Source organism: Glycine soja, chromosome 5, assembly GCF_004193775.1.
Source record: "Glycine soja cultivar W05 chromosome 5, ASM419377v2, whole genome shotgun sequence".
NCBI classification, from domain to species: domain Eukaryota; kingdom Viridiplantae; phylum Streptophyta; class Magnoliopsida; order Fabales; family Fabaceae; genus Glycine; species Glycine soja.
Window position 1 is genome coordinate 898260 of NC_041006.1, and position 72089 is coordinate 970348.

The 72089-nt window shown below is 30.0% G+C and overlaps 6 protein-coding genes across 10 annotated transcripts in view; 2 read left to right on the forward strand and 4 right to left on the reverse strand.

Moving 5' to 3' along the window:
• The first annotated feature begins 16808 nt into the window (after positions 1 to 16808).
• On the forward strand, positions 16809 to 23764 carry LOC114411712 (potassium channel AKT1-like). The gene is made up of 11 exons (XM_028375372.1): positions 16809 to 17111; positions 18155 to 18520; positions 18609 to 18666; positions 18758 to 19075; positions 19159 to 19404; positions 19510 to 19608; positions 19751 to 19783; positions 19870 to 20055; positions 20587 to 20781; positions 20883 to 20958; positions 22653 to 23764. The coding sequence occupies exons 1-11, from the start codon at positions 16948 to 16950 to the stop codon at positions 23591 to 23593; spliced, it is 2682 nt and encodes an 893-aa protein (XP_028231173.1). The 5' UTR covers positions 16809 to 16947; the 3' UTR covers positions 23594 to 23764.
• Positions 23765 to 24620: 856 nt separating this feature from the next.
• On the reverse strand, positions 24621 to 29239 carry LOC114411713. 2 transcript variants are annotated; one of them, XM_028375374.1, is made up of 7 exons: positions 29011 to 29239; positions 28682 to 28883; positions 27648 to 27733; positions 27414 to 27560; positions 26024 to 26147; positions 25096 to 25382; positions 24621 to 24967 (listed from the first exon to the last, which is right to left on the reverse strand). In XM_028375374.1, the coding sequence occupies exons 2-7, from the start codon at positions 28872 to 28874 to the stop codon at positions 24875 to 24877; spliced, it is 930 nt and encodes a 309-aa protein (XP_028231175.1). In that variant the 5' UTR covers positions 28875 to 28883; positions 29011 to 29239; the 3' UTR covers positions 24621 to 24874. The 2 variants fall into 2 exon arrangements, with proteins under 2 accessions (XP_028231175.1, XP_028231176.1); XM_028375375.1 differs by having other exon boundaries at positions 28682 to 28918; positions 29011 to 29210.
• A 1878-nt stretch (positions 29240 to 31117) lies between these two features.
• Positions 31118 to 32303, reverse strand: LOC114411714 (EG45-like domain containing protein). Its single transcript, XM_028375376.1, has 3 exons — positions 32150 to 32303; positions 31726 to 32026; positions 31118 to 31573 (listed from the first exon to the last, which is right to left on the reverse strand). The coding sequence occupies exons 1-3, from the start codon at positions 32295 to 32297 to the stop codon at positions 31567 to 31569; spliced, it is 456 nt and encodes a 151-aa protein (XP_028231177.1). The 5' UTR covers positions 32298 to 32303; the 3' UTR covers positions 31118 to 31566.
• Positions 32304 to 36353: 4050 nt separating this feature from the next.
• Positions 36354 to 42725, forward strand: LOC114411715 (serine-threonine kinase receptor-associated protein-like). Its single transcript, XM_028375377.1, has 7 exons — positions 36354 to 36906; positions 37250 to 37385; positions 37963 to 38044; positions 41353 to 41528; positions 41720 to 41857; positions 41940 to 42079; positions 42155 to 42725. The coding sequence occupies exons 1-7, from the start codon at positions 36789 to 36791 to the stop codon at positions 42421 to 42423; spliced, it is 1059 nt and encodes a 352-aa protein (XP_028231178.1). The 5' UTR covers positions 36354 to 36788; the 3' UTR covers positions 42424 to 42725.
• Positions 42726 to 49972: 7247 nt separating this feature from the next.
• LOC114411716 (3-ketoacyl-CoA synthase 11-like) lies at positions 49973 to 53162 on the reverse strand. Its single transcript, XM_028375378.1, has 2 exons — positions 52959 to 53162; positions 49973 to 52277 (listed from the first exon to the last, which is right to left on the reverse strand). The coding sequence occupies exon 2, from the start codon at positions 52269 to 52271 to the stop codon at positions 50739 to 50741; it is 1533 nt and encodes a 510-aa protein (XP_028231179.1). The 5' UTR covers positions 52272 to 52277; positions 52959 to 53162; the 3' UTR covers positions 49973 to 50738.
• Positions 53163 to 71705: 18543 nt separating this feature from the next.
• The window catches only part of LOC114411717 (protein argonaute PNH1-like), a 17195-nt gene continuing 16811 nt past the window's right edge, over positions 71706 to 72089 (reverse strand). For all 4 annotated transcript variants that reach the window (XM_028375380.1, XM_028375379.1, XM_028375383.1 and 1 more), the window contains one exon: positions 71706 to 72089. This exon is cut by the window's right edge and continues 50 nt beyond it. In XM_028375380.1, the coding sequence (XP_028231181.1) occupies positions 71973 to 72089 (117 nt within the window). In that variant the 3' untranslated portion in view covers positions 71706 to 71972.

Genomic DNA, 72089 nt, shown 5'->3' on the forward strand with positions numbered 1-72089 from the left:
AATTTTTTTGCGATACTTTAGTAAGTGAACTAACATATTGCTATTAGTGTAATAATTTTTATTGAAATACAAAAAAAGGTTATTATAATTTTTAAGATATTATTAAAAAAGGATACTTCAATTTTAATTACACTATTGAAATACAAATCAAATTTTAAGATATTATTAAAATATTTTTATTTTACAAATTGATTTTAATTATTTGAAAAATTAAAAATCAATATATTATTAAAAGGTTATTTTAATTTTTAGTGAAATATTTAAAAAAATATTACATCAATAATACGTAGGAATATTTTATTTCACTGACTAATGTACAATTTTTTTTATAAAGAAACCATTATTTAATATAGAATGACTAAGTTATAATTAAGATATATAGTATTAGAATGTATAAATTATTTTTTTTTTTAGTTTCGCAACATTACATTTTAATTTAATAGTAGTAAATATATGTGATTTTTTTATCCTCACATTTAAGTATATATACATATCATATAGGTTAAGTTTCTTAGTTATTTTTATGCATGTTGTTAAAGCACGGGATAATGGATTCAAACCCCATTTTACTAGTGTGGGAAAAATATTTGTGTATATTTATTAGTTTAAGGGATAAAAAATATTTTTTTTCTAAAATTTTGAGTTTTATGTAAATGAAAAATAGGTGTTAAGAAAAGAATTATTCACTTAAATAAGTTTACTTAGGCAATTTAAATCAATTAAAGTATAATATTACTTCAAAAATACTAGGAGCTTAAGAAATAAATATTTTTTCATGCGAATAAAATAATCAATGGTTTATAAATAAGATTCACTTACATGCACCTAGACATATGACAACTTACCCAAAACAGATTTTATTTATAAATTAAAAATAAGGCTACTGAATAGTAGTATAACATTATTAACACGAATTAGTGAGTGGAACGGAACAGTAACACCACTTGATGCAGGCAGATTTTCGTAAAGGGCCTTTCGAAACGGGTTTTAGTTATTTGTTCGTAATGGTAGTCATAGCTGAAATTGCATTTCACATGCAAAAATGAGACAATGGATCCCATTACTTTCGTGACTGAATCTTTGCCAAGGATGTCCCATTATAAATATATCTTTTCTTTTATAAAAAGTGTTCATTCACTCCTTATAAAGGTAGAAGAATACGACCTATTATGCGACATACAATAACGATATATTTATACAAAACTTTTATCCTAAGCACACGCAATGAAGCCGTAAACAGTCAAGTAAAATCCAATCCACCAAATCATTTGATCTATGGACAGCATGAGCAGCATCAGCATGGTTGTGATAACTAAAATAATTTTAGGATTTAGATTTTTAAAATTATCTTTAATTTAAGAAATTTTTAATTTTAAAATTTTAAAATATAATAATTAAGCACTAATTAATTTGAAAAAAATAATAAAAATATTAATTAATAACAAGATGATATAATTTGATTGGTTAAAAAACTAACAATAGCAAAATTCCTAAAAGTATTGGGAGTACCGTAGAAACTCTAGGAGTATTTTGTAAATATTCGGGGATTTTATTTCAATTTATAAAAATATTAAATGACATTTATAATTTATTTATTTATTCATAATAAATTTTGGATTTATTAAAATAAATAATTTTCATCTTAATTTAATGAATTTCATTGATGAATTTATAACATAAATTTTTGAATGATAATAATTTATTGAATAAATACTTAACTAATTATGCCTTAAATACGGAGAGAAAAAATGCCTTAAATATTATTGAAAAGGGTTGTGTTATGTTCAATTACAAATTATAAATTTATTGATTTTTATAAATTTATCTTAAAAATTATAAAATGATGATTTATAATTAAATAATAGTATAAAATTATTTGATATATTTTCAACATTTTCATGGAGTTTTCCTTGTAACTTTTGTTTATACGTGCATCAATCTAAACTTAAATCAAAACAAGAATCAAACAACCACTTTGCTTTCTTCTTTCCTTATTTTCCAATATTGAAATCCAATGGCAATTTATATGCAAATCATCTCAATAGTTGCATAGAAATTTGATCTCTTCCTAAAACAAGTAGATGGAGAAAGTCGTCTATTTACAATAGGAAATTATATCTGTATAATTTAAAATATATATTTAATAAGAAGAAAAGAAAAAAGATGACACCTAAAAATATATTTGTACAAAAATTTGTTTATATAAATTTATCAATGTGATAAAAAAATAACAAATAAAATTATAAAATCTAATATTACATTTATAAAAAAATATATATCTCGCTACAATATATATGTTGATTCCTTTAAGTATAAATAGGATATATAGCAATTGTTTAAGTATAAATGGATTGTTTTGTATTTTTTTTAAATATATTAAAAATACAAATCATGTATAGCATTCGTTAAGATTTAAAATTCAGCATTTCTATGTTCTCCTTATCCTTTTAGATTTTGGCATTTACTCCAATTTCCCTTCATTTAGTTTTGGACACGTGATCTGAAGCAAGACTTTTCTTGCTCTAGAATATTATTAAAAGTGTGTGAGATTGTAACATTTCACATAATTAAAACGATACACGCAGAATTCTATATTACATATCAAGAAAATATCTTTCTTTGGAAGCATTTCAAAATATCTATTTCTTGGAAATAAATCCTTTCGTGTTGAATAATGCCGTGCAGATTCACGCACACACAAGTTGTACATGAACAGCAAATAAAAATGGGGCTTATGAATTTAGATTTGAATAGTATATATATATAATAAAACATAAGTTTAACAAAATGAATTGATCATTTAAATAGTTGAAATTAAATGATTTTGTAAATGACGACTCAAATAATTTATATTTGAACATTAGAATAGCTGAGACTCAGTGTAGATAGTATGTTTGGATCTACTGCTAAGTAGGTGAGGAACAAGTGGGTCAATGGAGCTTGAGAATTAAGCATGTGTTTTCGTAACACAAGGCGCATCTCATGCCTTTATGATTGATTAACCCTTCACATCATTTTCTTTCTTAAGAGTCGCCATTATTTTGCTTCCGCTTGTAGGTTTTACCTAATGGCCGCAGTACTTCTTGTGTCTGATTTATATAATAATTTTAATTTTTTTCTTCACTACTTTCACCAATTTTAACCAAATTTTGATAGAGTCAATCTTAATTTTAATTAAATTTTTTTATATTTTGATTGTTTTTAAAATCATGATAAAATTATTTATAATGTATAAAAACCATGATAATATTCAAATAAATAAGAACAATTTCAACATTTACCAAAATCAATTTTATAATAATTAATTATATAAAATTAATTTCATTTGAAATTAATTTTTTCTTACTGTCAATTCAGACTCACACTAATTATGTTCAAACATAATCGATTTTGAAAATAAAGTAAAAAATTTATCTGTGTGGTGAGTATAAAACGAGCAGAGGTGATACATTTTTTTTTCTTTTCTATTTACCTTCTCTTTCATTCATTTTTCTCTATCTCATGCGTAACAAACAGAACATTAAAAATTACTTATGATTTTTTCCTGTACCTAATGACTGCACTATGGTAGCTAATTTCTATAGGCTTTTGTTTTTCTCCTCCTAATTACAGTCCAAGATTGGCAAAAAAGTGCCTAGTCCAGTTCACATGCAGTTTTCATGTTAAAGTAATCATTAGTGCATCTCACATGGTCTTGTTAGTTACAGTTAACTCTCTGAATTTGTTAAATACAGTTTGTCCAAATAATTCCTTCAATAATGCTAGTTTTGCTGCCAATGCGCAGTTAGTTTTGAACTTTTGTTTCCTGGTTTAAATTCAAGATTCGCTGGACAAGTTATATATATATATATATATATATATATATATATATATATATATATATATATATATATATATATATATATATATATATATATATATATATTAATTAATCATTTTACATAAATTTTACTCTTATTTTTTGATATCTTTACTAATGTAAGTGAAAATGGAAATATTAATGAAAATATAATTTTATTTTTTAAAGTTAAATATTCGATAACTTGATCTATTAATATTATTATAAGAATTTAATTAAAATGTAGTCACAATATAAATATATTTTATAATATCATTCGAGCAGAGGTTATTATGTATAATAGAATTATTGATTTTGGTTTTTGTAATAATTACTTAATCAATAAAAAAATATTTACATTAACATTATATCAAATTAAGCTCTTTTTTATAGAAAAAATCAGAAAGAGATGACACTCCAGTCTCCATATATAGTCTACAACAGAAAAAATTTTCCAAACTGAAAAAGAAATTATAGAAATATTTGCATTTATTTCACCTTACACAGATGCAAGATGCTGTATTACTATAATGAATCAACAAACCCCTTAAATAAATTGTTTTAAAAACAGTCAAGTAATAAGTAAGCAAAACTTTATTTGATTCGTTACTTACTACTCACTTCTCTGTTAGGTCACCCCTCTAGGACTAGAATCCTGACTTGTACAGCAAAGGTGCATTTATCCCATGGGCAATAAAACGCAGGCATCATTCTCCCTTTGCATTGGGGTCCCAAATGTCATTTTCCTTCCACACGACTGAATATTCATCATTTTATACGTTATTATTATCTGGTTTCATATTCAGATTCCAACCCCACCTCAAGTGGTTCCAAGAAATTCTCAGCGACGGTCTTCGTTTTTTAGGAAATGGTTTCTCTCGATTTCTTTTATTTCATAAGCTTTTAAGATAATAATAAAAAAATTAAAATAATACACACTTCGTGAAAAATGACATTTATATTATCTCAAAAGTTTAATAATGAAAGAAACGGAGAGAGAAAAGAAAATAAAGAGAATCCAAATTCCGTTTTTTGGGGAGTAAAAATAGATATATAGTACCACTTTATTCCACAGAAAAGAAAGCAGAAAGAAAAAAGAACACGGCACAAACGAAAGAACGAGAAACAACCAGGATTTATAATCTATTGTCATGGGAAGATTCATGAATTCTTTGGTAGCTATTCAAATTGGGAGCTTTGTCTTGTCTTAGTAGTAAAAAATTAAAAATAAAAAACCTTCATGAGCACAACTACTTTCAACGAAATGAGTCATTTAGACCTACAAGGAAAGATAACTCTTTTTAAACGCTTTCAATGTCCATGGACCCATGAAATCAAGTTGTGGCCCATAACTTGCAACTTTCCCTCCCCCTTCCTTTTTGCTCTAACTCATTTCTTTCATCGTGTTTTTTAAGTCTCATTTCATTTCATTCCATTCATTATCGGACTTTTGATCTTAAAAAAATCATTAGCGAACTTAACTTCATTAATTTGTAAAATCACGATTTAAACGTTGAGTTTTATCCACCCCTGGTCATCATAAATCATTACAAGCATTTGTGCTGTCATCATTTTATGTAGTGCCGGCACAACATTTGCTTCGATTTAAAACGATTTTTAAATGAATAAAAAGTTAATAAAATGTGGTCAATTTTGAGATATATGAGATCTATTAATTATTAAATAGAGAGAGAGAGAACCAGCGAGGGGGAGGGGAGATTTTTCACATAAGGTCATTTTCGTTGTTACTGTTTCAGGTTAAATAATATTACTTAAACAAAATTTACTGTTAGAGATACTATGGCATTGCTTATAAAAATATTGTTTAACTAATTTCAGACCCAATTAAATAACTCATTTGGTGTTTACTATTGAAGAAAAAAATAATAAAAACTCTTAAGTTCTTGCAATAAAGAGAAAGTTTATTGTTTTTAGTCCATGCCTCACCACATGCAATACCACTTTAGATGATTTGCACCTTTAAGTTAGAATCACAAAACAAAAGAACATTAAGGATGAAAAAACTTATTATCTGAATTGTTTCGACTTTTTAGTTTTTAAAATAATTTTCAAATTTTAATAGATTTCGGATAAGGGATTGATTGCTGAGTAGCAGGAAATTAGCATGGAATTATTTTAGAAAATAGGTTTTAAAATAAAATAAAATAAAATAATTGAAAAGGAAACCCTTAATATCTCCTTTTCTTTTCTTTTTTTCTTTTTGTGTCACAACTCTAATAATAATGAAGAGGATTTAGAAAAGAGTAGAAAAAATAGTTTACAACCTACTTTTAAAATGTACAGATTAAATTGATATAAAGTTATACTTTACCTCTTATCTTCTCCATTACTATTTATAATAAGATTGCATCATGATATTTACTATAGTTTTAGTTTTAGCTCTCTTTGTCTTGAATTGCACCAAATGAGAAGAGTTTTCTTTTCCTCAGTCCTCCGATAAAAATCTCTCTCCTTGTCAAATGCATTATTTTACAGACTGTTTTTGATTAAATTTCAAAAAATTGCACTGTTTTAATAGAAGTACTATGGAAAATAACACGACAACAAACAGGGGCAAGCTAAGGCAAATGTTCAAATTCAGAGAAGTCATTATGTTGACATATGATCGTCAACGTCTTCATGAATAAACTTTCCGTGCACTACGTAGTGGTGGTTAAGGTAGAAAGAAGAAGGATTGGAGGGTTTAGTTTGAACTTTGACGTTTAAGCTTCATGGACCACTCTCACTTCCTCGACTGAGGGACCAATGATGATGTTGAAGTCCACCTTAGTTATACCCAACACCTTTAGTTCAAGATATCCTTTCCTTCTGTATGCATCCTTTTCCCTTTCACATGTGATGGTTGAAATATAGCATAATTGGTAGTGAACAATTTTAATCAAATATTGTTATTTTTGTTTTATCTCTCACTATCCTCTCCTTAATTTAAAGATGCATTTCACGTAATATTCTTGCAACTAGCTAAAAATATTTTTTTTTCTAAACTATCATTCTTTTGTTTTTATATATCACTTTCGATTATCTTCTTCTCTAAATTACATTTAATTTCAAAAATATTTTTTTTAAAAAATAATATTATATTTTAATAAGAGATATTTATAAATAAATTATCAATAAATAAAATAGCCATATATCATAATTTAAATTATTTATTATAAATTTAAAATATAATTTATATATTTAAATTTATTTATTTACTTTAAATTTAATTATAAATAGTAATTGTAAAAAATTATTATAACAATTTTTAATTATATAAAAAAAAAATTTATCATGTGCACAAATAAAAACACTAATTATTATCATGGGTAACACATAAAGGAGTGATACCAGACAAATATAGATCGTTCAAGATATCGATCAAGCTAAAGTTGATATTGTGTGGCAAACAAAGTGGAATCTGGATCTACGGAGATTTATCCGATTCCAATGTTTTTTTCTCTTTTAATTATGCATGTATACGGTGGATTTAGTTAAATCCGTGACTCAATCTTTTAACTGTGTTGATTTTTTAAGGAAAAAAAAAATATTAAAATTCAATGCAAACCAATTTGATTATAAAGATTTGAATTGGATTGAGTTAAATATTTAAATTTATTTATTAATTTTAAAATTAAATATTTTTTATAAACTTAAATTTTTATTAAATGAAATATCAAATATATTACTTATAATTATTACGTTAGGTGTTATGTGTAGTCAAATATTAGGAAAAAAAATAAGAGAAAGAATTGCATTATTATCTTCATCGTTATTACATAAACTAATATATCATGTTAAATATAATTTAAAAATAAAATAAAATAAACAATCAGTACACCCACAGAGCACATAAAAATCTAAAAGCTGCAACTATTTTATTATAATTTTGTAATTTTAATATTTTCAAATAATCAAAATGAGAAGTACTAACGGAAAGTTCAACTAAATCTAAAATAATTTAAAATAAATTAAAAAATAGAGTTAATATTCTACCACCAGCCTTGTTGTAGTAGATTTGAAGCAAAAAATTTGAAGCATAGTAATTGACTTTTTTTTTAAAATTTATAAATATATTATATATGTTATATATAAATAATAATAATAATAATAATTTAATACAATTTAACGAGTAAAATTAATGGATTCATATATTAATATCCATGATTCAATTTAAAATTCAGCTGATTTTTATGAGTTAAGTAGAGTTTGATCCAAACATGAAAGAAATATTCAATCTAAAATTTTTAAATTAATTTGAGTCAATTTAAATTCATAATTGATCCATACAGATTAACACTTCTTTTTAATTACACTTTCTTGTTTATATTTCGTATGTTTTATTTTATCTACTTTTAATTGTTTATATTTGGTTTTCGTAATTTTAAGAATATTTTAACTTATTCCAAATATTATTTTATCTAGTTTTAGTCTCAACAAATTTTTTTTTTGTTAATTTTAGATCCAGGCATTTTACTAGTGATATTTTGTAGTCATTATCTTAAATCTAGTAATTTTAGTGCAAATATGATTAAAATGAAGAATACTCAATAATTAAGAAACTTAAGGTTAAATAATATATTTTAAATAAAGATTATTAGATATTTTTAGGTGTGTAATTTAATTACGTAACATATTTATTATTTTATATAAATAAGATAACTACATACAATTTACTGTTACAATTATTTTTAATTTAAATATAATATGAACAATAATTTTTATTTCCTTTAATATAATTCTTATTTTTCAGCTCACTAATTTAATTTTAACATTATACTTTTCTATTTTATATATATATATATATATATATATATATATATATATATATATATATATATATATATATATACATATAATTTACTTAGATACTTATAATTAATTTCCTTTTAACATATTGCTTTTAATATTATTTTTACATTTTAATTCATTAGTTTTAATTGTATGTAATATAATTTAACTTTTTAACATATCACATGTAATGACTTTGTCTTTAAAGACTAATATTGCACTTTTATTATTAAAGTAGTAATAATTTTTAAAAATGAAAGTAAAATATTTTTAAAATTATTATTATTAATAATAAAAAATCACAGTATTTTCTTTGTATAAAATCACTAGTGATATATTAAAAAAGATTAATTAAAATAAAAAGGTCAAAATTAATAAATTGAAATATAAAATAATATCAAAAGTAATATGTTAAAAATAAATTATAAGTGTCTAAGTAAATTATATTTTTTTAAAAAGTACGGTGTTGAAAGTAAATTAGAGATTGGTAAAATAAGAACAATATTTAAAGCAATAAAAATAATTTTTTCGAATATAATAAAAATTTAAAAAATATACATCTAATTAACTTATTTATATAAAATATTAAGTGTATTACTTAATTGAATTTCACACTTAAAATAATCTAATTATATTAATTTAAATATTTTTATTACCTTAATTATCTTTGTTAATTAATAGCCATGTCAACATTAAACTAACTATAGAGTTAATGATAGTAAAACTTTAGGAAAGAAAGCACTTAAAAATGCCAACGAACCTAAAAGCATTACCAAATTTTGCAAGGACGTCATATTTGTAGGAGTTAAAATATATTTAAATCATATATTTATATCATAGTTATTATTAAAATAAATAAATTTTAATGAAAATTTTGCAATGACGTAGTAATATTTTTTATTAAATATTAAAAAATAATCTAAAACACTAATTAAAAATAAAAAGTGGTCTAATATTAACTATTAGAATTTTAAAAAAAAATTACTGATGTGCTTTTACGGATTCTTCAAGTTAAATATTGATGGAATAACTATAAAAAAAATTAAATTACTCTTTATGTGCTTTAATTTATTTTCAATGTTTAATTCTAACCTTTAAAATAATTTAATTAAATCTTTTTTGTCAATTAAGTATAAACGTTTTATGGGTGAACTGTATGAATGTATAATGTATTAATATTAGCAACATAAAATAAGTATGTGACATCATATTACACCATTAACGTTAATACTTAATTAATAAAAATAATCCAATTGAATTAAAAGACCTAATTAAACATTAAAAATAAATTAAAGTACCTAAAGAGTAATTAAAAAAATGATGGAGGTTTCTGTCCATTAAATAAAAAAAGGCTGGTCTAGAGGCTTAATCCGGGACATAAATGCGGAGACTTTTATGAATTATGGGCAGTGTCCATGTCCATGCTGATGACATTTTTAGTGCTGAATTAATTACCTTATACCATGGACTAATGCATGCTTAGACATTAAATATGCCACAACTTGGTTGTGAAATTGACTGTGAGAAGGTCAGCTTTTAAATTAAATAAATAATAATGTGCACGCTTCCTACCTACCCATCAACATACTCGATTTATTTCAACAATTATGTGTTTGCTTGATGGTAATTGGATCAGAAATAGGGGTGTGCAGGACCTTTAACAGAAACTAAACAACAACAAAATAAGGTATCTCAACTCCGAGGGTATTCATAAGCAACAATTGGGACAAAAACTTTGTTGGGTGCTCCAAAATCACTATGTCCTCCTTCTGGTCATGATCTCGATTAGCAAGCAAATCATCATATATATTGATTCGCTTCTCAAAAGGTATGACTAATCTTCACCTGGTCCAACTCACTCAACAACTTCCTAATGGCAACAATAATACTCCTACCAGTAGCACAACCTTGACTATCTCCTTTAAGCACAGCCACTACAGCTTGTAAGTCAACATTGATCTCAAGTAGTGCAATCCCTCTCTGTCGAGCTATGCTGACACCTTTAAACACTCCCCATAAGTCAGCCACAAATTCCTAGCAAAACCCACAATCCATCTCCCATGCTCATCTCTAATCAAACCACCACTACCAGCTCTTCCATTAATGCTTAGGGCCGAACCATCAGAATTCATATTGCACCATCCCGGCTCAGGAGGCTTCCATTTGATCATAATCTGCTTCTTGCTCACACATTGACTACTATCCATTTGAACTAAGATCTTTCTTTAACTTGTACACAGTAACATAATCTTATATTATCATTTAATACTTTCTCTGTTCACAATAACTATCGGATAAGAAAAAAAATTATTTTAAAATATTTATCATTATGGACTACAAAAATATAAAAAAATGAATTAATGATCCAAGGTTAATCTTATAAAATTATTATTCTTTTTTATTTATTTATTAGTTTTTCTAAGTGCATGTATATAATATATGACGATAATTATAATAAGATATATGAAATAATAAATTACATGTACGATGAAATTATTGACTTTTATATTAACTATTTTAAAAATTGTACATGTATATTTATGATGAGATAAAATTTTAAAATTATTTTATACTATTAATATATAACTTTTTATCTTTACAAATTCATTTTTTATATATAAAATATGAAACATTAGGCCGAATTAGAAGGACGCAAAATATAGTCCAAAGTTGTCTTTAAAATATAGGGAATCTAGTTTACAAACTGTCAAAAAGATGTATAATAGATTAAATTTGAGGCAGATTAAATTAAAGATGTATAATAGATATACACTTTCAAAGTAAAAGATTTTACATTATTAATCAATTAAAAATTAGTTTTAATATAATTTTTAGAATAATTATGATTAAAGTCGGTCAACTTTTCATACACATACACGAAATTTTATAATTAAATGATAATATAAAATTTTAACAAATTCATTAAAAATCACCAATTTTTATGACTTATTTTTCATCATTTAATGATTTTTTCTTTTTCTTTTAATAAATTTTTTATGAGTCTCACTTGTCTCCTTCTTTAAAAGTGAGACCTACTAAAATTATAAATTTTAACTAATTATAAAAAAAGAGTATGGGAGAATGTGGCTAACATTTCTTCCTTTCTCTGTTCAAACTACATTTAATTTTTACATTTTATCAATACTATTTTATTCGTTCAGTAAAATCACCGACTACTTTTTCTTATAATTTTGTGTCAAATTAATTATATTAAGATTTTAAAATAAAACATGTTAAAAATTAATTTTCAAATTTTCAAATAAAAAATAAAATACTACACTAATAGTATGTGGGTTATACAAGCACGTAGTAACTAAGTTTGCCTAGTATTCTATAAAAAAAAGTATGAAAAAAGAAAATACATTTAATGTGTTTAAAACAATCTTTTTAATTTAACAAGTATTTTAATATGTGCATTACATGAGATGAATATTTATTGTTACATAATTAAAAGTCATAATGATTAAATAAATATATATTTTTATATATAATTTATACTAATTAATTTTATTAAAGAATAAAGTACTTTTAATATGATTTGATAATATCCTCAACATAATTTTTAATAAAAATATTTATCAATTACTTGATTTTCGCTTACTTTCGTGAAAGAAAAAACAATACGCTGACTTTTTAGCAAGAACACTCTATTCAGATTGTTATGAAAAGTAACTGGCATTCATTACCGATGAGGCGTGGGAAGCAAAACCTCAGTGCCACACAACAAAAGAAAAAATTAAAATAATAAAAGTCAACTATCGAAGCTTAGTTAAAATAGTAGTAGATGAAGTTAGTAATTGTATATCTCATTTTTTCTTTTGGATAAAAAGGGATAGAAACCATCATCAAGTGCCTGAGACTCAAGAGAGTTGACTGAACTCGCAGGGGATGGAACCATGGATTGAGTTTGGGGCAAGTTGGAATTTATTGGGAATTGAAGATTTCGTGTTTCTTTCCTCATGTTATAAATAAAACTTATTCAGATTTCTAGTAACCAGTTAGTTAAAATGCAAGTTCTTTTCTAATATGCATAAAATAATTTTGCATATGCTTCTATTTTTTATTATCTGCAAACCGTACGCCTAGGATTTGGCTTGTGCTTAAGAGATGAGTTTGTTTATATTTTGTCAAATCAAAGTCTTTTTTTCTGTTGCTGGTATATTTCTGCCTGTAAAGGCAAAAGCTTTAGCTTGTTTGGAGGTTATCAATTAGGTCAATGAGCTTGGATATCACAAGGTTATCATAGAATTAGACTGCAAAGTTGTTGTTGATGGGATTAGGAGTAAATGTATAACTATATTTGATTTAGGGGTCATTATACCTATATGTAAATATAGGCTCAAGTTTCTTGCAAATTTTGAGATATGTCTTGTCAACCAAATTTTGCAGCTCATTGTTTAACTTGAGGGACAAAATTTGATTGTAGCCACCAACTCTTTAATTACATACAATAATGTATTTATGATATTATTAATGTTGAAATGAATTAAATTTTCTGTTTTTTTTTTAAAAAATACATATTTAATACTCGAACTTGATATACTAAGATAAAATAATTTCATGTTAATTAATTCTAGCGATTAATAATATTTTATATACATAATTAAACCAATCAATATTTTAATATGTAAATGGAAAGAAATAAAATTTTATATAGCATTATTTTTCTTTGAACTCCTCTACAGGATTCAGTCTTCAACTCTTATGTTAAAACGTTTGATGAAGGTATTTATTGTCTAAAGTTTGGCATTTCACTTTTCTTATCCATTAATTATATTTCACTATATTTTGGTTTGCATAAATTTACTTTTTGCACTCTTTAAATAGTTTAGGTTAAAATACACATTAGTCTTTTATGTTTTTTATTCTATTCAATTTGATTTTTTATCTTTTAAAAGATTTGATTTAGTTTTCTGTAAAGATAAATTTTAATTTAGTTTTTGATGTCTTTAAAACGAATCAAAATAGTTATATAAAATCAATGAAGTAATTATTTAACTCGTATTAAATTTTTTAAAAAATATAATATTAAATAATTACCCATATAGAAAATAAATTTATAGTAATTATTTAATATTAGTACTAAACTCAACATTAACTAATAAATTTATATAATTGAGTACACAAATTTTAATATTATAATGTAAAAATTTAGTTTAATTTGAATTAGATAAGCTTTGAATAAGACTTTCTTTTACCTTTTGATTTAATCAGTTTTTTTTTTGTTCATCAGTTTTTTTTTTTGTCTTTTAAATTATAGTATAGTAATCTGTATTAAATTGTATTAGTTTACAACATCAATTATAACTATAACTTTTCATAGAGTGATAAAGATAGAAAAAATTAGGTGTGCTTGCTTATAATTTGGGTATTTATATAACTATAACTAATAAATAACTAAATTATAAGAGAATATTATAACTACAACTAGTTATAACTTGATATAAGCAGTTATCATTTTTAAAATATTAATATATAATTGGTTGTGAATAAATTAATTATATAACAAGTTATTTTTAAAACCAATTATATAACCAATTATGAAGAATAAAAATAAGTTATTTGAAGTAATTATTTCTATAAAATTAATTATAGTTTTATAACTATAACTATTTTTAAAATAGAAATAATTTATTTGAAATAACCATAACTATAAAAGTGGTTATAGTTTTATAACTAATTATATAAAACTAATTATAATTATAGTTATAGTTATTTTTTTAAAAATAGTTTCCTTTAGCAGCTATAGAGACAATCTTATAAATAAAGCATCTTAAACCTATTCTTATGCATTTAAAATTAATAAGGTCACCTTCAATACCATTACTTATAAGAGTTATTTTAAATTAAACAACATTGTTTAACAAAAATTACTATCATAACATTTTTTTACAACAAATTATTACCATTATAACATATGATGACATAGTATTGCTTAACATATTTTAAGTAATAAAAATATATTTTTGAAGTCCATTTAAGCAACTCATTCAGTGCTTACTATTAGAGAAAATAAAAATAAAAACTATTAAATATGAATTAAAGTGTAGGGCCCATGGAAAAAGCTCTTAGACAACTCAATCAGTAATTATACACTGTTTATCAGTAGCAATTTTTTTAATGAAAGTTTATCAGTAGCAATTATACACTTTGAATGCAAAATTTTTGTTTAAAATAAAGTATTTATTACATAAAAGAATAAAAATGTAATAAATATGTTGTTTGGAATAAAAGTCCACCACTTTAAAACACTCACAATACATAGTAGCTTAAATGGATTAATTATCTTAATTTTTTGGCCTGCAATGTTACTCCCGTAGATTTAAATACTTTACTAAAAAATTCACTTTAATATTAAGTTTATTAAAGTGAATAATTAACTTAATTTGATAGGCTATACAATCCGTTAATTTCTCTTATTCAGAGTATAAAAAATTATTTTTATTAATAACAAAATTTTAAGCAATTTTTCTTATATAAATAGCAACGCTTGTATGAGCAATGATAGATCGTATGCTTCAACTTGATAAAAAAAAAAGATCATATGCTTCAATGATAATTTTTTGTTAAACAATATTGTTTAACTTGAAACAACTCTCATAAACAACACATTAGAGATGACTTTAAAATGTTAAAATCAATTCTGAATATCTACATTTTAAAAACTAGACTGTAGTGAATGATTGAACTGAAAAATCATCTAATGTACAATTCAAATAAACTACATAACTGATTTAATAAAATATTTTAATGAATAATAAAAATCGATAAAAAAAAATGGAAAAATTGGCTAACATTTAGTTCATAAGCCAATGAAAAATGCTTTCATGTGATGTCATTTTAATTTTTTAAATAATAAAAAATTAAATTGAAGTATTTGTCACTTTTTTATTTTAAACATAATCATGTTATTGTTAATTAATATTGTGTATGGTTGCACCACCTAAAACATGTTAAAATAGATTTTTGCTTGTATTTTAAATATTAAGAAACTATAAATTAGTGTTTTACTTTAGTTTTAAGTGTTATAAAATTATTATATATACTTTTAATATTATTTATTATTTTAATAATCCTGATTTAGCCTCAGTTAAATCATTAAATCTTGGATTAATTTAACTAGTTGAATGAACAATTTAATTTTAAAAGAAACTGATAAATACCAGTGTATATATTTTTTTTACTAAGGAAGCTTTTTAACTGTATCTTTTAAAGTTAACTTTAAATAATTAAAAAAAAATTATTTATTAAAAAATTTATTACATTAAATACATAAAAGTTCTATAAATGTTACTCCACTCACCCATTATCATTACTTAATAAAATCCTACAGTCATTACTTAATTACTTAAAGAATTGTTATCATCCACTCACCCACATTCTCTTTCACAACATTCATGGTATATTTGATTATGATTTTAAAAGATTATTTTGGTATAAATTTTTTTATGAATTTTAAAAAAATATATAGGAATGTTATAATTTATTATATTTTTTAAAAGACTTTTATGAATAAGATATTTTAATTTGAATTTTAATAAATGTATATCTAAGAGTTTCCTAGATTTAAAAGAAGAATTTTGTAGATTTTTAAAAAATATTTAAAATTAGAAGAGTCAATGAAAATAAATCTTACAAAGAAGTATGAAAAATTCTTAAAGATTTAAATGAGATTGTTGGGTGAAGGTGTTATTTATATTTTTTTTGTTAAAAAATTATATGAAATCCATCAAAATTTATTTTAAAAAATAATCTATTAAAAACTAATGATTTTTAATATCAGAATACTTTGTTTAAGTTTTTAAAAAAATTTAATTAAATATTACTAAATTTTATTGTCATAACAAATCATCTTAAAAATCTTAATTTAAACATAATCATGTTATTGTTAATGAATATAAAAAAATGTTAATCAAGTGTTCGATTAAAGAACTTAAAAGGTAAGAAATTTTTATTTTTTTCTAAACAATCAAAAGATTTTTATTAAAACACATGAAATTTTATTGTTTATAATTTATTTTTTTATTTTATTATAATTTCACAATAAATACTTGGTTATTTTAATTTCTTGTGATCTCGCTCCTTAACAAGACTAAAATGATAAAGAAAACAAAACGAAACCATGAAGCGGGGGCGCCTACGGATTTGCGTTGGACTGGTGTATATATAAAGGACACGAGACTCTTTGGTTCGTTGAGAAAAAAAAGAAGAAAAAAACACGTTCAGAACCGCTTCATCAATAACATGCCGACCGAAACTCTGTAGTAAGAGGACATTTTCTGCATCAGACACACACATAGATAGAAAATAAAACAAAAATGTTGGTGTCCATGTCCGTGTGCGGCCAAGATGAGATTGAGTTGTCAAGAGATGGCAGCCACTACAGTCTCTCAACTGGAATACTACCTTCCCTTGGAGCCAAAAGTAACCGCAGACTCAAGCTCAAACCCTTCATTATATCTCCCTATGACCGCCGTTATAGGTTCCTTACTTTCTTCTCTGTTGTCGAGCTTGTAGCAAATATGTCAATATTTCTCATTTTCTTAGTCTTATTTGCTGCTATTGCTTTGATTCTGACGGATACTTACTTGCTGCTGTTTCTTTGTTTCTCACGGAAGGAACCTTGTTTTTGTTGTTGTTGTTGTTGGTTGTTATGTTACACTTTTTTTTTTCATTAGATGCTATTATCTTAATTTTATTCTATTATCGTATCCTGCTTTTTTGAAAGTATTTTAGCCGTTCGTTCCTTGCTCAATGCCGACTAATGAGGATTGATAATCCTTTTTCAATCTCGTGTCCTCCTCACAGTTCAGGAATTTTGCTAAATGCTAATGTTTGGCTGTTTTTTGTTTTGACGAGTTTCCGTGTTTTTTTTTTTATTCCTTGCCGGTTTCTCCACTGTTCACAAACCAGATTGAACAGCTCTGGATCTCTTCTTTTCCTTGTGATCCCTGCTGATTTACTAAAATAGCACAACCACCCCCCCTTTCACTCTCTTTTACGTTTTATCATTTTTTAATGATAGTTTCATTGCTTAGTTTCTCTGAAAAATGTTCTTCCATTGAGATCTATCCATCTCATTAAAAATCATACACCAACTGCAATAACCTTATCTCATTGGAGGTCGTTTACATAATTCGCACGCTCTGACACACGGAGTTAATCCATTAAAAAACACATAGTTACATATTTGGTTTTGGTTAACTTTGTTGGAATTGAGTTTTCAAAGGAAGAGTCACGAGCTTCCATCTGGCAGTAGTCAAACTATGAAGTTTGACTTTGTTTCCTTGGATATGAAACATCCCGAGTTTGGTGGAGACTGTGCATGCAATGGAAGAATTTGGCTTGGACTCCACTGAAAAGAAGCGTCAAAGGGATAATTCATAAATAATTCCAAATAAATGTTTTGTTATTGACTCTGTAACTACAACTTAAATTTCGTGTAAAAAAAATATACTTTCTTTTCTCTGTTTTCTAACCCAGATGAGTACTATTAAGTAATTAAAATTTGTTGGATTTTTGCAGGATATGGGAAACTTTCCTTGTTATTCTGGTGGTTTACACTGCTTGGGTTTCTCCCTTTGAATTCGGATTCCTGAAGAAACCACAAGCACCCCTTTCCATAACCGATAACATTGTCAATGGATTTTTTTTCGTGGATATAGTTCTGACCTTCTTCGTGGCTTACATTGACAAAAGCACTTATTTGATCGTGGATGACCGAAAACAGATTGCTTGGAAATATGCAAGGACTTGGTTGGCCTTTGATGTTATCTCCATCATTCCCTCAGAGCTTGTACAAAAGATATCACCTTCTCCTCTTCAATCTTATGGGCTATTCAACATGCTTAGGCTTTGGCGTCTTCGAAGAGTTAGTGCCTTGTTTTCTCGGTAATATTGACCACTTTTCCAATCAAATGATGTTTTGGATATTTTATTTTGCTTCTCATTTATGTGGCTCGTAACTGTTTTTTTATAGGCTTGAGAAGGACAAAAACTATAACTATTTTTGGGTTCGATGCGCAAAGCTCATTGCTGTATGTTTCCAAAGTTATTAATCTTTTAATAAGGAAGATGAATTTAACAAGTTGAACAATAGACTGATTGTGTGAGTGATGTTTTCTATAGGTTACCCTCTTCGCTGTTCATTGTGCTGCATGTTTCTATTATCTTATTGCTGCACGTTATCATGATCCCAAAAAGACATGGATTGGTGCAACCATGGATAATTTCCTTGAACGCAGCTTGTGGTCAAGATACGTGACATCTATTTATTGGTCCATTACTACCTTAACAACTGTTGGTTATGGAGATTTGCATCCTGTGAATTCAAGGGAGATGATCTTTGACATTTTCTATATGCTCTTTAATCTGGGGTTAACTGCGTATCTGATTGGTAATATGACCAACTTGGTTGTCCATGGCACAAGTCGAACCAGAAAATTTGTAAGTATTAGGATGTAGTCCCAGTTAGTGATTTTAAGTGAAGGAACATGTAAAACTTATATATGGCTTTACTCAATTCTCAGAGGGATACCATACAAGCTGCCTCAAATTTTGCCCAAAGGAACCAATTGCCGCATCGGTTGCAAGACCAAATGCTTGCACACTTGTGTTTGAAGTATAGAACCGACTCAGAAGGGTTGCAGCAGCAAGAGACACTTGATTCTCTTCCTAAAGCCATCAGATCGAGCATTTCACATTATCTTTTCTATTCTCTGATTGACAAGGTCTACTTGTTTCATGGAGTTTCAAATGACTTGCTCTTTCAATTGGTAATTGCAATTTATTCTTTTTTGTCCCAGCTCGTAATTGTTAGTTAAATATCTATTTTAATCTTCAACTTGCACTGAGGGCCCTTTTTTGACTAACTATAAAAGGTGTCAGAGATGAAAGCAGAATATTTTCCACCCAAAGAAGATGTTATCTTGCAAAACGAAGCCCCCACTGACTTTTATATACTGGTCACTGGTGCCGTGGTAATTGTCCAACTTATTTATGTAAATTATGTACATGCTTTTCAAATTTTGACAATATTTGATCGTGACAGATCATGACGTTTTACTTCTTCTGAAACAATCTTACAAACTGTGGTTTCTAATGCCTTAATTGTTTTGACAGGAACTACTAGTTCTTAAAAATGGGGTTGAGCAGGCAAGTTCATTTATGAGTACATTATAAGAAAGAGTGATGGAATATACAATATGAAACTAAATCTGAATGTTGGTAACTGATTTCAGGTTGTTGGAGAGGCCAAAACTGGTGATCTTTGTGGTGAAATTGGCGTGCTTTGTTATAAGCCACAGCTTTTCACAGTTCGAACGAAGCGACTAAGTCAGTTGCTCAGGCTAAACCGTACTTCGTTCTTGAATATTGTTCAGGCCAACGTGGGAGATGGAACCATAATAATGAATAATCTCCTTCAGGTCAGCATAACATCATAACCACTCATTGAATGTTGGCAATGAAAAAATTTCACATTTTTCTGATCTAATTAGCCTTGCAAAATTATAGTACATATCCTAAGCCTTGTACATGTTTTACAAAAATATATTTTATGTTATTCTTTTAAAAGATCTTTGCCAAAACCGGCATCCTTGCTCCGTATGGTAATTGTCCTTAAGACACTCCCATAAGAAATTGGGTTCCATTCGTGCTCGTATAACCATCCAAAAGCAGATCTTTTCAAAAGTTAAATGTTTAGAGGTAATATGTGAGAATACCTTTGTATGTTTTTTGATTAATTTTTGACAACCATTCCACGGTATATAAAAAAGACCTTTGTTCACAAGTACAAAAATTTGGCCAAGTGGTTTAGCTCGTACATATATATACAAGACTTATTCAAACTTAATAGAATGTAACAAAAATATTTCTTAAAAAAAAAAGGGTTAAAAAGTACACTCAACAGAGCACTCAGTAATTTTTATGTACGTGGACTTAATTATGGTGTGCAGCATTTGAAAGAGATCAACGATCCAATCATGGAGGGAGTTTTGGTGGATATTGAGAACATGTTAGCTCGTGGTAGGATGGACCTACCAGTGAGTGTGTGCTTTGCGGCAGCAAGAGGAGATGACTTGTTGTTACATCAATTACTCAAACGGGGCATGGATCCAAATGAATCCGACAACAATCGAAGGACAGCTTTGGTGGGTGAATTAATTATAATTTTCATTTTGACCTTCTTTTTGGATACTATTTTTTGCCTCCTTCTAATTCATAGTGCTGTTTTCTGTTTTTGCAAAATCAGCATATAGCGGCATCTCAAGGAAAAGAGAACTGTGTTTCGCTTCTGTTAGATTATGGGGCGGATCCCAACATTAGAGGTAGATATTTCTTACCTCTTCATTAATTTCTATTAGTTACACTATTAGAAAAGTTATTAGATCAAACGATAAGAATTAGTATAAGATTATATACAACCAATTTGAAGGATGATGGAAGATGAAGACTTCTAGGCATGACAATTACTAGTATTCTTCTCTATTATTTTAAGTCTGCCACATTTAGACGTTAGTCCCACTGCTCGAGACTCGGTATGAATAATTATTTAAATAAAGGATTTTTTAACATTAGATGATACTAGTAGTATTAAAGAGGTATGAATGGAAAGTTTTCATCGAAAAATGAAATGTTTATTAGATTAAAAACATAAAAGTCGTTTATTTCTTTTGTTTTCCAAAACTTCCATATCTTTAGCATCAGCCTGATCTTAACAAATACATTTAATTAAATAAACAATGGCTTATATCTGATGAGGACGTTAGTCGTTACTCGTTAGTGTGTGTGTGTGATTGCTTTTCTTGTAGAAGTAACATAACTTTCCTGTATTAGGATTTCCACAAAGTGTATCTTCTTATTTAATTACCATAAAACCAATCAAGTTGTGCCTGATGAGGCCGCGATACTCTAAATTTAATATCATTGAATTTTATACAGCCATGTGCAGTTCTTTGGATTCGTTTCCAAGAAAATTATTAATTAACTAGCATCATATCTTTCGTGTAGTATTAATTAATAAACTTAAACTATTAACCCTCACATCGGCTGTCCTCATTGGATTTGTTTATTCCCGTAGCAAGACACATGGAACTAGAGAGGGAAAAAAGTCGTGGCCATGTAATAACCAATAATAGAAGATGATGTTATTCATTTGTTAAAAATAGGGCAGTGTCTCCATTATGCATAAGTCTCCTAGTTAAAAACTGAAGTCTCTAATGGTCGGCAGCCAAACTATTTAATAAACATTCTATAATAGGAAGTTGGAGAGCCATATGGTCACCAATGCAGACTTAACCATGCCGTATAACAAATTTAATTAAAAATATAATTATTTTTTGGTGTTCATGTGTACATGTTTTTGTTTTTAAAAATAAAAAGTATATAGAAGTCTCCGTCTTAGTTGGATCAAGTTCCTGGATATGAGAGAAGTTGACAACTTATTTAATATTAGTAATATACTAGTTCACATTCTCGTTCTAATACTTTATTCATCATTAAGTGAAATATCATGTTAGTGTTATTAATAAAGAGTGTCTTCAAATTATTTAAATAACTCTTTTAGGGGAGGGGGGTGTTCCATAACTTAAAAACAGAGTGGAGACCAATCTTGTCCATTTATTATATATTTTAGTCAAATTAATTTTTAGTAATTAAAATGTGTTTAAATTCTACCACAAATTTTATATTATAATAATAATAATGTTATAAGAAAAGAAAATTATTATTGATGTAAACCAAACGAATTCTACGTTGACTTTGTAACACACTCATGATGTCTGAGTCCCCCCAAAAATGACACTATAAATATCTCCATCTTATCTAGAAGTCATTGTCACATGCATATGCATGGCGTGCTTCAATGGTAAGTTGCGCTCATTTGGATGACCGTGGTTTGCAACGTGAATAAAATATTAAACCAAGAAATTGCTTTCTGTTCTCTTAAACCATATAGTATATTAAATTACTTTCTATTAGTCATACTCATAAATAAAAACTTAGTAGGTTGTTCTACGTGCAGATTTGGAAGGTAATGTGCCACTATGGGAGGCTATAGTGGAAGGACATGAGTCAATGAGCAAGCTGTTATCAGAGAATGGAGCAAACTTGCAATGCGGGGATGTGGGTCAATTTGCATGTAATGCCGTTGAACAAAACAGTCTCAACTTGCTGAAGGAAATAATGCGCTATGGAGGAGATATCACGCTTCCAAACAGCAACACAGGGACCACAGCCTTGCACGTTGCAGTCTCTGAAGGCAACGTTGAGATTGTCAAATTCCTTTTGGATCACGGGGCGAGTATTGACAAGCCAGACAAGCATGGCTGGACCCCAAGAGATCTTGCAGATCAGCAGGCACATACAGAAATCAAAGCCCTTTTTGATTCCACTGGGGAGCCTAAGGTTCAGTCTTCCTTCGCTATTCCCGAGAGGAACAGCAAGATCAGGTACCTTGGTAGGTTCACAAGTGAGCCAACCATGCCATTGCCTCTTGATGGCTCGTTTCATGAGAGCCAGAGCCAGAGCCAGAGCCAGAGCCGGCCGAGGCGTCGGAGCAACAACTACCATAACTCACTCTTTGGGATAATGTCAGCAGTACACAATGGGGAAAAGGACCTGCTTTCAGCTGTTGACATGAATAACAATGCAAGGAATGGTATGAAGAGTAGTAGTGCTAGTAGTAGTGCACTTGGTCCAACTAGAGTTATCATTAGTTGCCCTGAGAAGGGTGAGGTTGTTGGGAAGCTTGTTTTACTACCTGGAAGCTTTCAAGAGCTAGTTGAGATTGGAGCCAAGAAATTTGGTTTCTATCCTAATAAGGTTGTATGCAAAGATGGAGGTGAAATTGAAGATCTGGAGGTGATTAGGGATGGTGACCATCTTGTTTTTCTTGGTGCAAGTGGGGTGCTTGAATCCAATTGTCCAGCTCCAGCACCACTAACCAATGGTGTGCATATATAGTATGCATATAAGGAACGCTTACTATTAATTGTAATTGTTTTACTTTTTCCTGTCTCTTCTGTGTTCTCAATTGTAAATCTTTAGCCTTCTTCTCGTGGTTACTTTTATTGTAATGCGATATAATATATTTTGGCCTTGGTCTTATGGTGACCTCCCCCTATTTCTTTCTCAGACTCTACTTTTTAGTTTTCCCTTCCATTTCTTTTCGGCTCAAAAGTGTCTCCTAATTACTTGATAGGTCACTAAAACTCAAGTTCTGGACTCATCGATAAAAAAAAAAAAAATTACTGTTAGATTTTATAAAACAAAAAAGATCACACGTGTTAAAAAAAATACATATAATTGATAAAAAGATCTATTGTATAACTCTCTTATTTAAATGTATAGCTCTCTTACTTAAAGAAAAAAAAATCTTAAAATTTGATTTAGATCACACATATAATTCCACAGGTCCTGTTACTTGGCACAAAGCTTTACTGACTTGGAAGTTAGCAATTGCCAATTACTGTCAAGAGGGAAGTGTGACGCAAGGGAGTCCTCCCAGTCATAATTGAGCACATTTCTAAATTTTGTGTACGCAAGTTCATCGGGCCACGAAAGATACAGCACTGTCAGTACCATGAATTGTGTGAAAAAGCAAGAGAATTACATCAGTAATTCAGTACACTCTTTTAGCCACTAGCTATGTCCTCCCCCACCACAAAATAAAAAAGGGAATAGGCGAATCATCACAACAACATACTAAAATCATACAAGACTTGTAGATATTTTGTTTTTCGTTTCCCCATTTATTTTCCGATAACATTAATGTACAATTGCCTTGGCCCTTCACCCCAAAATCATCGGCGGATACCAAGAAGCTTTTTGACATCTATTGAGAAAAGGAGGGGAAAAATGTGCGAATATAAGTTAAGAACTGATACGATGTGGTACAAAGAATGAGAGACAGAAATTATATGTATTGATAAGGTGTTTGGAGTGATGAGGTATCCACTATTCCTTACTCATGACAATTGTGATGGATACATTAAAGGTAAATCATGGTGCATGGACAAGTATCAGCATATATTTTCATAATTTTTCCAGTCAGATTTGTAGTATACAGAATCTGGCAAGGATCCAGACTCTTTGTTTAAAAAAATAAAAGAAAACGATGATATAAACCATTTCCAAGCACTAGCAAACAAGGTTGCTGAGCACGAGACCGTAACGGTCAAATAAAGAAACAACTTGATACTCAAAATTATTCAAAAACATTTCTACAGGTGCGTGCTCCCTAATTTACAAGAGCTTAAGCATTTTCAAGCGACCTTCATGTTCTGGGTCCAACTTGGGTGGGAAATAACAGCCACCAAGATCCTCTACTATGTATTCCTGTAAACATATTTATAACAATGAATGATCAAATATAGGAAATATGAAAACCATTTCAGACAGATGATTTCATTTAGTAGAAAGATAAAACAACACGGACATTCAATATAGCACTGGGGTATTATTACCTTTGTAAGCTCCCTCTTGGTGAGGATATGGTAGTGCCTCTGCCATATTCTTTGAATGGCCATGGTGGCAGCAAGAAAACCATAAGCTATACCAAGAATTGCAAAGATGACAACAAAAACAACCACAAGGGCAAAGCATGCCTCCATTGACGCAGGAAAGCAATCCAAGATGCCCCAACCATAACAACAGTTTTGACAGCCAGCCATTCTGGGGTCATTGCTATTGAGGGAGGAGCAATGCAGTATGAGACCAAAAAACCCAATCAGTACAAAGAAGGCCAGCACTCCTGACATACAAATATAAACCATCAGAGAGAGAAATGAACAGGAAGCAGAAGCTAGAGCTTTCAAACAATTATTACCACCAAGGATTAATTAACTAAATGTTAAAATAGATCCACTGAATGAAATTTGATTAGATATTACAATCAACTGTTTAAGAAACATGCAAACAAAATAGCTCAGAGAGAACAAGTTAAAAGTAACTTTTAACCATAGTGTGCTTCCTTTCATCCCTTCTAAAAGCAAAAAACATGGATGGATTTCTACCTTTACATATTAATGTTTTTTTACTAATAGATTTGGATTCTCTCGTGTTTTTTGTTTTTTCAGTCTAATTCAAATCAAACTTAACTTGTCTTGTGTGTCTTTTTTCTCTCCAACATGACGTCTAACATGTGTGGATCCAGATTCCACTCAGATATACGTTGAACAATAATCTCTTTGAAATATTCTTCAGGATTAACATTAAATATTAAGGATGAGGCAAATATCAAAGCAGATTACATGTATCATGGATAATCTAGATAAATATGGTTCCCTAATTTCACAAAAATCTGACAGCAAAAAAAAAAAAACCCGACAAATATACAGAAGAAATTCAGCCATTGGTTAAAAGCAAATAACTTCCATAACCATAAAAGCTTACCGATGCAATAATAAAATGGAATAGGATGCCTTGACAGTATCCTATCCCAACCATCATCAAATGAGTTCCTGAAGGAACCATCTTTGTCCATGATGTATGAAAAGCCACCAATAGCTGCAATCACCTGGAAAAATCAATAAAACAGATTAGATATACTCGTAAATAAACATTACACCATATGACAATATATGCCAAACAAATAGACAGATGCATCACAAAATCAGTTTTTACAACATTTCAAATCAAATCAAAACTAAAAGTGCTAATAAAAACTAATTTACAAGGCCTAAATTATTAATATTGACACAAGCAAGGGAAAAATTGCAAGAATATGAATTGAAGACTGACAACCAGGCTGTGCAAAAAAAAAAAAGACTGACAACTGGTCCCCTAGTTAACTATGCACAAGGTTGTCAAACCGAAAGTTTATATAAACTCGTGGAGCTTCTGTACACTCAACTCGTAAACTTGTAAGAGTTTACTAATATTAAAAAAACTATTAATGACATATATGCATAACATAATACTTTAATACAACAATAATTCAACATTTCAACTGCATAATAAAACAAAGTAGCAAACCACAAAAATAAAGAGTGGTTATTAAACAAGATCAAACTACATAAATTACCAAAACAACCTAAATTCATAAAAACATAAGTTTCTAGCACGAATTTTTTTTGAAAAAAGAGTTGATTTCTTCAAATCATGTGAGCCCTAGTAATATGTTGCATTTACATTGGCTTCAAAAACAATACATGAGAAGCATAAAACACTGCCACCGTGGGGTCAATGGGGGGCAAAAACTACATTTGATTTCAAACTTGTTGGCTTGCTTCTTGACTCGAGAGTTTATGTGAGTTTATATGAGTTTATCCAGAAAAAGAGTTAGACAATGAGTTAACTTGTTTTTACCTAGAATCATAAACTCATAAGAGTCTACAAGTTTACTCAAGAGTTTGACAACAATGGCAAAGCATTTCAATATCACCACAGCAAAATTCCTAATAATTCAAGGACTAATGAAATTGAAATGCTCTCATCTTATCTCAATTGGTGTCTCCTTACCATTACTGATACCAACACAATCATAATGTCTATATCTAATTGTTCCTAGGCCAATGAAAAATAAACATTTATGGATACTATTCTGACCAAATACCAATATGAAAGCTCAATTTACTAATTCCACAGGATAAGCAGCATCTTTCTGAAAGAAGAGTACTTATAAGTTATGCCAATTTATTAATCATCATGATAACAGATGTAGGACTGAATTGGAGCTGAGGAGCTTCTAAACAAAAATAAGATCTCTTTGGGATAGCTTAATAAAAACAATGAAAACATAAGCATTACATATGAAGGATAAGGAAGGGTTAAGAAAGCTCACAGTTTGTACAGCCAAAAAAACAAGGAAAACATCCCTTGCCACAAAAAGTCTGAACTTTATTTTACGCCAAGAGTTGTCCTCAAACGATTCAACTCTAAGATGAAATTGGGCTTTGCAGGTTGTGCAGTGTGAGAAGGCAAATCCTTCCTATGAAGCACCAAATTATCATTTGATCTCAACAAGTTAATACTAGCAGTTAAAATTATGCATCAAGACCAGCATCAAAATATACACCTTTACTGAGCGCCAATGATCAAGACATGAACGATGGACAAACTGTTGGGTCCCTTTGCACATGCACGGAGATATCAATTCATCCTCTACAAAATCAAACAACAATTAGCTTTATGAAGACTACGACAACCCAAAGAATAACATCCATATTGTTGTTTGCTAACATCATGTAGCATTTATCTGATGAGTTAATGGGTTAAGTATCATGGGTACAGGAAATGCCCAAGTTTCAATTATAAAAATCTTGATCATCAGTTTATCTTTTACCAACTTTTTGCCCAACGAATAAGATCATCTGGCTTCTTCTAATCACATTATTGATTTAGTGCTGAAAATGAGAAACTTCAACATATAAAATGTTGAGTTGTCAATTAAGTTTAATCAACAAGATGTTGAAAAAATAAAGCATATGGGAATGGGAGGTAAGTGCTGCGCCATGCATGCATTAAACAGAAAATTTTAAATAAATGACAATGGTTTCCTGCTTTCCTTAGCACAGTTTATTTTAACACCAAATGTTCCCTTTCATTAACCAAAAACAATTCAAATGTTAATGATTTCAAGAATCACGTTATAAAAATACACCCTTAGAAGAACTAAATTTTCCAATCTCAGCTTCCATTGTCAGCCAAGGTGTGTTGAACAAACAATATCAAAATACAATCATCTAGTTTGACAGCAGGAAAAATAAAATGGGAATTTGGAGTGGCACAACATTGGCTTTCTATTGTTAGGAAGGAACAAAAGCACTACAAGGACCAATTTAAGACACTACAATTCTTCAAATAAGATTCACAAGGGGGAGGGAGTGAAGACCAAAACAACAGTATCTGATCACAATGTGACTAATTTCGATGCTGACAAAGATACACTGGTTCATATTTTAAGGACTCTAATTGCACTCTCCAAAACCACTACCTTATTAAGTCTTTATATAATTTTACAGGGAAATGCCCATATTTCGCAATTTAATAATTCCACCCGAAAATGAAAAAATTCGGCGCAAATTTGAAATCTTTTGCGGGAATTTTCACCTGGGTCGGAATCGCTTTCGAGGCAAATTCGACAACAGGGGAGTAATCCAGCCTCAACGTCTTCTTCCTCATTCTTGATCTCACCAGAGCTTCCCGGAGACCCATCCTCTTCCTCCTGGTTATGGAGCAAAGGGTCCGAATCACTAGGGTTTTGCATAACCGCTGGAGGCTGAAGCTGCACTTCCCCCTTCATTGATGGTTACTGTTCGATCAAGCAGGTTTAGAAAATTGAAAACCCTAACAACACAATATCGCGGAACCTTGATGATGCAATGAATTACAGTATTGAAAATGAAAAGGGTCAATTGAATTAATTTGGAATCAGGTACCTGAAATTCAGAGGGGTCCTTGGTGAATCAGTTCTTAAGAGTTAAGAATGTCGATGATAACAGTAACAATAGAAGGGCAATGCTATCCTGTTTGATAATAAACGGCAAGGTTCAAACTTCAAGGTACTGTTTTGGACTTTTTTGTGCTCGATTCTTCCATTTCACGAGGTAAACCCGAGGCTGATGGTGATAGCAAACCTACTTCTTGTCTTGACGTTTGACTTTGTGAAGAAGAAAAAAAACTTTGTAACCTAATCAAATTAGTTGGTATGAAGTTGATTTAAAAAAAAAAGAATAAACCAATTAAAATGGCTTGGTTTATTTTTTTTATGCGAAACTTAAATATAATAATGTAATGAAAATGGAGTAGTTTGCTTACAATATTATGATGTGTATTTTTTTACAATATTGTGTTGTATATATAAGCAATAATAAAATAAAACCAAAGAGAATGTTTAATTTGATTACTTCAAATGTCCAGTGTTGTCACTCTTCTTCGTGGTGATCAAACAATAATTCTTGTATATAATTTTGTGGGTTTAATATTTTTTTTTAGTTTCTAAATCTTTTTAAATTTTTCTATTTTAGTCTTTAATTAAAATTTTGATTGGTGTTAATTTTTGAATTATTTTTTATTAATATTTTTATTCTTATTGTTCAATATTATGGTTAAATGAAGATATGACATGTTATAACTAATCTAAGGTAACATCATATAACTTTTTTGGTAAAATATGTTTTTAATCTCTTTTCTTTTCAAAAAAATCATTTTGGTCTCTTAATATTTTTTTGTACTGTCTTAGTTTCCCATTTATTTCTATGAAATTCGTTTTTAGCCCTTGAATAATTGTTTAACTGATCTTAATCTACAATTATGTTAGTTGTTGTTTGATGTGACACTCTGTAATACAACTACACACAAAAAACTCCATTTTAATACCACTCAAATAAGAGAAGAGAAAAAAATCTATTTTTATTATTGTTCACTTTCTCTCTTACCAAACAACTAAAATATCATTTTATTTTTTACTCTTACTTTCCTTCTACTTTTTTTTTTCTTTGTACTTACTTTTGTGAACTGGAACCCAAGAAAATGTTAAAAAAAGTTTTTACATTAATCAATTATTTTACTTTGAGTGTGTTTGTTTCACGGACTAAAGTACATTTTCAAAAATATAAACACAAAAATGTGATGTCTCGAAACACAAATGCTACATTCCTATAATTATTACAAGCTTTGGAAATTATTATGGATATTGTATTATTCTTTGAACCAAAAGAGTTATAACTTCCATTTTTATCTTGCCTTCTTACAATTTTATTTTCACGTGTCAGAAAGAGAGATAGAAAAGTGATATGTCTAAAACACCTGTAAGTTCTATTTTTTATTTATTTTTTAAAATTTTAAAAATTATTTTCAAGAATATTAAAACTTAGTCAAACATATTTTTATATATATTCAATAAAAACATTCTTAATAACAATATTATCGGGAACGATTCATAAACACTCCATTCGTTCCACTTTATATGACTTTCTAATATATTAAGAATGTAATTAATATTTCAGATTTCAAAAAATATATTATATGTATCTTTCTAATTAATTAGACATTCTTTTTTTTTTTTACTGAACTAGATGTTTTCTTATTTATTACACAAAACCTTCTACTCTCGCCAAGAATACTCCATAAGAAAAAATATTTAATACATTATTATTTTTCTAAAACAATAATTTATATTTCCTCTGTCTCATTATAAATGTTATAATAATAGTAAATAAATAAAAAAGAATAGTAATTTTATAAAATTAATTTTATATCATTATTAATTTATTTATAAATTTTGTTGTCTATCTTTAATATTATAAAGAATATAAGTAAAAAAAGATAATTAATGATATTAAAAAATTAAAATAATAATTATTTTAAGATAATTTTTATCTCTTATACAATAATGATAAACATACGGACCATACTACGTTTTACTAAATAATAATTTATCTTAAAAGTGGTGTTTTATGAGAATCACTCTCATAATTATTTATTTCAAGAAAGGAAACGAAGTAAAGAGCAAGTAATTATAGGAAAAAAATTAAGTCTTACATCTGCTAAAAATAAAATTAAATTAAAATATATAAATAAGGTAACCCTCATTCTCTTAAACTAAAACTAGCTTATCACACAGCAATTAACATGATACTAATATTGGTCAAGAGTGATGGGCATCATGGAATACTACGATCAAAGAATCATTCAAAGCCAGACAGCATCCAGGAAATTTCCCATATGGCTTTTCCCCGAATACTTCCTTCGATTCAATTACAAACAGCCAAAATGCTGCTGGCTGTCGGAAAATTCACAAATACTAAAAAAAAATAAAGCAAAACCACCGAATTTGCACACCCACACACACTTTCACAACGTAATAACAACAATAATTGAATTAACCAACTCCACACACAAAAACAAATCATTCACCCATCAAATTGAAGATACAACTTCTGGATGATATGGAATGTAGCACCTAATTACCAGATATACATGTTGCATATTTATCATACCCTGCAACCAAAGATATATAACACCATTTTGTCAAACTATACATGAATAGAATTAATTCAACTTCCATATAAAAAAATAAATTAATTCAAAATTTTAATTAATTCCTTCACACATAAAAAAATAAAATAAAAAGGGAGCAATTTGGAATTTACTGTTGGAACTCTATGTTGATCAAGGCGGCAGATGTATTGGCTATAGTCCCGAAAGCCTTGTCGGAAAGAACCATGGTGGTGCCACCGGCGGAAGCCGGCGACACCGCCGTGGCGGCGTAATCAACAATCTTAATCTGAATGCTCTGGTCTGGAATGCACGTCCTAGGTTGCTCCGCACTTATACATCTCACTAGGTATTGCCTCCCACAGGCAGCTCCGTTGTCCCATATTCCATCTCCCGCCGCCGCAAAAAGATTGCTCGACGGAAACTGCGTGGCTTCGGTACCGTAACACCCCGATGCTATATAACAATTAATTAGTTATTATACACATATGTATATATTTACTTATTCAGTGATGACTTTATGTAACAACAAATTAATACTGCAGAGCAGGATTGATATGTAATAATATATATACTTACGTAAATATGGAGGGGAGTAGCGAGAAGCGGTGCCAACGTCAGCGTTAGAGTGGTGAAGCAGAACTATGAAAAAGATGAAGAGTGTAGCTGCTGACATGATCTTATACATGGATAAAATATGATGCATCTTGTGAGGTGTAGGAAGCATCCATATGATTCATTTATAGTTACTCTTTTTTTTTTTTTTTTTTTATTACCGTTGGTGGAAGTCGATGTTTGCTTAACAGAATTAATTTAGAATGGTCCTCTGGGACCGATGAGGACGCGGTTGCTTAACAAAATTAGACATGTTTCCTTTTTTCTTTTATAATATTTATACATGTCCTTTTTGAGGTTTTAAAAAATTATATATTTCTCTTTTTATTTTAAAAATCTACACAAATACTCAAAATACCGTCTAAATATCTAACAGTAATAAATAAGTTATGTGGTTTGATAATTTTGATTAAAAAAAGTTAAAAAATATTTTTATCCTGATAAATATGAAAATGTTTAAAATCTGTTATTATAAAAAATGTTGGATTTTTTCAATTTTTGTATATTGATTATGCATATAATCAATGTAGAAAGGTTAAAAACTAAATACATTTTACAATAACATACACATTTATTTAAATGTAATTAAACCTAATTTCAGACTAAAAAATAATATATTTAGATTTTGTGAATACAAAAACTAGATAATTTTTTTTGTAATAATGGATTTCAAATAATTTCATATCTACGAGGATGAAAAATATATATTTAGTCTTTTTTAATCAAAATTGTTAATACATGTAATTTGTTATTGTTAAATATTTAGACAATATTTAGTGAATTTGTGTAGGTTTTAAAAACAAAAAAAACATGTATAATTTCTTTAAATATCAAGAGAGACATATAATTTTCTTAAAACTCATAAAAACATGTATATGTTTTTTTTAAAAAAAAACATATGTAATTTTTCACACGAGAGACATGTATGTATAATTTACTATATATATTTATAATTTTCAAAATTGTAAAAAAATAGGGCCACCAATGGATCATGAACATGTAGGTCTGTCTCCAAATATTGTTCATAAATTGTTAACGAGTGATAACCTAGTTTTAGTTGTATGTGTCGTTGGGGACGATTTTTGCTTACCTTGTCCCTCCCCCCGAATCTCATAACCACCCCGTCCTTGAAAATCGATGGGACTAAAAATTTGCCCTTGTCCTTGCACTCAAAATACACATAAAATATCTTGTGAAAATTTATATATAAACAACAATCATAACATAAATACAATTTATATATATATATATAATAGTTTTGTGATTTAATAAGGACGGGGCAAATATCTATATTACCAAAATCGTCTCCATTCCGAATTAAAGAATCGAAGAAAATACGAACTCGATTAACTTAATTTTTCTCCGTCAAAATTAGGGCTAGTTTGGATGAATATTCACGGGTGCATGTCCTATTACCATGTCTATGTGTTGAAGATAAAATATGATTTTCTTATTGTATAATTATTTATGTTGAGAAAAAAATTGTTAAAACCCATTTTAATTTTAAGTCTATTGTATTGTTAGGGTGAATTCCGTATTGGGACAAAGGTAACACAAATGTAATAGTTGATGACTTTTCTACCACGAAACATCATACATACAGATTTAGTTAAATTTTATTTAATTATCATGTATACCTTTTAATCAGCTCATTCCTTAACCAAAATCGTGGCACGTTCATTTGAGACTGCTTACATATTTTTTTATTAACATGGACCTGGCATTCTGCGTTGATGGAGGCGCAACAACATTAATGCGACCTGTCGGGCGGCCCCATCCCACAATTTATTATATAACTAGTTAACTCAAAATTACATAGACAATATTTCATATTAAGAGTATGAAGTAAAACTTCGATTGGAATAATATTTTGTAAATATAGATGAAATTTTAGTTATTAATAAATTTTAATTTTTTTACATTAAAAATATAATTTTTTTACAGTATTAATTGATTATGAATTATTTTATATGTAGCATTTTAAAAATAAATTGACAGAAGGAATAATATAAATTTTAAAATTATTATTATTAAGTCAAGAATGTATTTTTATCCATAAAAATCAAAGAAATTTTACTAACTCACATATTATATCAATCAACTCAATTACACTTCTTTAATACAAAGTTAATAATCTTACCCTAAAATGAGAATTTATAATTAGATAATAATATAAAAAAATTTATATTATCAAGTGTAAAATGGAGGAAGACTTTTTGATACTTGAGCAATTACACCTTTTTATACTTATATATATATATATATATATATATATATATATATATATATATATATATATATATATAATTTTTTCCTTGGACTTTTTAGCCCCATTTTTATTAAAAAATATTTCAAGAAATGATAAGTAGTTACCATATACTTTTGGTGAGTAAAATAATTCTACTAATAATACTTTTAGGAATATCACTCCATGAAGAGTATATTTATTCTATGAAATATTTTAATGATATTATCTATATTAATTATTACATTATTTTTCAATTTAAAAAATACTTTATATTCAAAAGTGTTAAAAATTAAAATTAGTAAAGACTAAAACTAAAAAATATATCTAAATAGTTTTTTTATCATGTGTTTTAATAACTAATTTTGTGAAACCCTCTAACTAAATTCACAACCTAATCTTATGAGCTTTTAATTACCAAATCCAGAAGAGATTTTTTTTTCTTCATTTTTTATGGATCTAGAATGAAAAATTATATTCCAAATTACCTAATGTGCGGAACAAATTAAAAAACCATTCCAAATTAGACACTCCGGATTAACATTAATATTGAGAAGTTAAATTATCTTCCCACCGCTCGTCACAAGGACGAACCCACTCGTCTGCGTTCGTCCAGTGGAGTGCCGCTTTCGAATCGTCAGCGTGGAGAACCGTTCGTCCCGACGAACTCGATCGTAACAATAAAATAATATTTTTCTTGATAGCAGAAAAATGAGGGAGAGTAATGGCCATGAAAAATCAGATGAAGATAAAAAAAAATAAAATCATATGAAGAACACGGTGATGACAAAATCATGCTCAAAACCCCAAATCATTCTCAATTAATTCTCCAAAAACACAACAAAAAATTCAATTTCCCAGAATCAAAACTCAGAATCATTTAATCCGAAGCAACCCGGCAAAAAACAGAATCAATACTTAATCAAATCGAGTTTTGAAACATTGCCTTCGCATGCGCATCATCCTCGACGGCACCGGCAGAAGCTTTCGAGTTGAAGTGAAGAGGCATGCGGGAATGGTAAGCAATAACCGCGAAAGGGGAGCAAACCTTTTCGATGGGGAGAGTGAAACATGCTGTCATGACCGCCACGAGGAGGAGAACGATGATCTTGATGAACTCTAGGAGGATTACAGACTACAGAGTAATAAAAAAAGACTAGTTGAGAAGATCACCATTGGAGATGCTACCGGATACATTACAGGATTAGTTTAATACATTGTTTTTAACACGGAGAAGAAGCTGTGTTATGGAGGAAGTTATAAAAGGTAAGGGAAATTTTGGAATTTTTAAGTTTATGGTAGTGCAGGTGAAAATTCGTTTGGTGTAGAAAGCAATGGCCTTGAAGCTTAAGCCTTCCTATTTTTTTTTTACCTTACCGTTATACATCCACTTTCCCTCTATGTTTATCTATTTTCGTAAAAAAAAAAAAGTCCTCTTTAGGAATAATACACTCCCCTTTTAACATACAACATTTCCTCTTTAGAAAAAATACGATCCCTTATTAAAAAGCACTACACTCTGCATGACTCTTTAGAAAAAATACGCTCCAATGCTTCTTCCTCCCCTCGATGCCATGAGGTCCTTTCTCCTCCTCTTCAACTTCATCGATTGCAATGAGGAGCTGCTGATGTTGGTCTGCGAGGCACATCCAACCATGAATAATACGCGAAACCACACTGCAGCTGTAGGGGGTGTATTTTTTTTTAAAGATGATGTTTTATTGAAAAGGGGAGTGGATAAGCAAATAGGGGAAGTGGATATAGTAGATAGTTGTTGGGCCAATGCCCATCTGTAAAACCCAGGTCCATATGGGAGTCTGCGAAAGAAGAAAAACAGAAAAAGAGATTGGCTTTGGGGTGGAGTGGGGTCCACAATCCACCATCTCCATCAGATCCAAACCCAACGTAACCTGGCTTCGTGCCTATCCTCCACCCTCAACACAGCCTTCCTTTCCTCTTCTCCTTTTCTTTACCAATTTTATAATAATATATTTATATCTTTTCTTTTCCTTTTTACCATTTCGATCCCAATTCTTCCTCACACCATTTTCAGTTCACAGGGTTAGGTTTAGGTCCCTTGTCTGGTCTGGTGTGCAATTCTCCCCATACAATAACAATACACCCACTTTATCAACCAATCAATCAATATACCTAGTAGTGATTAGATTTAGTGATCGATCCTCTCCTTTCGTTCTCAAACCGTAGATTTAGATTTTAGGGTTTCTCTCTTAATATAATCTTTTGACACTTCCGTAACAAACAAAAAAATTACATAAATTTTCCCTTATAATTATTATTATTTGGCTTTTATCTTTGGATTAACTAGGCTTGAGCTATCACAAATAATTGTTTCGGAGAATGGAAAAGAAAAAGGTGGCAGTTCCCCTCGTGTGCCACGGTCATTCTCGCCCTGTGGTTGATCTCTTCTACAGTCCCGTTACGCCTGATGGGTTTTTCCTCATCAGTGCCAGCAAGGGTACTTTTACTGTTTCAGCTTTAAATTCGGAACAATCATTGTCCTTTTGTCTTTTTATGGATCTGAAATTATTCTGGATTTGTTTTGGTGCCTGCTCCTCAGATTTTGATTCCTGAATGCGTATCGATGTGTCAGTGGATGACATAAGATTGCTTACTGTCATTTTTAGCTCTCAAAAAATGGAAAAAAAGAATAAACATTTTAGGGTATTATTACTGCTACTGTGAGACGCAGTTAAATCATGTGTTTATGCACTGAGTGTCTTAGCTTGTTGCATTGTTTTTTTTTATGTATGAGTCTAGTGGAAGATTTGATGGATGGTGGGTTTTTGCTTGGTTTTCAGATTCGAGTCCTATGCTCAGAAATGGAGAGACTGGAGATTGGATTGGAACATTTGAAGGGCACAAAGGTGCTGTGTGGAGTTGCTGCTTGGATACCAGTGCCTTACGTGCCGCAACTGCTTCTGCTGATTTCTCAACGTATGTCATTGCTTTTTTCTTTTCGATCCTAAGCTCACTCACCGTCCTATGTGTAATTGGTGTTGCTACTTGGTGATTTAGCTCACACTGACCTATCACCTGCCTTTGCAGAAAGAGACTGTGAAGTTGATTCAAACGGCAATGGGATTCATCCCATTTATTTGAGTTCATGCTACTGTGTTTACTTGTAAACTTGTTTCCATGCTTGTTTGTTCTCTCTTGCACACCTTTTTTGTTGGCCCTGTTCGTGCTATTAACTTTATAGCTTATTATTTACATTTGGCACATGATCATAGGTTATGGCAGTTTTGTTGAAGTATTCTTGTGTTGATCAGTTTTCAGTAGTATTGGCAGCTAGATTCTCCGAGCAACATATCTGACGCTTGCATTAGCTTTTGCTTTTCAGCTTTCAGTAGTGTACATTAGAGTCACTCTTCTCTTGGCCTTTGTTTCTGCATTGCTTGTTACAACATACAAGTAGCATGATCAATTCGGCAATTAATGCAATGCATTATATTATCAAGGTTATACTTCATTGATTAAAAGCTTACAAGTTTATCTTTGGTTTAATGTGCAGGAAAGTTTGGGATGCTTTAACAGGAGATGAATTGCACTCTTTTGAGCATAAGCACATTGTTCGAGCATGTGCTTTTTCTGAGGTAGTTTTGGCAATGTTAATTTTATACTGATTGATTACTATGATTTCTGTTGATATCCATTTCTGGAGAATGAAAATCAACATATAAAATAAAAGCATAAAATAAATAAACCATCGTAGACTGGTAGTTAGAATCTCATGAATTGTGATTCAATTCATGTGATTTGGTTCAAATATTAACACTATCCATACAGAAGACATGGAGATTTGTTTTGTTGCCAGAAATGCATGCTGAATCACCAGAATCATGCTGGAAGTTTAGGAATTTTGATTCTGTTGCAGTTCCAAGTTCCAACTATACAGATCTTGTAAACTTGTAAGAGTTTACCAAACACTAAAACAATATTAAAATGCCTAAATACAGTATCCAAACAAAATATAGAATAATAGATATCCAACATTCCAACTTCATAATAAAGCAAACCTTAATAACAAAGTATGACATTGCAATTTAAAATAACACATAAATGACCAAATCAAAAGTTCATAAGATGAAAACATAGAGTTCAGATAGAACACATTTGTAAACAATTTAAGCTTAATCAAGTTGTTAATCAAGCTTTTAAGTGGTCAATCAAACATTCAGTGTTAATCAAATTTTGCTAAGCTAGTGAGGGGAGGCACAACACAGCACAATCGGGGGTGAAGGGTAGTAGGAATAGGAACACTACACTAATACCACACAACACTAGTTTCAGTTTTTCAAAATGTGGTAGGCTTAGTACACCCACAGCAGGAAGGCACAGCACAACACAAGGGGATGAAGTGTGCCTTGTTGAAAATTTGGCAAAAGATTGTTGCTGGTGGCTTGCAGTCTTTGAATGTTTGTTGTTGCAGATTGCCACTGGTTTTGGTTGTCAAAGGTCACCCATTAGGTCGTTGAATGTTGTCACACAAAATGAACATGACCTGATGCCATTGTCCCTCTAAAATGTGCAGGAAACGCATGTGGTTGCAACACAAAAAGTAGAGAAACCCTCCCAATGAAATGCTGTTGATTCTGGCTTCTATGTGGAATATTTAAAACTTTTGTTGAACTCGTTAACTCTTCCACAACTTTGCAAGTTGATCTAAGTCTATGTGAGTCTAATACAAAACGAGGATTCAGGTTGATTTCCAGGTAGAGAGATGTTAACTCCTTGGCATGTGTATCAATTTGTTAAAGTAATATTAAAATGGTAAGATCGAGTGTTTAGTCTATAGGGACTTTGATTGTGCATAGAGATTGTATATACCGAATTTTAAGCAACGAAATGATTAATTGTGGAAAAGTGGATATATTTCAGAATTAAAGTGCAGAAATTTAAACTTCAACAATGATAAAGGATAGAGAAGTAGAGCAAGATGCAAGAGACAAGAAAACAAACACTTGGAGGTGGAAATTGATGTTTGGTGCAGATTTTTGTAGATGTGTTAGGTGTTTGGCCTACCAAAATTACTCTTGATACAATGTTAAGGATTTTTTCACCATTTAAAATTATTCCAACTATTACTTTTATCAACTAAACTACTCATACCCTGATTTCTCGTGTGAAAGAACCTAAACAACCTAATTTCACTCATAATCCCTTAAGAGTTAAACCAGGTAATTTGCTTTAAGACTATCGATGCATAAATGAGGCTAATTAACATCATTCTATCCCTAGACATTGGTTACCTAGAAGTTCCATCAAGTTCTTAGGGTAAAAACATTTCCCAATGATTAAAACCCTATAACATACATGTGAATAGATGATCAAATCATAAACAAGGCAATAAACTTAGAAAAGAAGCAATAATATTGAAATAACATTAAATGAATAGTAAAGATCATTACGTGAAAGAGTGTTTGGTATTCAAGTCCCCAAACAAAAGATGAAACAAAGGAAATGGAAGAAAATGGAAGAAGAGCTCTTTTGTGTCCTTGCTCACTAACTCCCTCCAAAAGCACAGTACCACCCTTTTATATTCTTCAAAACAAAATGCTGCACAGTCATGTTTGTCGAGAATGACTGTGTGCTAAGCCTCCATGTGCGTGCAGAGTGCACATGCAAAGTACAATTGTCTTAAATGACCACGTGTTAAGCCTCCAAACGTATGCTTAGCGCCCATGCTCGATACAGTTGGCTTCCAGCTTGGCTTCATGCGTTGAGCGTACACTAGTGTGCTAAGCGCATTGCTCTAATTTTTCAACATCTTTCAGATCTCTGCTGTTGTGTCAAAACTCTAAAAAAAATAGAACCAAAACGTTGTACATTCACTAACTTTAGCATTCTCGGGATAAAAACTTAGAAGAAGCTAAATTCCTATCTTTTTAAGTCAAAAGAAACATTAAAAGAGAAGAAATTAGATAATTGCTATATAATTTAAATGTAGAAATTAAGTATGCAAAGCAATTATCAAGAAACACCACGAGTTAATTTGTGAGTTTTAACAACCATGCTTAGAGGGACAGGTAGCCGAAAAGTCACTGTAGGGGAATGATCAGGCAGGGATGGGTGAGCGTGGCAGGATTCTTGTTGGCACAGGTCTATATGAAAAAGTGCTCCGATATCATACAGTGGATAGTGTCGTGGACAAATAGCAGAAGTCACTTAGCTTTCGAAATATATGATATTTATTAAAGTGGGTAGGTGAATAGGAGTTATAGATATATCTAATTTTTTTAGTGAAGTTTTTATATGTCTCTTTATTTTAGAATTTAGCATTGACTCCAAATTTTCTTCTTCCACTGACTTATATTTGGATGGGGAATTGATAGAGGAATTCAATTTTTAAGTGAATATAAATTATCATACATCAAAATGACTTGTTTGGATATCAAATCCAAAGAATTTATAAAATGATGGGAATTTTATTTAAATTTTTTTTTTCCAAACAAAATGAAGCAATGCCAAATAACACCTAAAATGAAGGAATTTCAAATAACACAAAATGAAGTTTACATAAATTACTTCCATCTTAATTAAAAATTTGAACTACAAGAAATTTCAATTGCTTTATTCAAACAAAGTATTTTTGAAAATGAAAAGAATTTAATTGAAGTAATCAAATTCTCATGCACTTTAAATTTCTTGAAATTTGAAATCCGTTATCTAAACACTGTATCTTTTATCTCATTTCTTTGTTTAAATGTAATTTTTACTATAGCATACCATGCCATTGCTATATAAATTGTTTATGCATGTCTTGCAAGTATTGTTTTTCAACCTTATCTCTATTATAGATAATGATGAAATTTGGGGAGTAATCGATGTTTCTTCTTTATCTGGATTTTTCCTGCAAATGCTTGCATTTTCAAATTCACTGATATTTTATACCTGGGAGCAGGATACTCACCTTTTGCTCACTGGGGGAGTTGAGAAAATTCTCCGGATCTATGATATGAATAGGCCTGATGCGCCACCCAGAGAAGTGGATAAGTCCCCTGGTTCTGTCAGAACTGTTGCCTGGCTTCATAGTGACCAGACAATATTGAGTTCATGTACTGATATGGGAGGTGTCAGGTATATCAATCATTAAGCCGTTTGATACTGAAAGCTTGTCTGTGTTGTAAATTGTGTGTTAGCTTTCTTGTTTTTAATTTTATATATATATATATATATATATATATATATATATATATATATATATATATATATATATATATCAGCATTGGATACTATATATTGCACTGAATCTAGTTGATGTTTCACAGGTTATGGGATGTAAGAAGTGGTAAAATAGTCCAGACACTTGAAACTAAGTCATCTGTGACAAGTGCTGAAGTGAGTCAGGATGGCCGTTATATAACCACTGCTGATGGTTCTACTGTAAAGTTTTGGGATGCGAACTAGTGAGTACCAAGCCATGTTGGTCTTTCTCTTTACCCATATCTGTTTGTATGGTTTATCATCTTAGTTACCTTTGTTTTCCAGCTATGGATTGGTGAAGAGCTATGATATGCCCTGCACTGTGGAATCAGTTTCACTGGAGCCTAAGTATGGGAACAAGTTCGTTGCCGGCGGAGAAGATATGTGGGTTCGTGTGTTTGATTTCCATACAGGGAATGAGATTGGTAAGCAATTAGCCCCATTAGATTTTGATCTTGTATTGTGTCTGTATATCTTTTGATGATCTATCTGTGTGGCAGCATGCAACAAGGGGCACCACGGTCCTGTCCACTGTGTTCGTTTTTCTCCTGGTGGAGAATCCTATGCCTCAGGATCTGAGGATGGAACCATCAGAATATGGCAGACTGGCCCCTTGACCCTCGATGACTCAGAGACTGTGTCTGCAAATGGTTCAGTTGATAAGGTGAAGGAAACTGCAGATGAGGTTTCACGCAAGATTGAGGGTTTTCAAATTGCAGATGAGGGGAAATCTAAAGAAAAGGATGAGGCTGTGGAGGAATCAAGCTAATATAGTCTCGCATTTTGTCTGGCAGAGTGTTAGAATTAACTAGATCAAGTGCCTACTACTCATGTACGTGATTAGTAAAGTAAATTTTGTAAATTTTAGTTTGTTTGAGATTTTACTGAATTGAACGAGCTTGTTGCATCTGGCTTAAATAAGTTCTATGTTTGCTTTTATTTCAATTCTGACATTGGAGTTTATGGAATATAGGAAGTGACTTGGTATACTTCAAGAATCATGGCCACTAAAGCGGCTTTAATCTATAGATTCTGGCCAGTTCAATTTTGGCCGGGGCTTGCGGTCTAGTATATCTTTTTGTTAGTTACATGTTATCAAATATAGAATAGAATTAGAAAGGGAGGGTAAAACGCTAACATTTTCATTTACGCTTTTATTGCAAACTTAATAATTTATGTAGAAATTTGAAATGTTTAACTATTCAATTACTCGAAAACAAATTTTCCTTGTCTTAACCATTTTCTAATTGTGTGCTACAAATGTATGTAGATTGTCGTCATTATGAGTAATTTATTTTAAGAAATAATTACGAGTTAGTTAATTTTTGGTTATATTTGAGAGAGAAAAAAAAGTGAATTTTGTTGCTTATAACAGAGAGAAGAGGGAGCAACTCAATCTTTTTCCGAACATACATAAAAAATTAATTAAATAATAAAACATGCATATTTCTCCATTATTTATCAAAGCATACATGCTTATTATTCACAGTATAAATTTGGATTTTGGATTGAAGGAACTTGAATTTATATTGTTTTTCCTAAAAGTTTTCAAAAATCTATTGAGAATTCGGGTCCCTCCAACCTGAATTTTGAATATGATTTTTTTTTAATTTTTATTCTTAAGAAAAATTATTTTTTTAATAGATTTAAAAATAATATAAATAAAAGAAATTAATCCAAATAATAAAATTAGATAATATAATAAAGAAGATAATAAAATTAAAGAAAAATAGTTAAAAACAGTCTCGTTGAAGAATATTTTTTAATTTATATATAGTGTGAAATTAAATACATTAATAATAAGAAAAATGAAAATTAATTTGCTTGACTAGAACCTCCAAGACGATGAAAATGCCTATTTTTTGAATGACCTACTAGTTTGTAGATTAAATAATGTTTTGGTTGATCTCTTTCTCTTTCATCAAATCTACATGTAACACTATACACTATACATTATACATTATGCATTATATAGAATAATGACATGTCTCAATCAACATTGAATTCCAGACAAGCCTCTATCAAAAATACAGTTCTAATCCTATGAGATTTCAATACACATCAACGGGACAAATATTCAAACAACTATAAATAACATGAAACACCTTTAATACAACCACACACTTCCACACAACATATCTTCAAAAACCAAATTGAATCTCAATACTATGACATTCTTGGGAGAAACAAGCAGTTAGACCATTACTAACTCAATATTAACATTCATTTTTTCAAATGGATCAATCATTCACAGCCAAACTAGTGTTTATTTTCAAAGTCCTACTTCAATACCAATGCGAGTTTCTAATAAGTGTTTTTTTGAGACACTCGAGAGTAGATTGCACAACACCCTTCAGCTAATCAATGACCAATTTATGGATGAAATCTACTACCGATACTCATTCATGGATGCAGATGTTAATTGCTATTCATGAGTTATTAGTGTATTGAAAAATTGTAAGAAAATAGCAATGTGCCTCCAATTTATGGTTATTTTTGTGGAAATTGTAAATATTTTCATTCTTGTGTGAATTTATAGAATAGAAACTCCATTTTTGTGACCTAATGTTGAATTCAACTCAATTTGTAGGCTAAAGAAGAGAAGGTGCAAAAAGCTGCAGATGAACTCGCTTAGCAAGGCAGAATGGCTAAGCGAGCCTTCATGTGCTAAGAAGTCCAAGAGCCTTTAAAATACTGAGTTGGCGGAAAATCAAAGGAGGGCACCACAACCACAGTCTAGCCAACCATCTACTAGGTGAAAAACAGAGAGAAGAAGGGTAGAGAGGCTGGAGAAGACATTCTCCCTCATCTTTTTCCATTTTCTTTCACCAAAAACATTTCTTTGTTTGTTTGTTTGAAGCTTTGCTTGTAATGGAAGGCTAGAATTTCTTTGTTGGGAAGTAACTACTGAAAACTCTTGATGTAATGTTCTAACTATCTATTTAATGTTATTTTCTGGTTTTCTTTGCCTCTATCTATATTTATTTTACATGCTTGTGGCTTGATCAACCATTTGTATGTTTAGTTAGGTTTTTTAGTGTTGAAAATGCTTTAAAACCTTAGAACTTGATAGAGCAAGCTAGAAGTCTGTATATCTAGGAATAGAATGCAGTAATCTAGTATATTTTACACTGTGTGCTTATTGTAATTCTTTTAGAACGAGTTTGTTGAGGAATTTAGAACAAAAGCTAAGAGAGTTAGGCTTATTCATGTAAGGAATCATGGTCTGAGTATTTTCTTAGTGTAAGAGCACTAGAATAATGTTAAATAGAGAAAACCCTTTTTATACGACAAGAGAAATTTCAGTAGGAAACTTCCCGACGCTTTTATCTTGATATTTATCGAATTTTACAACTTTGAGCATTTTACCATTATCTAAGTAGTTTAATCCTGCAGAAAACTTATTCACCATTCAATCTTTACTTTATTTCAAAGTTAAAAAATGTTTACATACTGAATATAAAAGGGTAAAGATTGAGTATGTAAAACGGTAAGACTGAGTATCTTATCCATAGGGAATTTGTTCGCCTATCGGCAAGTGTACCAATTTAGTCATGATGCAATGTTATATTACAACTGGACGTGAAACATACCACGACAACATGAGTTTTTAGGTTACTCTTTATTATATAACTGAGACGTAATAATTATTTATTCATTGTGTTTTTAATCAATTTAATTTTTTAAATTATTTCCCCTTTTTAAATTTATTTTAAGACTACTAATTAATTTTTTCATTTTTTTAATTAATGTATATAAGGAAACAAAACCGTTGACGAAACAAAAATTGAACTTCAAAAAAATTCACAACATGTTCAAGTACCTTAAGTTTACAATTTACTTAAGTACCTATATGATAACTAAAAAATTATATCATGATATTTTTTAATTTTCTTAATTTCTTTTATTTATATTATTTTTAAATCTATTAAAAAAAATTAATTTTTCTTAAAAAAATCATGCTCAGAATTTAGGTTGGAAATAGGTTTTTGAATTTTTTTTGGAAAAATAACCTATAAATTCAGGATAATAATCATGTATGTTTTGGTATTTAATTAATTTTTTTTATGTATGTTTGGGAAAAAAATGGATAAATAGTTACTTTTATCCCTCAATGTGTAATTTGCTGACAAATACGTCCCTCAAAGATGAAAATACAAAATTTAGTCCATGAAAGTGTAAAAAGTGCGACAAATATATCATGTCATTAACTTTCGTTCGTCATCGTTAATAAAATAGCCTACGTGGCACAGAAGGACAAATTTATCACTGAAATGATTGTCAACGTGGATTACCATCATAGGAGCATATTTGTCATGATATTTTTTTGACTTTTCGTCTTCCCACTCCATTGATAAATTCGTCCCTGAAAGATGAAAATGTAAAATTTAATCCCTGAAAGTATAAAAAGTGCGACAAATATATCTGGACATTAATAATAGATTGTAACTAATTATTATTATTATTATTATGTGTTTATAATTTACAGCTCCTATTCGTTTAGTACTTATGCAATATATTTTTTTAGATTTCCTTTTAATATATATATTTTTATTATTTTGATTTTCTTGTCAAATCTTAATCTTTGCTATTAAAAAAAACTTTATCTTATATCTTATAATTTTATCAAATTTCTACTAAATTTCTCACTTTTAATATTTAAAATTATTTCATATCACAATTCTAACTTAATTGCCCTTATATTTAAATTGAAAATAATATGTTGAGAGTTTTGAGTAGAAAAAGCACAACCGATCGCAGGACCAAATTTACTAAATTTAAACTAGATAAAACTAAAGTGAAATTATATGTCTTTTTCCTTAATCAATAATTAATATATATATATACACATACCTCAAATATGAAAGAATCCATTACATAAATCTTATATGCTTCTATTCGCGACAACACTTATTATACATAATGAATGAAATGAAAATCGTTACTAACAAATAAAGAACTCAAATAAATTTAAATGAAAAATACAATAATACCCAAATTAATACATATGTTAACTTTAAAAAAAAACAAAAAAAAAACTAATAAAGAGGTTTATTTTTTGCCTTCAGGACATACATACAGTTGTAGAGGCTGCAACAACCTTACATTTTATTTGACATAATAAAGATTGATAATTAATTGAAGAAACAAAAATTTCAAGAAATAAAAGACTTTCATTTTTTAAAATGGTAACTTAATTTTTTTATATCATAAAACTAAAGAATTTTATTTTATTTTGGAAAATAAGTAGTTATATTGATTAATTAAAAAACTAATTAACAGTTTGATAGATAGATGAATAAATAGATGAATAATCAAAATATAAAAATTCAAATTTTAAGTTGTATTTTACTGTTTTTAATCTCTTTTTTCATAGTTTCTCTCTTGGGAACTAAATTTTGCATTTTCATCCTTTATTTGTCAACGAAGTCGAAAGGCGAGCAATATTTCGGTGACAAATTTGTCCATTTGTGCCAAATAAACTATTTTATCGTTGATAAAAGATGAAAATTAATGACATGACATATTTGTACACTTTTTACACTTTAAGAATAAATTTTGTATTTTCATCATTCCTAAACACATTTGTCAAGCAATTTACATGTTGAGAGGCAAAAGTGATTATTTACAAAAAAAAATTCATAAATGAGATTCAGTAAAACTTAAACAATGTAGCGCATAATTAGATTGATTATACCATCTTCTTCAATTCACCCCATCATCTTCAAACAGAACATGGACACCATCGTCCTTCGATTCATTATTATTTTTTTTCTTTCCTGGCCACCTCCATTCTCTTTCTCTTGCACCGCCAACAGGCGTTGGCCCACCACCACCCCTCTTTCCCCTTTCTTTACCAACAACAAAAGCATAAACACACAGACAAAAACAAACATAAAACGCCCAGAAACACAAAACATAAAACGCACTATTTACTCAGATCTAGAGTTACAGATTACAAATCCAGGATCAAGGAGAATAAGAGAATTCAGATCTGTTGCATTTCAACATAAAAATCTAAAAAAACAAAAGCTCTTATATGTTGCAACAATGGCGTTTTGTAAATCGTCGCACCAGAGCTCCACCGCCGTTGGAGTCATAGATCCAGACTCAACCACGTTTTCTCACCAATCTCAGATCTAAAAAAAACTCAATAGACAGGGAAAAAAGGAATATGACAATAAGGAAGCTTAGGAGAAGAGGTTTCTGAGAGGTGGGGTTGGTCCAATGAGATGTGTCTTTGTGCCTTCAGGAGGTGTCCTCGGTATATGTTGATGTCGGAGGATGAGGTTATGATGCCTTCAGGGTTACTGTTTTTTTAATCTGTAACTATGGTGGATTTACCATGAAAGACAAAGATATTAACAGGTTATTAAAGAAGCCTTTGCTATTCCTGGTTATGTTGCTGGTTAAAACACTAGGACTAAGACCTTGCTATACCTGGTTATGTTGCTGTTGATTGTGGCTTATGTTTCTCAACTTAATATGGTACTAATCTTAATTGAGAATAATTTCATTTTCCATCAAAATTGGAATTGCTATTTCATCATTGCATGCTAAGAAAAGAATCATGGCATATCTCATCTTGTTTGTACTTGAATTCCTTTCCTGGCAAGCTAGTTGGCTCGTGTTTGGTCACTTTGGTGCTTCTCAAAAGTGGGAAGTAGTTGAGACTATTTATTATTTATTGGAGACATTTCTGCATCTGGGGTAAGCTTTTCTTCATAGACATGCCAGACCATCTTTAAATTTAGTGGGATCCACTGTCTCATTGAGAACAAATGGTAGAAAAAACACTTCCTCCAATGAACAGCCAGGTTGTTCTTACTTAGGGGTCTAACATGAAAATTTCTCCTTCCTCCTCACTACCCTTTGATTATTATGATGGGCTTTTTTTTTTTTTTTTAAAAGGGAATAGTACTATTAAGCTCCCATCAAACGGGGAGAAGTACAAGCTAGCATCAGCTGAAACAAGCAAGGCTAGCATAGGGAAAACAGAATTAACAATTGTCATAAAAGAGTAAGAATCATGACTCAAATTTGCCAAAAAAATCAACCCAACTAGTTGCTTCCCTATGAACACGAGTATCCCTCAACATAGAAGACAGCTCCCTGATCATAGGCTTAAGCGACTCAGAATTGATCTTCCCTGATTTAATCATGTGTACCACGGCCAAAAAGTCCATTTCAAACATGACATGACTAAAGTTGATACTCCTTGTTAGTTTTGATTCCATGCTTAAGACCCCATAACTCTGTCCATATAGAGTTACGCATGCCAATATTTGAATGGAAACAAGATAAAATTCTCCCAAACGAATTTCGAAGGCTTTTTTTTGTAATTAAACTTAAAATTTCACTTCAATTATTTATATAAAAAGATAGTTAACATTAAAGGTGGATATTAGTTCCTACAGTAAACTTTAATTTTAATTAAAGGATACTATTGAAGACCACATAAAAAAATTACCCATATTGTCTTTTTTTATGAATGCAGAAGTATTGATTCTGATGATATGATGATTTAAGTGATCAACGTATTGTTGATATTGTTATTTATTTATTTATAGATAAGCAAGAGATGCAGATGGATTAAACTATATGTTCATATATAACTGGGATGTAAAATACTCTTCCATTCAAAATAATTGTAAAAGTAAGAATAAATCAAGTTTGTGAGGATTTTTCTTTAGGCTTAATAATATATCACTTGAAAAAATCATTGTTAGTAATTTTTCTTTAATTCTGTGTTTTCTGATTTTAACGTGGTGAGGATCGTCTAAAAAAACTGTGGACTTAAGTTTTCAAGGGTTTCCATCACATCTATTTAGATTCTTTTTGAATTTTTTTATTTATAAACTCTTGTAAGAAAAAAAAGGGAAAATGAATTAAATTTTTCTCAGAAGTTAAAATCAATTTATGCATTTAACTCTGGTAGAAATTCTTGCATCCAACTTTTTGAAAAGCTAAAATGCATAAATTAATCTTAACATGAGAAAAAAAAAACCAATTCATTTGACTTTTTTCTCCTACGAGTACTTATGGTCCAAACATGATGTTAGAACACTGGCATCGGCTGAACCAAGAGTACCCCTTTTTCAAAGTCTTTGGGAGTCTAAACAAACACGCCACCCTGGACAGGGACAAAAACTGGAATTGTTCCTTTGCTTGAGAAAGACAGAATAGTAGTTGGAGAAAGAAAGGAAAGAAGACTTTTCTATCATTTTTTTTTCACGCATAAATGCATATTACTAGAGGAAAGGGAGAGTTATGCAATACACTAATGTAAGAGCTATATATTTCAGATACCTGGTATAGCCATGAAGCTAAAAATCACCTCATATAGATCATGAATTGTTACAGATGGTGATACAAATTACAATGCAATAATATACCTTGGAATTTTATTTTCAGCATCAACACACTAAAGAATTGAAATGGAATTGTTCAATTCCAATTTCATTAGAGAAATTTGGAAATACATTTTAGATGCGCTACGCATTTTAGTACCACAGACCAATGGGAAACACACCTCCCGGCAACCAAAGATCAAACACCCACCATTGACTAGATTGGATTTAACAAAAACTACCCACAAGTTAGATCTACTAAGTGTGTGTTTGGTTATCCGTTCAACCATCCCAACCGTCTGTTCATTTCAAAGTTCTCTCTCACATACTTCTCCGTTCAATGGTCTCGGAGTGCATGCTGCCAACAAACCAGACACACACTAATACGCAGGATACCATAATAAAAAGGATAAAACTTAGAGATGCACTTTCTAAAGTGTTTTTGGTATTGTTTTCTAATTAAAATTGAAGTTTAATCTCGGTAATCTGCATAATAAAGATTTGTATTGAATATCAACACAAGTTACCGAGGTGAAACTTCAATTTTGATTAGAATATAATATCAAAAACATCTTATGAACTGCATGGCATCTAAGTTTTGTCCTAAAAATAAAATCCTACAGTACTCCGAAATTAGCAATGTATTACAACAACTTTGCAGGATAATTTCACCAGTCCAACAGCTACCACCTAATGCTGATAGTGATACACAAATATTTAAAAAATTCATTGTTTAAATGGAAGATACCCTAGGAACATCGACTGGAAACTGGTCAATCTCATCAATCCAAGGACTCTTCTCCTTAGAAGGGTTGATGGTCCTGAGAGCCTTCCACACTGCACTGTTACACTTGAATCCAGAACCAAATGCAATTTGCCATGTTCTATCTCCCCTTTTGATCCTCCCTTTGGCTTCAGTGTAAGCCAGTTCATACCAAAGTGAACTGCTGGAGGTGTTTCCAAAACGATAGAGCGTCATCCTTGAAGGCTCCATATGCCAAGGAGATAGCTGCAAGTTTTTCTCCAGTTCATCCAAAACAGCTCTACCACCAGCATGGATGCAAAAATGTTCAAAAGCTAGCTTGAAATCTGGAATATAAGGTTTGATCTTCATCTTGAAAATCTTTTTTGCAACTAACGTGGCAAAGAATAGCAGTTGTTCAGATGTTGGAAGTACGAGAGGCCCCAGTGTAGTGATATTGGTTTTCAAAGCATCACCAGCAACAGCCATCAGATCTTTTGACAAAGTAACACCAACCTTGCCATTGGCATCTTCTTCTTGGGTTACACAGCTAAAGCACTTGTCATCAGCACCCTTATGAGTGCGAACCGTGGTGACCAATCGGTATTTGGATCTTCTTCTATCCGAGCTTTTATTGGAGAGCAGAACTGCAGCTCCTCCCATGCGAAACAAACAATTAGAGACAAGCTTTGACCGATCGTTTCCAAAATACCAATTCAACGTGATATTCTCCATGCTAATGACCAATGCATAGGAGTTGGGATTGGCTTGGAGAAGATCTTTAGCAAGATCAATTGAGATCAGCCCTGCACTGCAACCCATCCCACCAAGGTTGTAGCTCTTTATATTTCCCCGCAGCTTGTAATGATTGACAATCATTGCCGAAAGTGATGGAGTAGGGTTGAACAGACTACAATTTACAATCAGAATTCCAATGTCTTTAGGCTTTACAGAGGTTTTAGCTAATAGTTCATCAATGGCACCAAACATCACAGCCTCGGCTTCTTTTCTAGCTTCTTTCATTGAAGGGTTGGGAGGAATGTTGAGGACAGCCTCAGGAAGGTAAGTGTTCTCCCCAAGGCCAGATCTCTCAAGAATCTTCCGCTGGAATTCAAGATTTTCCTCTGTGAACGAACCGGTCAACCGGGACTGATCAATAAATATCCTTTTCGCACACTTCCGAGATTCTTCAGGCTTGTAACAGGAGAAATTGACAAGGAACACTGGTCGAGGACGAGTTAGAAAGTAGAGGGTGGACAGGAAAACAAGGAGAGTTGAGCAAAGAATAACAGATATCAAGTTGTATTGTAGATGCTCCCAAAGATCATACAAGTCTTGGAGGGAGAAGGTGGAAAGCTGGGCTGCAATCAATACGACAAGGGGGGAAAGGCAAAGGTACATTCCATGGGTGATGAGGTAATGATAACCAAGCTTGACATACTTCAACTTAACAGACTTCTTGAAATCAGGAAGGTTTCGCGATGAAGATGCCGTTAAGGGTGTATCTGGCTTTGTATCTGTCATTTTGCCCTGTTCAAAAGTTAAATCTACTTTGGTTAGATAACTAGCTGTCTAGCTTTAACCAAAAGATGTTAACAAAAGGCTTTTCAAGCATAGAACTTCTTAGAATGGCAACAAAGTGCCACCAAAGATCCTTGTTAGTAAGAATTTCTACTAAAGTACAAGTAGTAATTGCAAAAATAAAGCAGACTTTTCTAATTTAGATGCACTGAGAGTGAACACTGAAGAACAAATCAGGTGGAAATGAAAATAGTCTGTGCGTAGAGAACAAAGTTAGCGAAATTGAAAAGGACAATACACACAAAATGAACTGAAGACAAAGCTCAATTCTATTTATTGATTAAACACATCCATGGTTCATGTGCACAAATACAACCCCTTATGCTTATTCCTTATACACAACAAACCCAGGTACTCGCTAAGAATTTGACATCATACATATATTCATCCACGTTCGTGCAAATCATAATCAGATGCGATTATGTTAAACACTGAAGAAAATAAAAAAGCATTCACTAAAAGCAAGATTTCGATTTGTCCAACAGTATGAAAAAAAAACATCATTAAATAAAACAAAAAAAAAAAACAGAAAGTGAAGCATGAGCGGTATGAGTACTAGAAGAGAATTTGCAAGGATGGGTAGAGCTGAATCTCGCAAAGAAAAAAAAAACCCAGTTCCCAAAATCGTACCTTGAAAAACAAAGCCAGCAGATCCCAGGAATGTATCCCGAAAAGAGAGAGACGTTGATGGTAGAGCAGAGGGACGAAAGAAAGAAAGAAAAACAGTTATGTGAGGAGGAATAATTGTAGTGATTAAATAAATGTATGAATATGAAGAGAGAGATGATGACAGATAATAGAGGGAGGGATTAGGATTTAATGGGTTTTAATTTTTGAATGAATGAGATTCTGAGGGTTTAAAATGAAATAAATAATGCGATTGATAATAATGGGGGCGAGAGAGGGAATCGCGAAAAGCATGGGCATAGCATGTTCACTGTCTACAGTAACAGTAACAGTAACACGAGAAACAAACGCGAGAACAAGAGACAAGGAATAAAAATCAAATTCCAATTCCCCTAGAACTCACTTGCACTCGCGAATTCAACCAACAGTTTGCAGTTTTTTTTTTCTGGTTTTAAAAATTTGTTGTCATTGTTATAAATTTTTAAAAAGTTCACTATAAGATGTGAAATACTTTATATGATTTGTGAAAAATAATGCATTAGCAAACTAAAAACAAAAGAATCTAATTTGTAAGAATTTCTACATATAAAACCCAAAATAGGACATGATTGGATTAAACTAAAAATACTTAGATTTCAAATCTTATATTTCATTAGACAAAATTGAGCTAGGTCAATCAATTCAACTCTTTTTGTCTCTGGTGAAGACTAAACAAAAGACAAAGAAGATTGACTAGAGGTGAAGAATGATAAAAGAAAGTGTTGAAAGGAATGAAATAATTTCTAGACTTTATGTTAAATTTTCTTTAGATTCACTTCAATTCCCTTTTATTCAAAACAATTTTTTTAAAATTAAGTTTTAAAATCAAACTCTAAAAGATTATTACAACCCCCAAACAGTAGCATTAGTTTCTTTTAACTCTTATAATTTTCATAAAAAATTAAAAGAATAAATAATATATTTAATGTCATTCAGTTATAAACTATAATTTATAGTTTGTTTTCTTTTAATATTATTATTTTTGAAGTCATACCATAAAATATTTTTAATTGGTTGACAATATAAAAATATTTATATTGGTAGTATATATCTATTAAATCGAATAAAAAATAGTTAGGAAATAATTTTTTATTTGTAAAGAATAATTATGTAAAGTAATTAAATTAAGAGTTTTTTTTTGTACATAATTAAATTAGAGTTTAATAAACATGTGATGTTAATGTAAAAATTTATCCAATAGTTTCGATTTTGATTTCAAGTATTGAGTATATATTTAAGATAAATGCTCGAAAGAAATTTATAATAATTCTATATTATTCAAGTAGGATTTCATCCTACAAAAGATACATACCTCTCTAAAATAATAATAATTTTTATAAATTGTTATCTAATTAGAAACTATACTTTTATGACTTTTGAAAAATGATTATTAAATATTATTATAAAAGTAAATTTTTTTATTAATAACAGTATGTAATTGAATGAGATATTGAATTTCTCAGTATTTATGTATTCGTTAAAATTTACTATTACTACTATTAACTAATGATGATGATGGTGATTCTACATAACTTTACTTTGTTTCTTAATTATTACTCTTACTTTAAATAACTAAACATATATTTGATATTAGATTATTTATTACATAAGAAATATCTTGTTCTATTCGAAACATTTATAACTTTAAATTTTTATAACCAGCACGTGGTTAGTTATCGAATTCCAAGTGTTATATATACAAAACATCTCAACCAAAACTAAAAGAGATAAAACTTTTAGAATATAATTTATACATGTTGGCTCGAATAAGATCACATTCCATAAAATATATTTGCAGTCTTACACACACAAAAAGGATTTTTAAAGTATAAAATAATAATTCCAATTCCAGTGTGGTGCAGTCAATTATAAATTTATAATTTTTAAAACAAATAGAAAGTGATTTAATTTATATATTCTCAAAAGTTAAGACGCTTGCTGTATTGGGGAAAATAAGTTAGGGTGTGTTTGGTTTGTATTTTCATTTTCTGTTTTCATTTCCTGTTTCCATTTTCTGAAAACTGTTTTTATTTTTAAAAATTTGAATTTTGAAAACATGTTTGGTTTGATTTCTTATTTTCTGTTTTCATGAAATAAAAATATTGAAAATTTATGATATATTGATTTATTGTCTTTTTGTATTTTTAGATTTGCTTAAAACTACATTCATTGTCACCGCAATTTCATTTTAACCGAAATGAGGTTTCTGTACTCTATTGAAAACACTGAAAACGAAAATTTATTGTTTTCATTTTCTAATTGTTTCCTGTTTTCATTTTCACTGAAAATGTTTTCAGAAATCAAACCAAACACATTTTCATCACCGTTTTCTGTTTTCAGTAAAAATGAAAACAGAAAACAACCAAACCAAACACACCCTTCCTTAAGTTATTGAAAAAGTTATTATATTTTCAATGTTTGTTTCCGTCTTACTTAATCTTCACTTTCGACTTTTATCTATTACATATTATCGATTAAAATATATTGTTTATTTTGCTGATAAAATAAAAAGGTTAGAATATCCAGAGAGCGAATCACTCTCTTCACTATTTTAATTACAAATTTTCAATAGCCTTTCTATTATTTCATTAAGAGGTGTGTTACATACCTTTTACATAACTAGTAAAAAAATATCTCTCTCAACTATCTTAAACCACTTTATTTAATTTATATACTCGTTTTTCTTAATTTCTTACCTATCCCATTTTAAAATTAATATTATAATACAATTTAATTATTTATTATATATTTAAAATACAATTTATATATTTAGAGTATCTATTTATTTACAATCTTAATAATAATGTAATTTATAATTTTTAAATTATTTTTTTGTAAATTATAATTACAATTCTATAAAAGTAAATATTAATCCTGTATATTATAATATATAAACTAAAATAATAATTGTACGGTACAGTTGAATTATGTAGATAAAAGCTTTAATTTAAATGTTTTTTTAGTCAAGTTTATTTTGAAAATGAATTTTTTATCTTATTTTTATTATTTTTAAAACAATTAATTTTCGAAAAATACATTTTAAACTTGTACTAAATTGATGATATTTTATTAATAAAATATTTCTAGCTTACAAGTACTCTTCATTTAATGGTGGACTTGTGAAAAGTTGTAACCTAATAGTGGGATAACTTATTTTTTGGTCTAATTAATACCTCAAGTAAAATTTTTAATTATTTGAAAATTTTTAATTAGGTTTTTAAATTAAAAAAAAATATAAGTAAGTCTTTGATTTTCTACAATTTTTTCAATTAAGTCTTTAGAGTTAATAAAACTGTCATATTTTTTTATGATTTCAAGTCGGTATAAACTAATTAACTCTAAATTCTAAATACCTAATTATAAAAATTGTAAAAGATGAAAGAGTTAATTGCAAATTTGATTAGTTAATAGACCTTTATCATTATAAAATTTCTAAAAAAGTTTAGGTGATGTATTAAACCTTATATTTTTAAACATTCACTGAAAACAAAATTTAAAAGGCAACGAGATGCGATTGATTTGAGAATTTTTTATTTTAAAAAGTATAAAATATATTTATATTTTTAAATAAATAAATTTGATTTTAATTGTTTAATTTTTTGTTAATTCTAATCCTTGCATATTACAAATTATCATTAGTAACTAATAACTTAATATGTATTTCGACATGTCACTTTAAAATAATAATTGTCATGACATGCTTAGAGCTATATCCTATCATAAAATAATAATAATAATAATAACTATTTCATTTTTATTAAAATTTATAACGATTCAAATTATTAATTTTTTTCGAAGAATAAAATTTAATTATATTAACTATATTTACATATACTACAAACTTATCTATATATGCTAAAAAGGAAATTTTAACGTAGTATCCCAGTTGCAGTAGGATGTTGGAATTATTTAGCCATTTTGTCTGTTTTCACCAATATTTTTTCGATTCTATTTTAAGCAAATACTATTTAATTTAATAATTTTTAAAATAAAAAGTATAAATCAGTTTGAAACTTTCTATTAATTTTTTTGAAATTTTGTTTGGGCCGGAGGCGGCGCAATTCGCGTTTTGACCGTTTGCGTTACGGGCACCGTTGTCTCTCTTCTGCCGCCACTTCCCACCTCCCAGTTCGATTTCGTTAGGCTGTGTTTGGTTCATTTTTTCTGGATATAACAAAACACACGTCGCTATACGATGTCGTCAATCACACTACTTTTTCCCATCGGTTATTGTTGGATTTTTTATTTCTCTCCCAAACTCATCTGATATAAGGCCCATTCTTGTTGCCGAGAAGTTTTCTTAATTAAGCTTTTTCAAAGAAAAATGTTTATACCACATATCCGAAGTTTCAATGTTTTTCTCTCTGCGTCTTAACCTTGTCATTATTTGATTTTTTTTAATAACACGGGTCATCTACTCTAAAAGTAAAATTAATACAGCTCATTAAAGATTTTGGTGTGTACTTGTGACAACGGCTTTTGAAGATGGAGCATTTGTAGCTATTAGCCTCCGTTGGTCCTAATTATATTAAATTGTTTTGATAACGAGGAAAAAAATAGGATAGGTAAAATTAAAAATATAGGTAAAGAATTAAAGTGTAAATTAAAGATGTTTAATTGAAAAAATGAATAAAAAAATAAAATAATGAGTAAAATATGTAAAAAATAATACAACAAATTCTGTCATTTTTAAAATTATTTCTTTTCTTTCTCCTTCCTACTAAATAATAATAATTTTTTTCATCTCCTTCCTTCAGTTACACTCCTTAATCTACTCACTCAATTCTCATGTGAATGTAAATTTGAGTATTCAATTAGAAATCACAATGTATTATTTTAATTTTAATGTAATATGTAATGATGCTACTTTATTAATAATGACTACAAACTTCTAAAGTGTAATATATATTAAAGAATTTTTTGTTAGCAAGCACTTTTAGGTATTAATTAGGAGCCATGTTAAAATATAATGGAAATTCTGTTGAGAGTATATAAATAATATATTTTAGTAAAAAAAACATCTCTTGAGTAATATTTAAGACAGTAAATAATAAATACTTTAAGGTAATGGTGGTTGTTGCTGTTATTGTATGTGTTAGTCGCATGTTGCATTTTATAATATTTGCAGTAACCTATTTTTTTCTTTTTATTTTATTTTATTCTAACTAGAAGGTTTTATTTGGTTTATAATTAGTCTTTTCTTAGAGCATCTCTATCCTAATGTCATTATTTGGTTGGGTCTTACACGCACATCACCTATTTAATTTTATTTGGGTTCTTAATGGGATCCCAAAAAGAAACTCGTATCTTTACATTTCTATTTTTTAACCAAAAAATTAAAATGTTCCCACCATTTTCAATTTGAGAATCAATGCTAATTGAGAAACTCCAAAGAGAACCAATTCCATTGCATTACAAATCGACTCATATGTAAGTAAAAAAGTAATATTATATGTTGGATTTAAATATAAGCAAATATAATGAATTTTATTCTATTTAATATTATCATTTTTAAAACATTCTTTATTTAATTTTAATTATATTTTCAATGATTCATTTTTATTCATGATAACAAGTTTCAATGAATGATATTTTTAAAATAACCTTATTTTTTACTTGATATTAAAAAAATTAAATAATATCAACTAACTTTTTTAATTAGTCTGAAATTAATTATTTTTACTTATATGAATTCAACTAGAGTACTAGTTTGAAATCAATATATTTTTTTTCTCAAATATCGCCCACAAATTGTCAATGCAGATGGTCTTACTGGGTCAACTCATTCTAAGTCATGACTTCATGCTTTAACTAAAGATGAACTCAGGTATTGATTAAGAGATCCAAATATCAAAGTCAAATCACATATATCCAAACCTATGAAACATGAACATCAAATCCATGACACAAATACAAATATTGAAACATGACAAAAGTTTACAATATAAGATATGAGAACACCATACACATGTATAATCAACATGATAAAAATCTAAATTGATAATTTTTTTCAAATCACATGTATCGTGCAGTGAAAATAATTCTATTCGAGTTAGATATAACTATTATATGTGACACAACTCTCTAGTATTTAACACAATTTCATATTCATGATTTGAATTTAAGATCATTAATTAAGTTAAAACAATTTCATATCAATTGATGTAGGTGATTAATGGTTTTTAACATTTAATATTTATATGCTTACCTTAAATTAAGTTGTTAAGGTTTATAATTTTCAAATGATAATAAGTCTAAAATAAAAATTCAAAGAGACATTAGTCTACAATACAAGAACTTTTTATAATACCAAAGAACACCTGATTTAAGGAACATAAAGATGTAATTAATATATACATATTGATCTAAACATGAAAATGAGTTTAAATGTCATATTCAGATCAAACATCAGAAGCTAAAAAAAGAGCACAAGTGTACCTCCAACCATTGCAGATCAAACACGAAGCAACGCAAACATGAACCCAAAGACAACTTTGTTTTTTCAGACCCTTATTCACTTTGAATAAATGATGTATTTTTCTGAATAGAGAAGTAGACTTGGTGATACAAAACTGAAAGCACCTCATCTTATTTATAGAGTCTGTCCATCACAGAGCTCAACGAATTTGTATCAGAATGTGGGTTTGAGGATAAGGACGTGCGTTTGTTACTGAACGTGACAGCGATAAGGGTTGAACATGGGAGGAAAATGGACCAGATTCAGAAAATAAATTTCTGAAAAAATTGCAACGGGAAAAAACAGTGGAAGGAGAACGTGGACCCATCCAAAATTCCATCATTCTTCCACTTGATTCATTTAACTCAACATCAACCATAACAAGAAACATAATATATGAGTCATGGCGATAGGTCCTCTGATGATGAGTAATATCTTTCATGTACCACAATATATCAAGTCTCTCGACACTAGCTCTCAACTTAATGAATAAACCATATGTTTATTCTAGATCTAAACCGAATGATTTTTCTCGAAATAAATAAATATGTGCACAAATCCATATAATAAAATATCTAAGTGAATAAGAGTTTCATTGAAAATAACAAATGTACATACAATAAAATTACATCATGGAACCAAGTCCCATTCGTACTACATGATCCTTAAAATTCTTTGGTGGCATGCCTTTAATTAAAGGATTAGTAATCATCAACTCAGTGTTGACATGTTCAATGATCACTTTCTTCTCTTTAACACGTTCTCTTATGGCTAAGTACTTGATGTCGATGTGCTTACTTCGACTTCCACTTTTGTTGTTTTTAGCCATAAACACCGCAACAGAGTTTTCACAATACAACTTTAATGACCTGAAAATAGAGTCCGCAACTCTAAGGCCAGACATGAAACTCTTCAACCACACACCATGCGAGGTAGCCTCAAAATAGGAAACAAACTCAGCTTCCATAGTGGAAGTAGCAGTTAAGGTTTGCTTGGCACTTCTCCAAGATACAGCTCCACCAGCTAACATAAAAATATAACCAGATGTTGATCTTTGTATCAACGCAACTAACAAAGTTTGAATCGGAGTAGCCAATCACTTCCAGACAATCAGTCTGTTTGTACATGAGCATGTAATCCTTTGTTCCTTAAAGACATCTCATCACTTTCTTTGTAGCTTTTCAATGGTCAATACCTGGATTACTCTGATATCTTTCCAAAACTCCAACAACATATGCAATGTCAGGTCTAGTGCAAATCTGAGCATAAATAAGGCTTCCAATAGCTGAAGCATATGGAGTATTCTTCAAGTGTTCCCACTCAAAATCATTTTTCGGGCACCGACTCAAACGAGTTTGTCACCCTTCACAATGGGAGCTATACTTGGTGAACAATCTTTCATGTTAAATCTCTCTAAAACTTTGTTAATATAAGTCTCTTGAGACAAACCCAAAATGCCCCGAGATCTTTCCCTATGGATCTTAATGCCAATGACATAAGATGCCTCTCCCATATCCTTCATATCAAAGTTCTTCGAGAGAAATTATTTCACCTCATATAGAAAATCCTTATCATTAGTTGCAAGCAAAATGTCATCCACGTATAACACAAGAAAGCAAATCTTACTCTCACTGACCTTTTGGTATATACATTGATCCATGATGTTCTCTTCAAAGCCAAATGAAGTGATGGCATTATGAAACTTCAGATACCATTGGCGGGAGGCTTGTTTCAAGCCATAGATTGATTTATTAAGCTTGCAAACTAAGTGCTCACCTTTAGTAGAGGAGAATCCTTGAGGCTGTTTCATGTAAACCTCTTCCTCTGGATGACCATTAAGGAATGTTGTTTTCACATCCATTTGATGTAACTCAAAGTCAAAATGAGCTACTAATGCCATAATTACTCGGAAGGAATCTTTCTTAGATACAGGAGAAAAAGTCTCTGTGTAATCAATTCCTTTTCTTTGAGTGAACCCTTTGGCAACAAGTCTTGTCTTATGTCTCTCAATGTTGCCTTATGAGTCTTTCTTGGTTTTAAAAACCCATCTACATCCAATGACTTTTACACTACTAGACAACTGTACGAGATCCCAGACTTGGTTAAACGCCATAGAATCCATCTCATCTTTCATGGCATTGTGCCATAAGTTTGATTCTTTAGAACTCATGGCCTGTGAAAACGTTTCAGGATCATTTGCAGTTCCAATGTTGTAGTCTGATTCTTGCAGATACACTACATAATCACTAGGAATTGCTGACCTTTTGACTCTAGTAGATCTTCTTAATGTTACCTCATCACTTTCTTGAGGAACTTGTTGCTCAACTGGTTGTTCAATAGGTTGTTCAACATTATCTTGATCTTCCTCATTAATAACTTGATCTGTATGATTGTTTCCAATAATTTATGGATTTTCAATCATTGGTTGTCTAACACCTGTTTGTACTTGAGGGCGTGAATGACAATCAATCTGTCACTTGAGCTAGAGGGTTGAGCTTCATAGTGATCATTTTCAAAAGTAATGTCCTGAAATTAATCACTCCTACTAATCAAGTCATTCTCAAGAAATTTTGCGTTTCTTGATTCCACAATCCTAGTACCATGTGATGGACAATAGAATCTATACCCTTTGGACTTTTCATCATATCCAATGAAATACCCACTAATAGTCCTTGGGTTTAGTTTCTTCTCTTGTGGGTTATAAACGCTCACTTCAAATGGGCATCCCCAAACGCGTATATGTCGCAAACTCGGTTCTCAACCTTTGAATAACTCGAAAGGTGTCTTTAAGACAACCTTGGTTGGAACTCGATTTAATATATACATAGTCGTCTTTAATGCTTCAATCCACAAGAATTGAGAAAGTTTTCTATTACTTCTCATACTTCTTACCATGTCTATTAAAGTTCGGTTTCTTCTTTCTGCCACACCATTCTGATTCGGAGAACCAAGCATAGCGTACTGGGCAACAATCCCATGTTCCTGAAGAAACTTCGCAAATAGACCAGGTGTTTGTCCATTCTCCGTGTATCTACCATAGTACTCTCGACCCTCCGTGTATCTACCATAGTACTCTCCACCTCGATCAAATCTCATGATCTTAATTTGCTTTTCACATTATTTCTCAACTTCAGCCTTAAAAATTTTAAAGGCATCCAAAGCTTCATCCTTAGTACGAAAGCTGAGAACACCTCATCCTATTTATAGAGTTTGTCTATCACAGAGCTCAACCAATTTGTATCAGAACGTGGATTTGAGAATAGGGACGTAAGTTTGTTATTGAACGTCGTAGAGATAAGAATTAAACGTGAGAGAAAAATGAACTAGAAAACAAATTCTCAAAAAAACTCCAACAGAAAAAACTGGAAGGAGAACATGGACTCATCCAAAATTCCATCAAAAGACACATAAAAAAGGTAGTGTTGGACACCCGTGGTGGGTTGTTAATCCAGCCTTGCTACGTATATATCTTTTTGTTTTCCTAGATTTAACTTCATACCTTCCTACTTCACACTGTTTTCTACAAAAGGGTACCTTTTTATTTTATTTTGTGGGGATAGTATAGTCACAAAAATATCATAGCACGCGCGGGACAAATAACTACTAGTAATTGGTAAGAAAAATATCATAGCACGTATATGCGTAGTGTGGCTTGCGATCTTTTTCGTTGGGGACCTTAACCTTAACCCTTTCTGCTGTAGATGTAGACTCAAATGTCCTCACGCTTCTTCTCCCATTAGCTCCCAAACCATTTCATGTTTACATAGATTCGATATGTTAACTTTATTAGATTTAGCATGTGCTTCGTAAGCTGCCACATAGGTATCCACCTAGGATTTATTCTCTCGTGTCTGACGCATGCTCATCAACGTTTGGCCGCATATATCCACGTACCTATCTCCTGCATCCAAAAGCATCAAAGCATTTAACCTTAACCTTAAAAGCTTCCAATCACTATATATACTATAACAGCCTCTGCAATTTCATTCATCAATTAATTAACAAACAAATGAATTCATATTTTTGGTACATTAATATCCTTTTTTATTCTAAACCATCCTCTTGTTTCTACTTTTGTTTTCTTTTCTTTTTTCAGTAGGAACTCAAAATAGGGCTTCTGATTCACACAAATTTGCATGAGGAAAATGTTTATTATGATCAAGAATGGTGTGCTTACCAACCCATCACTCTGTTCAAAGGAGAAACCTAGCTAGCTTGTTTCTTTAATTTAGATCGAGTTAGGTAGAGGAAGAACTAAGAATAAACATATATATATATATATATATATATATGTATGTATAGAAGTTTTCTAAGATTGGGTTTGTAATTCTAGTTATTGTCATAGCTTATTTTATAAAAGTGCCTTAATGCAATTAATTATACACTAATCATATTAGATTAGTGAGTGATTTCGCCGAGAAGGAACTATGTTACTTGTAAACTAAAGTTGTACCAATATAGTTAGTACTATTTAGTACGTATATGAGAAATAATTACAAATAATTGATAATGCATGCATGTTTGACTGCATAAGAAATAATTTGAAGTGTGGTGATCAATTACCATGATATCATTGATCTAACAAAAAATCACGAAATCACACCTGCAAAACATTATGGACATAAGGTTATCGACCTTTTAAATTTTTAATTTTCTTATGCAGGGTAATTATATAAACTAATTAATAAACTATAAATTGTAAAAAAAAATCTAACTCAATTGGTTAAACTAAGAATACATGAGTTATTATAAATCTCTAATTATATAAGCCAATTATACTACTTTGATACTATGCTTTAGTTTATCGAATCATTAATAATTTACTCGTATAATTTTTCAAGAGTAATATTATATAATTATTAATCGTTGATATGATATATTTAATAAATTCATAAATATTTCTAAGAAAATCAACAACTAACGAATGTTTGCAAATTCGTTTTATAAAGTTGCCTTTCGTTTTATTTATAAACTAGTAGAAGACCCCACAATCGCAGTAAAAAAACAGAAGACACCACAATCTTTACTCACAGAATCATTGCTTTGGGTGTCGTAAGCTAGCTTTCGTTTATATATTATGTATAAATCTAATAGCTAGGACTAATTAGTTTAATAATTAAACCGTAAGTGCTCATGTGTGTAAGTTCAGCTGTTCAGGTACTTGTCTTTTTCGACGAGAATCGTCTAGTCAAATGTACTTTAAGTATAAAATATTTTTAGTTTATCATTTAATTTTGTTTATAATAAGCTTTACTTTACTAACAAATACATAAGATATATACTTAAGAGTAAAACAATTTACACTAATTTAATAAAATGAGTTTCATAATTAATTAATGTTAGACACAAAGAAATAATTATCATCAATAAAGACATAAGATTCTTTTTAGTCACAATATTTAAATAAATTTGATTCTGGAAGTATTCCTACGAACTGTAGTCCTTTTAATTAATTACGAAACTAGTCATCAATCTAATATTATAGACTTAACATTAAGGATAAAATACTTAATTAAACATGTTTGTAATTAAGCTGAACTTATCCTCAATTTCTATTAAGATAATGTGTTATTGATGAGAACATTTATTAAAAGAAATAGGTATTAATGACAATTTTTTTTTCTTAGGTTACAAAATGGTTTAGAAATTTGAATATACAATATAAGTTCTTCCCATGTGTTGTGCCACATTAAGTGACTTACTGTTATCCCAAAGTTTGTAAAGTTGTTGGAACAATTAAAAGCTAATTTGCCATTTAGATTTTTTTTTTCTTTCAAATCAACAATAGGTAGTCTAGTTAAGTTCCCAATTCTTTCTAGTGGGAAAGGTATTGTCAATGCAAGAAACACTCTGAAACAGGCAATTTGCTGAGTTCGAAAGAACAGCTTAACAGGCACAAACTTACCAATTAGGAAGTCTCGTTTGATGTCAGTAGTAACGATCGTTAGCAGGTTAAGGTTATTTTCAAGATGAATTTGATTGGTAATTGCCTAAATTTTCTATGTTTGTGGAATGCAATTATTACAACCTGCCGTTATATTCTCTTCAAAATCACTGTTTAATTTCCACCATTATTCTTCATGCTGTCCTTTACTTTTTGTATCATGGTTGAATATGGAACTTATTTTTGTTCTCTGTTTTCCCCGGCCATCAGCAACACGCTAAGGCTTTTTCTAAGTTATCTTTGAACTTACAAATTAAGGAATGTAACACAAATTCAACATCAAGGTAGGCAGATGAGGGTGTTGCAATTAGAGGTGTTAGGAACCGAATAACGCCAACATGATCAAAATAGTCCCTGTTTTGTATATATATAAATCCAAAGTCTAATATTGTGTGTTTGGAAGCCATTGAGAAGTAAAGAATCATGTCTGAAATTAAAAGTTATAACTACTAGCCCTCCCTTCAGTAAACATGAAAAACTACATCTTAGATGTGGAACCAAATAAGTTGTAAATATCAGGTGATGTACCTTTCAAACGCAATTAATAATTAGTAATAATAATAATTTGCTAATAGAAGCCACTAGGATAAGAACCATGTTAATTAATTCCAACATGATACTTTTGGTATAGATAACAAATGATCAGATCGAACTAATTCCCCTTGTCGCCGCATTCCATTGGCTGCAGAAACAGGCCGAAAAGGGAGGGAAGGAAAGAAACTATAAAAATAAAAATAAAAAATCCCACTAATTCACCTAAAGAACTATAAAAGATTCCATGCTAATTAATTAGTATAGGCATAGTGCTAGTTACAACATTAAAAGCCAAACCACTTTACATGACCCAACCTTTCACTGAAGGATTCGCTATGCCATTGCTATTGCTACCCTCCAAGGCTCCAACAACACCAATTATGTTGACATTCCTGGCATGTATCTCCAACAATTTTGCTGAGTTGTGTCAATTGGATTTCCTACGTGGCTGGAAAATATAGCACCACACATCCTGGGACAGGGTCATGCTCACACCCCATGCATAAATCCACACACTTCCCTCGTGCCTTGCTTGTGCCAAAACGAGGTCCACACTTACCCTTCCCCTTATATAAACATCGTCTCTCTTCCCAACACTCTAACTCAACTTACACCACTAGTATCTTATAGCTTCCATTTCTTCTCTCCTATTCCCTCCTAGTTCCAATTCTTCACCCTAGTCTAAAAATAATGTCATTCACTTCCAAGGTCATTGCTCTGTGGTGCAAGAAACATGGGAATGATGATGGTGTCGATGTGTATGATGCTCCTGCTGCCACTGCTTGCATTGAAGGAAATGTTTGCAATTGGCATGGAGATTTTGTAAGTTTTGTCCCAGTTGCATTGGTGGAGGGTGACGATGACGACGATGACGGAGGTTATGACTACGCTCCCGCAGCATAAACTATAAATGTTTGGTTACCTTGTATACTATCCAACTTGTAGTGACCGACATATTAGAATGTCTGCTTCTATTCTTAATTTTTAGTTTGGCGCCAATTGAAAGCGATTAAGCTACAAAATTATGTGCGAGGTGACTTTATGTTGATGTGTAGGCATGCACTATCAATTATTTAGCAGCTAGGTTTGTTATCCAGAGTGAGATATCGATTAAATATGCATGTTTGCTAATGAAATGTAGTTGATTAATTTATGTTTTCCACCATAACTTGCATTATCATCTTGAGACTAGTGACGTTACTGGTTGTCTTATGTGACAATCTAGATGTCACAAATTAGCTAGTTTAGTTTCTTTTCGGTTTAAAGTTTCTAAACCATTAATTTATTTTTCATTATGCATGAAGTTGCTTTTAAAGGAACTTGTACATTTATTTCTTTCCTCGTTTTCTTCATTATCTTTCCTTTAGCTAGGTGCTCTTTGAGTGACCAGTCCTTGTCTACTGAATTCCTGATTAATTTGAACCCATAGTCCACATACATTTTTCACGGGTGATGCTAGTTAATGACTAACTGCATGTTTGAATTGAAATTAAAAATATTATGTGCGTATTTCAATATAAATTTAATGGATAAAAATGAATAAAAAAAATAAAGATTCCGATTCTTTGACAATTATTTTTGCTTTAAAAGTTAAAAGTATTTTTTTACTTGAAAATCAAACATACACTAAGACTTGTTATATACTACATTTATTCCTTTTTATTTTTTATTTTATCCCTTTTTTTCTCATTCCACAATAAATACATTGTAAATTAATTAATGATTAAGAGATAAAATAAGGATATAATTAATAAAATAATAATTAATTAGATATTGAACTTTACAAACAACCGATAAATAAAAAAATTCCAAATTCAACAATTAAAAAGAAAGAGAAAGAGTAACCCACTAACCATATGTGTCAGTTTAATATCTGCATGATTTCTGTCAGTTTGGGTCCTTCACCTTCATTCAAACTGCTTCCACCACGTCCTGGGCCTTCGCCTACCTCATCAACATCACCACCGAGATGGTCTACATCAAGTTTGAATGAAGGTATAATTGAAATTGGTACAATTAGATATGATTAACTAATTTTTTTAGTTAATGGGAATCAGTTTTTTTTTTTCTTTTATAATATTTGAGGCAGGAGTAGTAACTGCTATTTGTGAACTCAGTAAAACTAGTTATTTGCCCCAAGGACCTCAACTTACAGGCCCCATTTCCCATTTTCTTCTTTTTATTAGGCAAAATGTGACTGTATTTGGATCATGGGTCCTGTTAATTACTGGCCTGAAATTGTCTGAAAAATCTTTGTTCGTGATCTTCGAATTTCTTTCTGATTTCAGCTAAGCCAACTATTGTGATTTAAGTTTTGTTTGGATAAATTTCTAAACAAGTACTTGTGAGAGAAGAGAATAAAAAGGTAAAGTTTATCCATTAAGTTAAAATTATCTTGTGTATAATAAACTAATTTATAAAAATTTTCTCATTTAGCTTCCCCGAAAGCTAGTTTTAACTAATGCATAAACTAATTTTAATTTATAGGAGAAGTTTAATTCATTTTACCACCTTATTTTATTCTTCTATGTGTTTATGTGGGAGCTTTATCCAAATAGAACCTTAATATACTTTAACCAAGGTTTCTACTTATAATTACATTCCTTGTGAGTTTCTGTTACGTGATTGAACACAACTTGAAGCTAAGGTGCAATCCTACAACTTAAGAGAAGTACAACCATCTTTGAAAAGGAAAATAGGTGGTCTTTCTTTTTTCCTATTGTTAAAACAAAACACAAAGAAGTGTAGTACAGTAGCCCAATTGCTCAAATCTAAATGCTGGGATTTGGGAATCTATCTGAATAGTATGTCACATGGTTTAGGGATTATATATAATGACATGTTCAACTCATGTAGTTTAAATTTTTGCTGTCTTTTGTTCTACCCTGTAGCCAATGCCAATGGTTTCTATTGTTGCTCCTGACTTTTTACCATTGAAGTTGCTACCTGCATCTTAAATTCTTCTTAGAATAGTGTTTGTTTGATCAACTACTTGGTAACCCAGTTGAAAATATGCTATTCATTTCCCATATCACGCACGACAAAACCTTTTGGCAAGTGCTTTTTCATCGAACACCTTTTACTTTTCTAGTCATTGGACCCGTGAACTGACACCCCAAGTACTTGTTTCATTTTTTTTTATCTCTTTAAATTTAAAAACCATTTCTTTAAAACATTTTAACATTACCCATCAATCAATATCTTATTCAGGTATATTAAGTTTTGAAAATTTTCCACCAAAAAAAAAATGTTTTGAAAATGATTCTAAAGCAAGTGTTAAAAAAATTAGAAACAGACAGGAGTTTTTTTTTTCCATCCCGTGAGTGAATCTGTGTTTTGGTGGTGAAAGCCTTTATCACTCAGTTTTCATAAGTGTTGAATTACAGAACCTCATGGCATTAGATTTTACTTTGCCGTGGTCCAGTACTTCTTACAAAAGCTTGGTGTCATTTCATGAAGTGCTATTCAAATTTCATGAGTAGTTTGATGGAAATGTAGCCCCCCATGTCACATGCCACTGGCTGCTGTCCTATTCTCTTGCGGTGTTGCACTGGTGACGCGGAAATAATACCACGAAATTCTCATTTTGATCATGAAGGCTTTCTGATAAGAGGCTTCAGCTTCAAATTATTTCTGCTCTGTTATCACATTTCACTCACATTCGTAGTTGCAGGCGCATGAGAGAGAGAATGTGATTGTCATTACAACAACATCAAACTTCAGTTCAATCAGTAGGACAGTTTAAACCAATTCAAGTATCACTTAAAAGAATAGGTTGAATAACCATTAAAGCAAATGGTAAGCTCGACTCACATCACGCAGACTATAATTATTTAATAACTAGTATTTTAACTTTGTGCATTGTATATGATAAATATTTATTTTAAGGAGTTTTAGCACAAGTAAATATTGACTAGGATTTGGTTGAGACATTGGTACAACCTGTTGAAAATGCTAACTGGCTTTACCAAGAAATTCAGTTCAATGCAAAAGCCAAGTTAAGGATTGAGAATACAAGTTTTGAGTTTTGGGTAGTGAGGACTCCATATGAGATTCAATTTGATCTTAACACATTGCAAGATACAAAGTAAAAATGGACAATTTAAAAGTACTCAAGACAATTGTCCATTGGAGTTTTAAATAGTTTCACAATTTCAAGACACCAAGGCAAAATGGAAAAATTTTAAAATTAATTACCTGTTTGGATGAATAAATTCTCATGTTAATTTCTACTATTTACTAACCTGGATAATTTTCCAAATTAGATCCATTGCAATGTTTTGGATAATTTTATTATTTAAAATTTTCTGGGTTAAAATATTTTGTTTGGATGGTCAATTAAAATAAGAATTTGAAATTTTGATAGTTTTTAGGCGTATTAACTTACCAAAATTGCGATCTGATTGTAAATTGATTATAAATTCTTAACTCATTTGTTGATGAACTTTAATCACTGTTGTCAGTCTCTACTCAATTCTTTGTTCAATCCACTCGTTTGTTCGACTCAAATCCGCAATCGTGAATCCATTGCTCCTTCAATTGTTAGCTCAATAGTTCAAAGGTAAGGCCAATCATGCCAATTTAACTTAAACTTTCTCTTCAAAGAATAAGATATGCTTTTGTAAGTTCGACACAAAAGTCACTATGATCCGGAGAGAGTTCAATTTATTTTCGCTTATAAATAATAGATTAGTTTTTTCAATTTTGTAGCGTTTTTTTTTTTATAAAATCATACTTTCTTAGAATAACTTATTTTCCTTAGCGTCCTTTTGAGAGTGTTTGTTATCGTCGGTGGTGTATATGCGTGGTATGGATATACATTGAAGTTCAATGGTTTTCCATCACCGGAAAAGAAGAGGTGCGTAGTAAAAAAAATCAAAACATACGGATTGACAATCTATATAGCTCATACAGATTAACAACAATTTGTATGTTTTGAATTTTTTTAAAAATTATGATTTTTTATAATTTTTTTATACATTTAATTTATTTACAAAATTTGATAATTAAACAAATTTGATATTTAACTGAATATTGTATTTAGATGTTTAATACAATAATTAATAGTTAAACAAATTTGATATTTAATTAAATGATGTATTTGAATGTTTATTACAGTGATTAAAAATTAAACAAATATGATACTTAATTGAATGATGTATTTAGATGTTTATTACAATAATTGATAATTAAATAAATTTGGTATTTTTTTTACATATGTAAATTTTTATTAAACCATGATTTTTATTTATAATTTATATATGTAAACAAATTAATTATTAGATAAAAATCAATTATCACAAAATTTATTATATAAATTTACATATACATTAAAAATACATTATAAATTTTAGTGATATATATAATGAAATTAATTATTTGATAATATAATTGATCCGTTAGCTCAGTTGGTAGAGCATGTGCTGATAATGTGAAAGTCACATGTTTGATTTCTGCTTGGATCATTAATTTTAAATTAATTCATAAATTATATTTTTGAAAAAAAAATTTAAAAAAATCCTATTGATCACTTAAGGATTGACAATCTGTAGGCCCATTATTGGACTTATGAAAGGACAAAACTGAAATTTCACATATTATGCATAATATACCAGCAAGCAAAAATGTTGGGTGTGCCTAGCAGTTTCCTTCAGTTTAAAGTCAGGTAGAATTGTGGGTTTTGGGCCCATGGTTTGATTGGGTAGTCAACGCATGTGCATGATTCGATTGGGCTATGGACGCCATGAAGACCTTGATTCTGATTGAAGAGACTTAATTTAATTAGGATTTAGGATGATTTGTATTAATTGAAGCTAGAAAATCGGTACACCAATAATTTCTAAATAAGAGGTATTACCTTCCTAAGCACTAGAAATACTGGAAAACAACCTAGACTTTGTCAAAATTTTCCATGCTGAGAATTATGAATTATGAACAGGTTAGCTTGTAACATCTGGAGCTTTCTCGCCTCTACTAATTTAATTTCCTTTTTCCTACACATGCTGTTGTTTCTCTACTTTGATGTCTCTCTATTGTGTCTCATTCAACAGTAAAACATTACATTCTTCACCTTCTCTTTCAGAGCTGGCAGTGGCCGAACTGACTCATCTTTTGATCTTCCACCTCGAGCTTTAGCAATTTCATGGACATTAGGTTCCAT

What these genes read in the sequence shown, in the direction of transcription:
- LOC114411712 (XM_028375372.1), top strand. Translation starts at nt 16,948, where the DNA reads ATGTTGGTGTCCATGTCCGTGTGCGGCCAAGATGAGATTGAGTTGTCA. An exon ending in GATGCGCAAAGCTCATTGCT is followed by an intron (nt 18,667 to 18,757) that starts GTATGTTTCCAA and finishes TGTTTTCTATAG; the next exon opens with GTTACCCTCTTCGCTGTTCA. An exon ending in TTAAAAATGGGGTTGAGCAG is followed by an intron (nt 19,784 to 19,869) that starts GCAAGTTCATTT and finishes AACTGATTTCAG; the next exon opens with GTTGTTGGAGAGGCCAAAAC.
- LOC114411713 (XM_028375374.1), bottom strand. Translation starts at nt 28,874, where the DNA reads ATGAAGGGGGAAGTGCAGCTTCAGCCTCCAGCGGTTATGCAAAACCCT. An exon ending in CGAAAGCGATTCCGACCCAG is followed by an intron (nt 27,734 to 28,681) that starts GTGAAAATTCCC and finishes TTGATTTTGTAG; the next exon opens with AGGATGAATTGATATCTCCG. An exon ending in CCAAGAGGGAGCTTACAAAG is followed by an intron (nt 24,968 to 25,095) that starts GTAATAATACCC and finishes ATATGTTTACAG; the next exon opens with GAATACATAGTAGAGGATCT.
- LOC114411714 (XM_028375376.1), bottom strand. Translation starts at nt 32,297, where the DNA reads ATGCTTCCTACACCTCACAAGATGCATCATATTTTATCCATGTATAAG. An exon ending in CTACTCCCCTCCATATTTAC is followed by an intron (nt 32,027 to 32,149) that starts GTAAGTATATAT and finishes ATTGTTATATAG; the next exon opens with CATCGGGGTGTTACGGTACC.
- LOC114411715 (XM_028375377.1), top strand. Translation starts at nt 36,789, where the DNA reads ATGGAAAAGAAAAAGGTGGCAGTTCCCCTCGTGTGCCACGGTCATTCT. An exon ending in GAGCATGTGCTTTTTCTGAG is followed by an intron (nt 38,045 to 41,352) that starts GTAGTTTTGGCA and finishes ACCTGGGAGCAG; the next exon opens with GATACTCACCTTTTGCTCAC. An exon ending in CCATACAGGGAATGAGATTG is followed by an intron (nt 42,080 to 42,154) that starts GTAAGCAATTAG and finishes TCTGTGTGGCAG; the next exon opens with CATGCAACAAGGGGCACCAC.
- LOC114411716 (XM_028375378.1), bottom strand. Translation starts at nt 52,271, where the DNA reads ATGACAGATACAAAGCCAGATACACCCTTAACGGCATCTTCATCGCGA.